We start from the raw sequence: 72,089 nt of genomic DNA on the forward strand, positions 1-72,089 counted from the left end.
AAAGTGGAAGTTGGTTGCAGGCCTTGCTGGATTCTTTCAAGAATGTTTCTTGTAAGTCAGTCCCTCTCACATGCTTTTGGTTGCCCATGCAATTACAAGCCACAAGCACCACCACACAAGTCCACATCCTATCCTCAGACTCTCTCTCTTTCTCTCCCCTTCCTTCCTCTCTCCTTCTTTCCCTTCCTCCAGAACTCCCTCCATTTTACCCTGCCCTGAGTTTCTGGTTGCAGCCTCAGAGAGCTTTGAACTGCAATTTCCATAGTCACTTCTCTTCTGCTTAAAATTCCTCCATGGCCTCCTGCTACCCTCAAGACAAAGACTATACTCTTGGCTTAGCATACAAGGCTCTACTAAGTTCTACTCCAGCCTTCTTCTTCAGGCTTGTCTTCCATGTCCATTATATTTGTAGTCACACTGTAGAATGGACAGTCCCTGCAGGCTCCATATATGCCAGCTGTCTTACTCATCTCAGTATTACTCAGTTGAGCCTCACTACAGTTTATATAGTTAGAACACAAACTCAAATATGGGTGTCAGTTAATGTAACCAGAGAATGGGAAGATCCCCATGGCATAACAGTGCTTAACAATGCACTGGCCTCTTTAAGAGTCCAATGGTTTGTTGGCACTTTGATTGCATTTATTGTTTTTGCTATAGTTGTTGCAGCTACAGCAGCCATGGCAACTGCTGCCCTCATTGGGTCAGTTCAAACTGCTTATACTGTTCATGTTCTCTTAACCAATTCCACTTTAGAAATGCTTTAACAGGCCCAGATTGATCAAGAAATCCTGACCCGACTTTCTGCAGTTGAATCAGCACTTAACTGGATCGGTGAATGCCAGGATGCACTAGTGATCCTTCAGCAGCTGACCTGTGTTCCTGGTTTCTCCAAACTATGTGTCACCCCACTACAATGGAACTCCAGCCAATATTCCTGGAGTGATACTCAACATCACCTAAGAGGAGGTTTTTCTACTAATTTAAAGGGACGAATCAATAAATTGCGATCAGAGTTACAGCAACAGTTGCAGGACATTCAATGCTTAACTAAGCAGGACATTCTTCAAATCCTTAATAATAATCTCGGCTCATTAAATCCAAAACACTGGTTTGATGGACTCAGCCTAAGATTGTGGTTCACTAGAGCTGCTGGTTGTTTACTGATTTTAATAATGTTATATATATTACAATGCATTTACAAATTATTTGCCCAGGGTCGCAAAAGAGATCAGCAAGTAGCAAGTCTTGTGGGATGTATCACCACAACAGCCTTAACAAAAAAAAAGGTGAGGGGGAATTGTAGGAGACCAGTTTGTCTTGGCCTGGCAAATGTGACTCAGTTCTGTATGGAAAACCTACAGAAGCGAAGTGGTGGGAAGGAGCCAGACCTTCAAAACAAGTTTTCCCATATCAGGACTAGAAAATGCATACAGATTGTTGTGGCTTGCTCTTGCTAAAACTTTATCACCCTGGTCTAAAACAACAAATGTGTATTGTCTATCTTCAAGGTAATATCTAAAGCCTGTATGAGCTTTCCCAAGGACAGAGCTAATCAGCTCATTGCCATTTCCCTCTGCATGTTATTTTCATTTTCTTGATTGTATGTAAAATGTAGACAATAATATTCTATGTAATAGATAATAAATCTTTCTCTGATGTAAGACCCAAGGAAAACAATAAAAGCCTGTCTAGGCAAGGGTCAGGGTGCTCCCCTCTTGAGGGAGTGGCCAAGACATCCATAGGCACTCTCCTCTTGAGAGAGTAGCTGTGCCATTCTCTTTTTCTCCACAAGATTGTTGTTGCCTGTGCATTTATTCTCGTCGTCAGCCACAACAGGTAGATTCTGCTGGCCGGAGTACGCCACACCACACCAAACCAGAACAGCTTCTTCTCACACCTACCAATTGCACACTTCTAAGATGTTGCACTTGTTCCTCCACCAGGCATGCTGATCCATTTATCCTTCTGGATTTGATGTGGTCTTGCAGCTGGCCAGACTCCCATTCAAGCCTTCCTACTACGGGCAGAGTGAAGAACTTTCTCTTATCAACACATTGTTTTGTAACAGTTTTCTGTTTTCAAAACAGAAAACAGAAAGGTTTTCAACTCATTTCTGTGCTCCTCTTGGTCTTGGCACATCATGGATATTTAATAAACATTTGTTAAGTGAATGCATAGATTCTAGACATGGTTGTATATTGTTTCCTGGAATTTTAGAACTCTTCTCCGAGAAGGTCTTGTTAATGCCCTGTTAGAAATGGGAAATTTGAAAACCAGAGATAGCACCTTATGGAGGTCACACTGTGGCAGAGCTGGGACTTGAACTTCAACCTTCAAAGTTGGTCTATTTTGCCAGTAATGATCTATTCACACCAATTCTCTTCTCACTTTGAGTTACTTGGTTTCTTAAGTCAGGGAAGCTTTGCAAGAAGATGAGAAAATTTCCTGTGTGTCCCTAATGTGGCTTGCAGTGTCCAGTTCTGCACAGCTTTTGGCCTGCCTTCAAACTGGACGCTCCACATTGGACTCAACTGGGAACCAGGCAGATGGGTGATGGGTGAGCAGGAGGATTCTGGGATGAGGTTCCTGCCCTCCATGGACTCACACTCACATTGTGGGATCAAGATCCACCTGGGAAGTGAAGGCCCATGGCAGAGGGCCATGGCTCTGTGATGATGGCAACACAGGCTGTCTGTGTTGCTGGAGGGTGCAAGGAACAGATCTATATTGATGTGGGCAGGGGCCACTTCCTTAAAAGAACTGCACTTTAAAGATGGGCATGATTTGGATAGGCTGAGAAAATGATTGGGGTTGGGTTCTGAGGATGAGAGGAGATATGAGTGTGTAAAGCTTGGTGGTGGGAAGGCCTACGTGAGCTGCAGGGACAATTAAAGACCTGGGGGAGGAATCCTTTAGGGCTGAAGTGGAAGAATGGAGAGGGTGGTTGGAAGTCAGATTCTAGAGGCTTTGAATATTGAGTTAGGTGTTAGGATTTTTTTTTCTGGAGACCAGTGGCTCTCAACCTTGAGGAATACTTGGATTCTCAGAGATTCTAGTTTAGTGGGGCTTGGAGGGAGTCCCAGGAACAAGCTCTCTACTCCAGGTGATTCTGAAGCTGGTGGGGCCAAGGGAAAGTCTGAGCAGCACTTCTTGGAGGGAGGAGATAGTTGCTCATTTTAGGTTGGGGCTCACTGGCTGGTGAGAAGACAGCATGCAGGCCTGTTTGAGGGAGAGAGAAGAGTCAGGGAAGCCTGGGGAGCAGCTGTTGTGATGGTTCTGACTGAGGTAGAAAGGAAATCTCTGGAGAAAAAGGGACAGAGCAGGAGTCCTGATAGAAGCCACCTGGGTCTGGGGCAGAGAGGACAAAAGAAGGCAATCATGATGACTCCGTTGCCATGATGACTCCATCACTCATCTACTTATGAGCCAGGTGCTGGGGAAACACAGAAAAGGCATTGCCTCTGCCCTCAAGAAGTCTGCAGTTTTCATGAGAAGACAGGATATGCAACCCAGTAATCATAATGAGCGAGGCAATAGCAGCACATATGAGGGTACAGAATGGGTCTGGTGCATAGTCCACACTCAATATTAACTATTGCTACTAAATGGCCAGAGAGAGAGAAGAGGTGAGAGCTGGGTAGATGCAGGTAAGGCCGTTTGAGGTGTGAGCAGCCCCTGCTCCCACTCTTTCCTCCCAAGCTTGGAGCTCTGTGAGGCAGGGATCAGGCCTCCTTCACTTCTGAGGACAGGCTTTCCCAAGAGTATGTTGAAGTGGGATAAATGAATCTGAAGTGTCAGGCCCTGGACCAGGAGGCTGTGGAAATGCTGGAAATACAGATGCTTCATTGCTTGGTGGGCGATAGTGGGCAGTCACACTACCTCCTTGTACAACTGTATGGAGTGGTCCATTGGAGCAGGAAATGGATCACAGTCTTTCCTCCCCTTTTTCAAGGAAGGCGCAAGAAGGGTTAAGTCAGTGGCAGATTTCTTCCCACTGCTAATCACTGGTTCAGACCACAGTAATTACTCAGCTGCTGGGGGGCGGGGCGTGTTGCACTGGAGTAAATTAGCTGGCGAGTTCAAAGGAGCCTCTCCCATATTTTTAATTAAGAGAGCAGCTTGCAGTGGGGTTGCTCCCCAGGTTCCTGGAGGCCCTTTTGGAAGTCTGGACAGGTACATTAGTTCCACCTGCCATACCAAAGGGTCCAAGCACAATTAGCCTACCTTTGCTTGGGGCTGGGGTAAAGAGCAGGTGTAAACTGTGACAAAACAGTGCCTGAGCCGATATGAACCACTAGAGCTGTTTGGTGCAGAGATTTAGGGCTGGGTGGAATTTGGGTGGGTGTGAAAATTGCGCCCTGTGCATGTGATGCCCTGTCCCTGTCCACTAACACTTGCTCTCTCTGCTTGGATTGGCCTGATGGCAGAATGGGGCCAGGTTTCTCCCAGGGGGAGAGATGAGGAAGGGACAAAAAGATGGAATGTTTAAGGAGAGAAGAGAGTGGGCAGGGAAGGAGGCAGAGGCAGAGCCCTAGGCAGAAAGGAGAGGCACTCAGCAGGCTTTTTAAGAGCCAAGGATGAGGGAGGAGGGAAGAATGAGTGAGCCTCTGGGCACCACTTCAAGGGAGTGTTTCATGATGGAGGCTGAGAGCACAAGAAGGACCCTACCTAAGCCCTGTTTTCCTGGCTGCCTTCACCTATATGGTTCCAATAGAGTGGACCAACTGCCTGCATGATCTGCCGGATGTCACCATGCCACCAGGGACTGGCCAATCCTAAAGGTTGCTGCCCTCAGTGGGGAGCTCAAATGCACTCCCATGCCTTGCTATCCAGCATAGGCAGCAGTGCTGTGAGGTGGCAGGAAGACTGGGTTTGAGGCAGTGCCTGCCTGTGTGGGTTGGCACTCTTACACATACATTGTTTTCTTACACATACATAACCCTGAGGATGATGCCTTCTTAAAATTTGTGCCTAAGGGGCCTTTCTTGCCTCATCCTCTCCCTAGACCTGTTGGGTATAGATAGAGGGGATAACATCTTTGATGGACCAGTGGCTTGATTCACACAACTGGAGAGAGAGAAACTAAGGAGAAAAGAGAGAGTGAGCTCAGTGAAATAGCCTGTAGGAGCTGTGGTTTTCAGGAAAAGACACCTTCCCAGAGAGTTGAAGGAAGGCTACATAAAACAGAAACAAAGCCAGGACTATGCTTTATAGAGAGAGGAGAGCTGGACACTCATTCATTCCTTCACTAATTCACCAGACATTTGCTGGCTTCCCATCTTGTGTACACTAACACTTTAAACATTTATAGAGCATCTTGCCTGTATAAGCCCTGTGAGGGCAGGAGCTCAGAGTGGTGACGACAGTGATCATGATACTGACAATAAAAATAATGGTCACTGTTGATCTGTAACCCACATGGGAAAGAATTCTGGAAACCAACACAAGACTATTTTTTCAAAGGGCTTGGGAGAAGGAGCCATCTGAGCAAAAGCACAGCAAGTGATGGCTGCTGAACAAACAGACTTGCTGACAAACAGTAGCTTCTTCCTGCAGTGCTGAGGGAGATAGGAACATGTGTGCACAAAGTTTTCCAACATTGTAAGAAAAAGCCTGTGTTTTTTCCCATCATATGAATCCTGTCTATAGTTACTATCATCATAGTAGATACAAAGATGAAGGACATAGAACTATTTAGTAGATGCTCATTCAGATAAAAATGTAGAAGGTCCTATTTCTTAGCCAAATCTAAAATAAAAACCAGGAAATGAAAGAAATCCAATATGTGAAATCTTCCCAGTTCAGGAAAAGAGACATGTTCCATTTTTATTGTTTGCATCTAAATTATATAGCCATATACAAGACAACGATGAGTATCAATGATACATTACAATGAAGTTTTCCAATGAATGGGATGGACCACAGTGCAGGTTGGTATGTTAGGTCCTTGACTACCCCAGATGGGCACCAGAGAGCAGCCGTGAAGCTCCCAGATGCCCTGTTTCTCACTTAACCACAGGCCTAGGCTGCCTCTCATTCCTCAACCTAGCTATGGAGTTCTTTCCTCTCTTGTTACCCTGTAAGTGATGTGACCCTATAGAACCCAGGTTCCTAGAGGAGACAAAGCCAAGTCGCTCCTGCTGAAAAAGAGTTTGCATTAAGCTCTAACTTGGAGAGACAAATAGCCTTTCATAAAGTCTTGAGACTGTGTGATGCTCATGGGCAGTCCTGTGGCCAGCAGCACAGTGGTAGGCAGGGCATTGTGGCATCCTTCCACAGTGTCTGCAAGGTCTGTCTCTGGAGAACTCTGAAAGTCCCATTCTCCCTCAAAGATTACCCTTATTATGCCCCTGCCAATCATTGTCGTCTAGGGACAGAAGTTGGTTCCTGCTTTGAGAACTTCTGGGCTGGCTATCCTGAAAGCATCTGGGCTAAAGGACATTGGTCTCCTTTGAAAGCTCCACTTTCCCATGTTCGTTATGTGGATTGTCTTTTATATCAGTTTTCTTACTAATTGTTCATTTTGAAAAATTCCAGCCCATTCTCCTCTAAACTGAGGCAAAAGGGTGTTTTCAGCTGTGCAAATAGAACTGATGGTGGGGAAAAACTCTGGGAGAAAGCAAAGTGAATGAGAGGCGAGGACAGTGGTGTGTGTGTGTATGTGTGTGTGTGTTCATATAGGACTTGTCAAACACTCTCATAAGGACTCTGGTGGCTTTGTTAGAAACAAATGATACAGATTTATTCGTGAGTCTTAGAGTTTGCAAATAGGAACACAAGTAGGTGAAAGCCCAGAAGTGTTTCAAAGAAGATTTAAAAAGTTGGGTTCTTATAATAAAAAGTGCATTGTTAAGAATAGTCAGTCCTTCATTCTTAGCTGTAGGATTGGTCCAGGATGGGTATTTACTAGATCAGTTGGTCTGGATGATGGATGATGCCAGGTGGTCTGGATATGTGAATCCTTTGGGAGGTAATTAGAGGGTTATCTGGAGGTTTGGTGTATGTCCAGCATTAATGCAGGACTGGACAGTTCAAAAGTTTAAGTTTCAAGGTTGTTAAAACAATAATAAGAATGGTTGCTTCCTATTTCAGCTTACTTTGTTTGAGTAATTGAGCAACTTGATTGTAGTGATTCCATTTTACTCCTTTACTCTATTTCTCAGACTTCTCTGTTGAAGAAACTGTTTTTTTAAAAATTTCCAATCCTTTGAGAAGCTATACCTTTTTAGAATACAAAAAAGCAAACTCCTAAGAAAATGAAATTAAAAGGAGCTTACAAAATACAAGCCCTAATTTTTTATGATTATATTAAACAAAATTGTTCTGTTGGATTGCTGTAAAAGTTTCTAAGTTTGCTTTTTCAGTTATACTACTTATTTCATCCTGAACTGGTAAACACAAATCACAGACTTGCCCCAGTCCTTGGACCAGGTACTGAGTGTAGCTGATGTAGAGGCAGGGAGGGGGAAGGTATGAAAACTCAGGCAGAAGGCTGTCTTTGAGAATGACTGGAAGGGCTGATTCCTTCCTGGTCCTCATCATCAGTGTTTCCTTCATGAGTTGTCCTGTCTATCTTTTGATTCTTTACAATGGTCAACTTTTTAATAGAAGGTGTAGCAAGGGCTTGGGCTCTGCTGGTGCTTTCTGATTGACTAGTGAGGACCCTGCACTTTTGGATGACCTGGCATGTACGACGCAGTCATCCTAGCAGAGTAAAACAGACAGAGGGGATTGGGACCTTGTGTATTCTGGATGTGGACTGAACTGGTGATGAGAAAGATGGGGAGGAAGAGGAAAAGGATGGGAAGGGGTTAGGGTGGAAGAAGGGAAGAAAGAAAAGGAAGTAAGAGAAAGGTGAGAAAAGTAGGGATCTTAGGGGAGGTCTTAGGGGAGGGTTTCAGCAGAATATTATCAGTTTTCCAGGTGTGCGCTTTCAGAGTTGTTAGTCATTGCAGCTGGTCTTGGCCTCAACCACCAGGATTTGCTGCTTTTCTGGGCCTCGGGCTGAAATACAACTGAGATTTAGATGTAATGTCTAGGGAGGTGACCTTCTGTATTTGGCTGTAAATTGCTCAGCCATTTTGTTCAGCTGTCTGTTTCTGTTTCACTTGTTCTGGTTTACTGGCCTGCTTCACTTTCATTCCCGAAGTTCTCTGAAAGTGCCAACTTCTTCTTAGGAGAGGTGGGTGGATTTGGTGCAATCCAGCATCTGTGATGAGGATTCACTTTGTGATTTCCAAGCAGGAGTCTGAAATGCTGGGGCCAGGACCTCATAGGAGGCTGAAGGGCTGGGCCCAGGGCCTCATATGAGCAAGTATAACTAATCATTCATTGACCATCAGGCATCAAGGGATATGGATGCCTTGAACAAACTAAACCAAACTATCATGCACTGCAAATGACTGACATTGGTGAACAATATGAAACAAATAGATCCTACAATATTAACAAAATAGATTCTACAGCCATGTACCTCATTTTAAATATGTAAGGGGTAAGTTTTATGATGCACTCCTCAAATGGGGGCTTTGGACAAGCCTCATTTCCATCAACTTTGGAGACCTGGAAAGGATCTGAACAGAAATGGGGTTGCATGTGAAGACAGCATTTTTGGTGCTAATGCTTGGTCTCACTGAACCTCTGACAGTCCCCTCAGGCCTGACCTTAGCAGTGGCATCAGAGTTGGAATGCTTTACAGAAGTGCCTGGGCCAGCCCTCTGGGATACTCACATGATAATCTCTTCTTTCAGGGTCAGGCCAAGAATATCTGAAGGCACTGAGGACTGTAATAGAAAGTACATGCACACACACACACACACACACACACACACACACTGTGTGTGTGTATGGCAGGAGATAGTCAGGAAGGAGGAAACTCCAGAGGTGCCCCAGGTCTAAGATAAAAGACATCTATACAAGACAAAGACTGGTTGTTCCTGCTTTCTGGAAAATCGCTGAATCATAGTGACTCATTAATGCACCTGCGCAGAAGGTGCTACACCATTCCTGCTTCATTGTAATAAATTAAAATTGTGGGACCCCCTTTTCCAGTGGCTGATCAAGAAAAATCATAGGAGACCACATGCACAATAGCTTTGAAATGCAACTACTTGTACATGCACAGTAAAACCCCACCAAAAACTAGGCTGGAAGGTTCTGCCCTATAAGAATAGAATCCCTCCAGCCATGAGGTCAATCTCTGCTCAGAGTTGGCCCACTCCCATTTCTGTGGAGTGTACTATTGCTTAGTAAATCTGCTCTCTTTATGCTATAAACTCTGTGTGTTTGGTTCACTTCTTTGAGATCACCAAGAACCTGGTTACCTGTGCCCACCTGTGATGTTTATTTGTCTATCTATATATCCATCTATAGATAGATAGATAGAGAGAGAGAGAGAAAGAAGGGACTCCAACCTTGCATTTATGTGACAATAATACATTTGCATTATTGTGTCCAGTTCAGTGCTTGAACCTGCTGTGTGCTTGGGATTGACCTTTCCCCCACACCTTTGCCTAGTCTTCTGCTAAGAAGGGAACTCAGAGGTCATTCAGGAGCTCCTTGAGTTTCCTCATAATCCTGACTAGGACAGAGGGCTCAAGGGCTTCCTGACTGCTGGGCTTGGGAACTGAATGACCCACAGAATGGTCTGGGGCTCCGTTGGCCTCTTGGGGAGCACTGGAAGCTGCAGGTGTGCTTGTGTGATAGGGGATGTCCTCACTAGTAGAGGGCCTCCTTGTAGTCACCAAGGGAATCTTTGTGGGTCCTGTTTCTTATATTCAGTCCCTTGGCTGGAACCTCACCAAGCTGCAAGCATTTCACTTCAGCTCAGGTGACAGAAATTACCTGTGGGAGTGTGGGGGTCCGCCAGGCTTTAAGGGGACCAAGGACAGAGTTCTCCACTGTGAAAATGGTGGACGAACTTGGTTTCTGGTCCCTGGAGCCGGCGGGTACCTTGACACTTTCCTAACCTTTTAGTTCCCAGCCTTGAAGGACTCAACAAGGCTCTGGCGCAGGTGTCATGTTCCCAGATGGTTATGAGAACTTCTTGCCCTTGGTAGCTTAAGGGAGTGCACGAACTTTGAAAAACAATATTGTTTCTAGTTCCCTGCAGTCTTGCTTTAGGCATTAACAGTTTGTATTTAAGACAGCTGTTGCTCGAATAAAGTTGCCATATGCCAGCAGAGCTATGGTCCTCTCCATTATTTTTTAAGTCTCTCGCCTCACCTCGTGATCACGTCTGCTGCAGCAGGCTGCGGCATGGGAGAATTGAGTTGAGATGAGGAAGCAGATGTAAACCAGAGGATGAGAAAAGGGCAGGGGTCCAACTCACCATTTCTCTTGAGGCTGATTCCACAGGGCTGGCTGTGGGGAGTAGAGAAAGCACACTTAGGTCAGGACATTTGTGCTGGCCAGCATGTCTCCTCTCTCCTCCTTGTAGCTGTCTCGCTGTGGAGAACATGAACCAGCCCAGGGAGCACTGGTCCCCCTCTGACTCCTCAGGACCCAACCCTCAATATGCGAACAAGTGGGCCTGTGTAGAGAACCATTTTGTGTGGTGTGGAAATGTAGCTCAGCACTCATGTGGAAAACCAGTGGGGAGCAAGTGGCATGCAGGACTATGCCCACGGACAGGTTTTACCATGGAGAATCAAGCCTGCATTATACCAAGACTGCTTTGAGACTTGCTTTTGCTAAAACTCTCTCACCCTGAATTGAGACAACAAGTACTTACTGCAGCTTCCTAAAATCTGAGCTAAACCTCCTAAGTATGGAGTGTGACTGGTTCAACCACTGCCTTGGCCTGCAATAACCTTCTCTTTGAAGTAATTAGCAGCATTCTTTCCTTTGTTATCTGTAAAAAGTAGTCCCCTTCAGTGAACCTGTGCATAATAAATGAGGACTCCCCTCCACCTAAAGTACCCAGAAAAGCAATAAAATCCTGTCCAGGCAGGGGCTGGGGGCCTCTGGCCCTCTCACCCTCTCTCTTTCAGAGAGTGGCCATGCTGTACCTTTTTCTCCACAGGACTTCTGTTTTCCGTGTCTATTTGTTCACTAGCAGCCAGAACATACATGGATCCTGCAGGCCAGGATCCGCATCAGGCCTGGGAGTCAGAAGACCCAGCTCTACATCCAGTTCAACCATTCAGCAGTTGTGTGACCTGTCACATGGCCTCTGAATTGCAGCTTCCTTAACTTAAAAGGGCTGGTGGTGATAATAGTGACTACCTCACAAGGATTATAGTGAGACTTGAGAGTGATGAACTTGTCAAAGATACTTGAAAAATAACTACATTAAATACTTACTGTGGCCCTGGCTGGCGTAGCTCAGTGGATTGAGCGCGGGCCTGCGAACCAGACAATTGCGGTTCGATTCCCAGCCAGGGCACATGCCTGGGTTGCAGGCCGGTTCCTTGCAGGGTAACTACCAGCAGGGGACGCACAAAAGGCAACCATACATTGATATTTCTCTCCCTCTCTCCTTCCTCTCTAAAGATAAATAAATAAATAAATCTTTAAAAAAAATACTTACTGTGTACCATGCAGTCTTTTAAGTGTGAGGATTGTATTTATCATATTGATCTCACATCAGTCTTGCAAACTAGAGATTATTGATTCCTCTCATGTAGGTATGAGAACACTGAAGTTTGGCAAGGTTATTAACTCTACAGCACTTTTGTAAGAAATGGGGCTGTATACAAGTATTGAATCTTTGCAAATGTGGAAATTCTCTCAGTGATAAAAGATCCAGTGTCCCCTTTTCTATGTATCTTGGAACACAGTGACTCTCCTTACTCTGTGTTTCAGATCGCTTTATCTATACACCAGAGAAAGCAGCTGAGAGTGTGAGTTGGGAACAGATTGCCCCCACCCCAAATCATGCCTTCACCTTTGTTGCCCTGATAGTAGTAAAAGTTACATTTCCTTATTTTGCCAATGAAAAGGATATATTCTTAGGTTGGTTTCTTCTTTCCCTTCTTCATTGTAACTCTTCTCAGGAAGGACCTGTGTCCATCTGTCCTTTCCAATCTGCCCTTGCAATACTTTGGAAAGTAGCCAGTTGTGTCCTGGGGGAACTACCCCTGAGTCAGGAGACTCCTAGGCTGTTCACTTCCTCTAGTGTCCCTTATGGAAGGGAGCAGAATCCCTAGGCTGATTCAGACCCATTTTCAGACTAAGAATGGAAATCTCAGAGCAGGTGAGACATAAAAAACTCCCTGTTTCTGAACACTTACTACATACCAGCTGATCTTTAAGGTTCCTAGAACTCAGGTTCTATTCCTATTAATTTATAATAGCCTTGCAAAGTAAGCATTATCTCCACTTTATGGATTAGGTTCAGGGAGGTTAAATAACTTACCCAGTCACACAGTGAGTACATAGAATCAGGTTCTGAACTCAGTTCTGACTGACTCAGAAACCCACAGTCTTCCTTCTCTCTGCTGGAGAGTGGACTAGCCAGTCCATGTCCTACCATGTCCACTAGCCAGTTTCTCCTACCAAACTGCAGTGGCTTGGCTGGAGCCTGTTGTCTTCTTGGCTTCCTCTTATAGTTGAGAATGTCCTGTTTCAACTTAGACTCTAGGATAGAGTCAGACTGCATCATTCTTTTCTTTGTTCCTCCACAGTGCTCAAGAAAAGGGCAAAAATTCCCTTGTTAGATGGTAACAGTGGTGATGGAAATGATGTTGAGTTTATGATCAGGAAACTACTATGGTGGTCATAGTAGAGTTTATGGTGATGATGGTGAAGAAGGAGATGATAGTGGTTAAAGTAGTGGTGGTGGTGATAATGGTAATCATGGTCATGGTAAATGATAATAATAGTGTTAGTGGTAGGAACACCTCACCCTAAGCTCCAAACTTTCTCTTTTACATTAACAAACATGTCAAGTTCATGTTGGCCCATGATCACTCACCTTCACTCTTTTTGGGGGGTTTACACACCATAGAGTAAATGATATCTTCATCTTTTTCATTCTGGTAATGAACTGAAAGAAAGACTGAGGCTGAAATAGGACCTGTCTGACTATCCCACCTCAGGATATAAGTACATGTCTTAAAGAGGCTCCAAAGCTACTTATAGAGGGAAGCCAGTCAGGGGCTCAGTCATGGCAGTGGGATGTAGTCATTAATTTTGGATATCCATTTTGGTAGAAGGAACCTGGCCCTTGTGGCAGATTTTAGCAGCTACCCCAGCCCCATACTGTTTAAACTAGAGGTTGGCAGACTTTTTCTATAAAAGAGATAGTAAATATTTTAGGCTTTGTGGGCCATAGTCTCTGTTGCAACCACCTGGCTCTGTAGTGTGAAACCAGCCAAACACAAAACACAAACAACTTTCTTTACAAAAATGCATGTTGGTAGGTTTGGCCCATGGCCATAGTTTGCCAAACCTTAGTCTTAGCCTTAGTTCCCTTCCTGCTTTCCTCTCCCAATCCAGCTCCACAGTACCCACTTCTCAAGAGCCACACTCTTCCTTCCCCAGATGACTGATTCTTGAAACTCTTGCTACAGGGCTTCCTTTACCTTCCTCCCCTTAAGAGATCTTGTTCTGACTTCATGGGCAGGTCATGGTCCTTTTGGAAGTCCTTACCATTGGCATACAATGGGTGCTGCTCCCCACCTGGGGCTAGGGGCAGATTCAGGGGTAAAATATCCCCTAGGAAATACAAAGGCATAATTCACTGAGTACTTTCAGAGAGTAGGCTGGACAGTGGAGATGAACAGGCTAACAGAGAAAAGTGTCAGTGGAGGCTGCTGGGGAGCTAAGGATGGTTTGTTTATGAGGGTTAATTCACAGGTCTGGACATGGGTAATTTTTGAGAGATGTTTCCTTTGGAAAATACCCTAGAGGGTAGGAAGGCTTTATGAGAATCACAAACGGGAAGAAGGAGGGTCAGAAATGATGGGGTATACCCTTGTATGGAAAGGGTCCAAACCCATCAGTCAGGCTGCTTCTCAGAAGGAGGAAAAGCTAATTACTTTGACTATACATTATGTGCCAGACACTGGGTTGGAATGTTCAAATTCATGCAAAATTCATAACCCAGTGTCCAGCACATGGCTGGCAGCCTAAAAAGCCTCTTATTCTACTTCCTTGGTGTCTGTTTTTCTTCACAACCATCTTGAAAAAGTTGGTACTATTATCTCCATTTTGTAGATGAGGTGACTGAGGCTTGTAGAGGTGAATTCTCCAAAGTCAAATAGTACATGGTGGGGGACAGAATTGTAATGCAGGTTTATATGCTTTTTCTCCATTAGCACACTGCCCCTGTGGTAGCAGATGCTTCCAGAACTTAAATATTAGCTCCTAAAATAGAAAATTGGGTAACATGTGAATTTTAGAATTCTTGGTTCATTCCTAGTGCCTGAGAAATATCTATTGACTCTAAATGTGTAGGATTTGTGGAAATGGCTCCTCCTGAAACACCAAGAGGACATTTATGGAGACTCAGAGAGGCCCTTATTATTAAAGATCCCTAATGATCACCTGTCAGGGTTGTGTTTCTGAATCTTCATTCAATAAAGAGCTCTGTGAATTTGATGGGAGTCTGTTTTATGGGAGGTGTAACAACAGGTGGTAAAACAAACCCTTTTAAACAAAGAAACCAGAACTTCTATACTTAGGTAAGTGCTACTCTGTAGTCAAATGCTCTACCACTGAGCTATAACCCCTGTAAATGCTACTCTGAAGTGGACCCCTTGCATAACCACATTCTAGTTCTAGTGATATCATCATTCGTCAAAATGTTTTAAAATTGTCTTCAGATATACAGTCTGTTAAATCTCTTCAGTGGTGTCTTTTTTTTTTTTTTTGAGGAATGAATGTGCCATCTGGAAATGGTTAAGGGTTTTTCAGAGCTATGTGTAGAAAATGAAGCTGTTGATCTGATAATTTTTCTTGTGTAGCTATGAAATTGGGCCTGAGGGCAGTTTTCTGCCCTTAGAAGGGCAGAAAACATTTAGAACAACATTCTAAAGAAGGCTTTGTGTCCCTGAGATTTTGAAATAAGAGAACTATCATCAGAAGTCTTATTTTCATGAGAGACCAGTTTCTACGTAAAATGGAGCCCATGTGCTTTATGTAAGGGTGGGGTGGGGTAGGGATAGGTAAGTAGGCAGAATCTCCACATGAAGAGGGATGTTGTTTACTACCCACGAAAGAAACCTTCCTCTGGAGGGTCTTTCACCAATAGCTACTTCTCCACCATCTTGTATGAGGTTGGGAAAGAGCTGACTGTGCTGTGTCGATTTACCTTTAATGCTTTGACCCAGGGGTTGAGTGGACAGAAATACCAGATCAGACTGGCCATTAGAAGGAGACCTTATTATAGATTCAGGGATGGTAGAATGCATAGATCTTCAGTTCATGGTCCCAACTCTGACTGCCTTCCCATCTAAGTCTGGACCTGCCTCACCTTTTTCTTACCGCATAGGTATACCTTAAAGTAAGTCTAGCCTGTGTGGACTATAGACTCAAGACTAGGGGAAAGGGAAGCAAGAATGGGAGGCTGGATAGGTAAACAGTGCTAAATTAAAAAGGAGAGAGGAAGTTGGAAGCTGGCCCAAGCCCTACTGGAGTGCCTGGTGAGGTGGGGGACTGGCACAGGGCATTGGGGAGAAACAGTTTCAGGTGTCCTGGCTAATGGTCAGGAAGGAGTACTTTGATTGCATGACTGGGTGGTCTTCCTCAAGAGCAGTCTGGCCTAGCTTCTGGAGAACTCTCCACAAATTCCTTAATAGAGGGAGCTGCAATTTTGAATAAGCAAATCTAGGTCTGAGATCTATGAGAGCAATTGTTTTTGCCCTTGATAAGTGGAAAATAAGAATGTTGCCCCTGGAGAGAAGGAAGTGGGGTAAATTTGAAACTCTGTAGATGGATTTGAAGGCCTAGAAATAAACTGCACCAAATAATTTTGGCATTGGTAGCTATTTCCTTAAATATGGCTGGAAGCAAACAAGGGTTGCAGTTGTAATAAATATATGCCCACCCAAGGTGATTGCCTTGAAAACCAACTTTGATGCTTAATTATCATGCCCTAGACAGAAAGAAGAAAACAGTTTGGAATATAAAAATCAGTAGATTACCAGAAATGCCATTTATCTATTTACCCTCTTTTTCTTTAAAGAATCTTCTACATTTAAATTTTAAGCTTTTTTTTTTCAGTGATTCTGATTGGAAGAATTAGAGAATGAGTAATAGAAGAAGGGACTGCCTAGGGAAACTTCCCTGTCATGTGCTTAGACTAGACTGGCCCAAGGTCACAGGATTAGTGAATGGCAGTGTTGGGACCAGGCCACTGTTCAGTCCTCTCCACCATGTTTCCTTTTAATGACCCAACAATCACTGAACACACACTCACCTAGTGCACAACACTAGACGTGTGTCCGTGAGTATGCACACACACACACATTGGAGTTCTCATTTCTTCTTTCCTCTACTAAGCAGACCAGAGTTCTCTGAGTTTAATGAGAGGAAATTAAAGGCCTGGTCTGAAATCTTGTCCTGTATATGCTTCTATTCATGCCCTAGTGTGCAGTACTCTGTGAGCATCTCTGGGTAACTGTGTGTGTGTGTGTTTCAGAAGCTGCTAAGTGTCCCTCTATGGGCCCTGTTGTATGACATGTGACAAAAAGTTCCTCCTCCCTGCAACACCCAAGAGAAAAAAAGCACTGGTTCTGTCAGGCTCTGGTTTTCCAAAGGCTGGCCAGTGCCTTTCATAGGGACTCATCAACCAAGAAAGTCTGAAAGAGTTAATACCAAGTTCTTCTCTAGGATCTGAAATAACCCAGCACTGTAGCAGCAGTAACCAACATACCAAGCAGACTTGCAGGCAGCCAAGGAACCAGCCAGTTGCTGCTGGTCAGGAAAGACAAGACACGAGGTCCTGGGGGATGAGCAAGGGTAACCATGAATGTTGAGGATGAAATTCAGAAATGCACTCTGAACAGGCACAAATGAGGCAGAATGGCTGGCATTAGGGTAACCACATGCCCTTACTTGAACAAGTCTTGTAGATGAGAATTAGGGATTCTCATCTACAGAGGATGCCAGCATGGAAGAATAATACCATGGAGGACCATGTACCCTTTCCTTATTGTGCTCCTTATTCTCCCTGAATCTTATTGTTTTGATCCCCACCCCACTGGGTTCAATGAACAGATACTCCAAGCATAGTTCATGCTCAGGCATTCAGTGCCTGCTATAGGTCCAACATTGTGAGTGGTAAGGTCTGACCCTGGCTGGCATGTGGGGCTCAGAGACTGCTGTAGGATGAGGTGTATAATCCAGGGAGCGTGTCTCAGGCTGGCTTGTCTCTCTCTCCAGAGAGAGATCACTGTTCTCAGCCTCACAGCTATAGTTACCAGCATCCTGCTCTGATGTCACCAGAAAGAAGAGGTAGCTCCACCATCGGGGGATGAGCCCCCCATCAAGGTGGGAGCTAGAAGGAGCACAGGATGGGAGGGGAGCTCCTGTGGGCCTCACAGAGAAGCTTCACTACATCCCTCACAGTGAGGCCAGGGGCCCAGGGTGCAGGGTGAGCAGAGGACAGAACACAGGAGCTAGGGAAGCTCCCAGGGTGGGAGGTCAGCTGGAATACCTAGAGATCCTGGCTCCTCCTCCTTCAGTAATCCTTCCTCACAATCCCACTGGGCTCCACTATCCAATACCCAGACCTCTGAGGAATATGTCCATCCTGTCCCTACTTATCCCACACCCTTATCTCCATATGGGGGGCTCTGTTTCTGGACCCTGCCACTCTCAAATGCTGCCTTGTACCAGTGGAGCCCACACTCTCCCTCTCTGGATGTTGGAGTGCGGAGCACAGGGTGAAGATCTCTGTTCTTCAAGGTGCAGTCCTCCTTATATCAGGAGAAGTGGATGACCTCTGGGAGTGCAGCTTTGTCTGGCATCTCAGGTCAGGAGGCTCCCCTCACTGGGCTTGGGAGAGGGGATGGCACTCAGCACAGGAGGCAAGAACAGCTCTGGGTAGAGGTGATCCCAGGGCTCAGGAGGGGAGTCTGGACAATGATTCCCAAGGAGGCCAAGGGAGACACTGTCATTGTCCCCTAGGACATGGCCTCTCATTCTGCATCCTGGCTCTGAGACAACTCCCACACAGCTCAAGCCTCTGGAATCCCAGGGCCACAATGCCTTAAGGTCATCTAGTCCCTAGAGGGTAAGGGTCTGACTCAGATCTCAAGGTGGGTGAGTGGCAGAAGTGGTTCATGATTCTTCCCCTCCTCCGCCCCCTGCAGTTACGTCCTGCCTCTTTTCCCTGGCTCCAGATGTGTCCTATGTGTGGGCAGTGTCAGGGCATGTGGATATGGCAGGGACCTGTGCACTGGCCCTGCATCAGAGGAAGCCCGGGGGAAAAGTGCCACCTGGAGAACTGCTGACCTCTAGAGACCAGATCTCAGAGAAGCACCTTAGTCTCCTCTAATCCTCCTCCCACCCCAAGTTGGTGACTCACCTTGAACTTGATCCACAGTCATTCATGAGGTTTGTCTGTCCACATGTAGGATGTATGCCACCTCCCTAGTGCAGCCATGGAGGCCACTGCTCCTCAATGTCACTGTCCCCATGGTCAGAGGCTGGTTGTCCTTAGAGAAATGGAGAAAGTTTCTATTATTGTAGAACTTCATCCAGGACAGGGCTAAGTCTCTGGCATCATGAGGGTGTCCTCCTTCAAACATGGCGGTTGGGAAACACGGAACAGTTGGTTTGTAAGACACAGGAATAGGGTCACCCTGGAGCTGCAGGTTCTATGAGCCCATTTTCTTTCTCTTTCTCCCAGCCTAGGGCCCCTGACCCAGGATGGAGGCCCCCAGATGGCACTCCATGGCTCTCACTGTCCCTCAGTCCTTTATTCTAGGTTAGATCAGGGAGGGACCTTGATTTCTTCCATTCTCTCTCCCACCTTTTCCTCTTCTCTCTTTCTTCTTTCCATCTTCTTCTCTTTAGTCCTCTCCTTTCCTCTTCTCCCTGAGGCTTTTCTCTGGCCTTCATCCTTTGCATACTCCTTGTCTCCTTTTATATTGTACTTACCTATAACATTTAACCAAGCTTGGATCAAGTTGGATTTTTTCCATTCATTGGTCTGCCTTCTTGTGACCCAATGCTCACTCCCTCAGATTGGATTCTTAGGCCCTGGCTACTACAGTTCAACTCCTTGTACAGCCTCCAGAGATGTGTTGGAGGGGTGTTTGTTGGAAGTGCCACAGCCTGGGCTCACTCCCTTTTGCTTCCCTTGTCAGGCTTCCCCAGGCCTAGCCTCCACTTCCACCCGCTTCAGGGAGTTTCATTTTTGCTGCAGTCATAAGAAGGGATCTGTAATTTCTGTCCTCATTCCTAAAATGCAATTTTTGGCCCTGAAGTGGATGAGAGAATCACTCCTGGGGACCATGCATCATCTGCAAGGCAGCTCCAGGCTGGCCATAGACAAGCCAGACAATTACCAGTCCCAGATGGCCTCAGGAGCCAGGATGAATGAGCATAATGATGATTAATCAGTAGGGAACTTTATATTGGCTCACAGGAAAGCCCCAGCATATCCTGCCTATGCCTGGATCTCCTTGTATCTTTAGGATCCACTCCCTTCCCCCTGAAGTAGTGTTTCAGTGATGTTCACAAGGTAACTTAATGATGAGCCTTGCTTCCATGACTGCTCTTTCTAGCAGCACGAAGTGTTGGTTTGTATTCTTTCTCCCTGGCATCACAGAAAATGTCCTTAAAGGTCAAAATGGTTATAGGTCGAAGTCTTCTCTTACTTGACAGAAAACTCTACGGATGTCAATGGGACAGAGCTGAGGAAGAAAGTAGGTTGATCCAGACAACATGCCTGTTTCTCCGATCATAAAAAGGAGAGAAGGAAGTCCATTGCCTTGATGAGTGGAGAACACAGGAGCTCCAGAACCACTGAGAGGAGAAGACAGAGGTCAGTACTACTGGTAAGGCAATAGAATGAAAGATCAGAGCCACTCTACTGGGACTTGAGTTACCCTAGAATTATTCTCAGCCTGAGACCAGTGGAGTCCTGGGTTTCTCCTCTTCTTAGGGATTAGATTAAGACTCCTGTTGGAGGGCCTAGTCTTATGGTGCTCTAAAGGTATTTCTGGGAGACTCAGTGGTCATGTTTTGTCCCCATCCATTAAGTTTTGGTCTAGAAACAGACTTGGAGATAGGAGAGGCAAAGACAAAACTCAGCAGTTTTCCCAACACAGGGAACTGCAAGAGAACAAAGTGATAGAATTAGATAAATTAACAAAGAAATTTTTGACAAGGAGGCTTGTCACCTTAGGACTGGGTGTTAACATCCACTCAATCAACCAACTTGCCAGCACACTAGGTATTAATCATTTGACCACTTAACCACCCAGCCCCACAGCCACCCAACCACCCAGACACCCAGCTATCCAGCCACTTAGTCACCCAACCACCTAACCACCCAGCCACCTAACTGTTCTGATACCCAACTACCCAATATTCCAGCCACCTAGCTACTCATTCACCCAGTCACCTAACCACCTTGTCACCTAATTATACCCAGACACACAGCCACTTAGCCACTCAGCCACTCAACTTTTATGGTGGACCCACTGCCTGGAATCCTCTGCTGTATCTCAGTTAAAATGCCACCTCCACACATGTATCTTCACGAGATCCCCAATCAAAAGAATTCTCTTTAGTCATTATCATCATACCCTCATTGTATTATCAGAGCACTTATTACTATTTGAAATTATATTACTTATTAAATTTTCTACTTAGTATCACCTGTATCCTCAGTCTAGAATATAAAGTCAGTGACTTGCTCATGGCCAGATATCACCTATGTCTATGTCTGTGCTGAGAACATAGTCTGTGTTCAATAGGCATCTATTGAATAAATATGTAAATGTTTTTCCTTGTACCCAGTCATGTGGGGCAGGGAGCAAGAAGTAGAAGACATAGGACTAGACTCTTGCACTAATGTGACCAAGGGTTCTATCTATGCCTACAGAGGAATTCAGATAGCCAAAGGCAGGGACTGATTCTTGTGATTCACTGTGCAAAGAATTCTGGGGAATACAGTATGGAATTGACCAGATGAAGGAGGTAAGGTTTCCTTGGAATAGTGATCATTAAAGGATGTGGAACATGGACAAGCATCTTGGATTGATGAGAGAGCTACAAACAAGCCAGTGTATCACACACTGTGCTTGCATCTTGTATACAATGAACTAATACTTTTATGTGAACATTATTTGAGGAGAACAGGTGGCCTGGGAAGAGAAACCAAGCCACAGAATGATGACAGATTAGGTTAGATGGATATAAATAGCCCAAGGACCCTAAATTGATAGGCACAGTAGATATGAAGCAGTGGAGAGTATTCTGGAATTTGGGGCAAGAAGTGAAACAATGGCATAGGGTTGAGCTTAGCCAGTCCAGCCAATCCTTATGCATATACTTGAGTCCTTCATTGTTGACATGTCCTAGGTACTCTGATGAACGCCATGGAACACAAGAATGGCCATAGTAGTGATGGGTGAACACACTCTCAGAGTAGAGGTTTGGCATGTTTATTCACATGGTGTCACCCTTGTTGTCCACACTGTGGAGGACAAAGAAAAAGGCTTTTCAGCTTTATAGTCTACTCAGCTCAGAGTTGTCTGAGCCACAGGTCCTCAGTGCATGCAGAATTATGAATCTTTTTCTTACCATCCTTCCACTCCTCCACCTCCTTGTAGCTCCCATATAAATACATCTTTTTCTATGAGTTTAGTGTAGTGGAGAGCATGCAAGACTTAGAATCAGATGACCTGGACTGCACTCATGTTTCCATCTCTTCCTATGTGACCTTGGACAAATTGTTTGAATTCTAAGAGCTTTCAGTTCCTGGTTCTGGTTGTGCAATGGAAATGATAGTAGTCATTTTTTTCCTTACAGTGTAGCTGTGTTGTATATCAACCCATTGCTTGGAAGTATTTACTACACTGCCTGAAAGGAGAAAGAAGGCCTGTCCTCAAAATGACTAAGACCTTTCCTTATAATAGTATAGTAATGCCTCCCTTCTTTTCCCCTTTCCACTGGAAAAAATCTTGCAGCTACAAAGAGGTCAACAAACAGTGTTGTGGGTACTGAAGCCTATAAGAAGAGAGAAGGCATCCATAATGCACAGAGACACTTCAAATGAGCCTGTGTCCCCAGATCCTGGTGACTTGCTGGCCAGGGCACTGCAAGACCTTGGAGCTGTGACTGCAGAAACACTGTCTATAATCAAGACTGCAGCCAACTGAGTATACAGGGTAGGTGATAAACCTGGGGGTTGCAGTTACCTATAGGCTGAAGATGAGGTGACAGTGGGAGGAGGTAGCCAAGGGCTATTGTTAAACTAAGTTACATAAGAGTCTCAGATAATGGAGGCTGCAGCCCCAAATACAGGACAAGCTTCAGCTCCTGGCCCACTGACAAAGTGCATCAGGATCAAGCAGACCCGGACAATGAACAGGGCCTAGAAACAATTTCTTTTTTTTTCTTCTTTTTTTAAATTTAATTTTATTTATTTTTAGAGAGGGGAAGGCAGAAAGAGAGGGAGAGAAACATCAATGTGTGGTTGCCTCTCACATGGCCCCCACTGGGTTTCCGGCCTGCAGCCCAGGCATGTGCCCTGACTGGGAATCAAACCTGCAACCCCCTGGTTCACAGGCCCGCACTCAACCCACCGAGCTATACCAGCCAGGCTAGAAACAATTTCTTATTGTAGGATTTATAGATATTTATCTGAGAAAGATAAGATTGAGTAGGGACACATAGTAGTTTTCAAATACCTGATAGGCTAAGCTTAAAGGAAAGGAGTGGCTTATTCTGAGTTACTTGATAGTGCAGAAGTGGGACCAATTCATGGAAATTAGAAAAAGAAGGAAGGCAGGTTTCAGCTTGACATAAAGAACAATCTCACATTGAGCTGTACCATATTGGAACAGGCTGTTTTACCAAGCTGTGGCTGCCATGTTGCTGGAGGGCAGGTGGTTATATGGAAGTGCTGTGTGTGCATATGGGGGCAGTGGGTTCCAGTACCAGGATTGAACTTAGCTAATGCATCACTCAGAAAAAAAATTGAGGTTTATCTCCTAGACTTTAAACTCATCTTTAGTGTATAGCCATGTACCAGCACGTTCAGTGTCAGGGCCCCTAGCCTCTTGAATCCCCGATAGCCAGTAATTGTAAGAGGCACCATTTATTGTGTGGCCATGCCCTGCCAGGCATTTTAAATGAATTTATTTTCTAGCTTTACCTAATTAGAATCCAGCTACATCCAGACTAGAGGTAGTGAAATAGAAAGCATAGGGTTTGACATTGAATGGGCTTGTGTTTGCATCTCTGGTTTGCTCTTGTTAGCAGGGTAATTTTACACAAGTTTCTTCACCTTTTTAAACCTCAATGTCCTCATTGAGAATATTCAGGCACTTCTGCACTTTGGTTTGCCTTTGGAAAACTATCATTTGGAGAATATTTTTGCACTTATGCACTTATGGTAACTCTGTTCCTACAAATCTAGTTAGAGGGTCTGCATGTTAGGCTGTTTTCTGGGGTCCTGACCATGAAATGTGACCTAGTCATGCCTGGGTTCTCCATTCATGGTTCACTAGTCAGCCAGTTCTCTTCCTTTGCTCTTCCATCCAGACTCTGGGCTCCAAGCTGTGAAGCTCTTGGACTTTATCTAGTCAAATCTAGGGTGTTTTCCTGTAACAAAGTAGTGGTTTGCCTTTGGAAAACTATCATTTGGAGAATATTCAGGCACTAGACAATCCTATCCCTGACCTTGGTGTGAGCATAAACTTCCCTTGTACAAATGGCCATTCATAGAGCACACAGGGTGACACACCAATATTGGGGACGGAAAATCACTCAGTTGAACAGGTATTTTCCTCATGTTTGGGAAGAACTCAGGTCGAACACTGGAGGAAGCGAAGTGGTTCTTTTATTTATGCGGGCAGACCCAGAGGAGGCAGTCTCCAAATTCTGGGCCCCAATCAGTGGGAAGCAATTGCTTATCTAGGGTGAGGAGTGGTCTGTCACTTAGACCATTATTTCTGGTGGGAAAGCAAGAAGCAGCTTACAGAAGTGAAATGTTATCTGTAGCACACAGAGACACAATGTTGTCTCTAGTGCACAAATGTTATCTCTAGCAATCGTTATCTCTGGCTCACAGGGACAAGCAAGAAACAAAGGAAAAAAACAAGTCACATTTCCTGGGTGCTGTGCTATGTTTTAAAATAACTGCCAATTTCCTCTAACACTCAGGGGTCAAATTTCCACAAACTCTGTCTAGAAAGAGATTTAGGAATGATTTTGTTTTTCTCATTCAATGGAAACAAACAAACAATTTGGACCAAGTTTAAAACAAAAAAATCAACTCAGAAAATGTAAAGCAAAGTGACGTGTATGCCAAGACTTGTTCTTTTTAAGTGTAGCAGAATGATAGTGGCTGAGACCAGCTGAGTCTTGGGGAGCCCAGGATCCCTCTACCCAGGACCAGTCCCTTCAGTCACTGGCTTGGGTGACTGGTCCCAGCCCAGGGGAAGTAAATCAAGGAGAGAGATATGGGTGAGGGAGAATGGATTTTATCCTTCAAATCAGCCCCAAGGACCAGTCAGATCAAAAACGGCACTGCCACCATCCCTGTGCCACCAAACACAGACATACACACACACATACACAGAAGATTTAGGTAGAAGAGAAATAGCCAATTTGAAAAGGGCTTTGGACACTCAGAACATATGCCTCTTGACCCGTTAAGAAGCTCAGTCATTACTGACTGGTTCTAAGAAAATGCTGGGGCTTCATAAAAATATATCTCCTTGTTAACCACACCTGCTGAGCAAAATGAATAGAACTCCTTTTCCCCATTTCCCTGATCTCTTTCCCCTCTCTACCAGTAGCCTCCTTTCCTCCTATAACTTTGTTTTCCTTTCTTTCCTTTTTGAGACAGCTGTGATGTGTATTTTAACCTGATTTCACAGGCTAAACATGTTGTTTGGCTTCAAAATGTCATTTAATGTCTCCCTAATTTAATTCCAATACACAAAAGGATTGCCCTTTCAAGGACTCAGGAAACTAGACAAGAAATATCTGGGAGCCCCCCAGACCCCCATCACCATCTCTTTCAAGCTTGCCATGTCTCAAGCTCCAGTCATAAACCCACATGAGCTAGGAAAGGTGAAATAGGAACTTTCTTCCTTGGGGATGACTTAGAGTCTTTGATAACAGAAGGGGATGCTGATGCTCAGTTGTAGTTGCCTGCCCAGGAGGAGGGGCTAGCCGCTGAATCAATAGGATGAATGTAATGGCTAATAGCTTGCCCAGGAAGGGGCTCACAGCTGAGTCAACAAGATCAGGGAGAACAAGTAACTAAGTAACTGGAAAGTAAGAACAAAGAATTTCGTATTAACTCCTATCAGCAGTTCCGCCTTCTTGCTTCTATAAGCTGCTTCCTGCTTTCAGGCAGGAAGTAATGGTCCGAGTGACAGACCACCCCCTCAGCCTATATAAGCAATTGTTCTCCACTGATTGGGGCCCAGAATTTGAAGACTGCCTCCTCTGAGTTCGCATGCATAAATAAAGTTCCACTCCGTACACCCGAAAGTGGCTGAGTCGTTTTCTGTAACACAGTGACTTTTGGAAGAGCAGCACAGTCATCCAGAGCAGCATGACGCCTGGCCTGAAATGGATGGAGCAGGGAGCAGGTCAAACTGAAGGCAGAGGTGAAGTTGGGGGAGAGCATCCAGGCCCCAGGCCCAGGGATGGTGGGTGATCTTTCTGAAGTGGGTGGTGTTACTGCTTGAGAGTCTAAACAGAGGAAGTGGGGAAGAAACTTAAAGAATTCAAATTGGTATTTACTCTTTGGTTGAAGGCATATTATTTAAATGAATTTTCACGACCATGAAGTGTGAGGTGTGGGGGCGACTTTGCCCGAAAAGTTGTCCCCCGCAACCCCATCGTGTACCACGGATAAAAGTAAACACTACCAAGACATTATCTGCTTGGGGAGGAAAGGTGGCTGATCCCTCAAACGAAAAGGGCCAAGAGTCCCCTGCTCAAGGGGATTTTATTGGGTTCGTTTGCACAAGAATACAGGTAAGGATCAAACAATAGATAGCATTCAAAGAACTGTGAGGGCTTATTCTCAGTCAGGGTCAGATAGCTAATGAGCCATAAAACTTTGAGGAAGGAACTTCTTGCTTGGACCCTTATCATTTAAATGAGAGCATTCTAAACAAAGCAGGTTTCACAGGATTTTTACATATTCTTTCTTATGCCTGATTTACCCCAATACCTGCCCTTCCCAGCACAGGGCTGCACCACCTTTCCCATCACAGGTTTTTAGGCTTAAGTGGATTAGAGCCAGTTAGCACTTCTCCCAGAAGGAAATGGGGACTTGGGCTATGTCACAATAGCAGGGTGTGTGTGGGGGGGGGGACGAGGGTCCATTGCTCCCTCTTTGTTGCAGCCCCCCTGACCCGAGTCCTTTCTTGATGGCCTCCCAAGTGATCATGTCTGGCCTAGGTTGCCCCTCTCTGAGGGGTCGTACCCGCCATGGACATCGACCATACTTTTGGGGCAGGGAGATGAAGCAGGGGCAGCATCTGCTGCCAGAGACAAGCTTTGTCTCCTGCGGCTGGCATTCCAGAGGTCACTTGCTTAGCCATGGGGGGCAGTTATAATTCCTGAACCAGGGCAGTTCCCAACAATGAGGCAGTCAAGTTACTCACTAGTAAGTACTTTTGGACACTCTACAGCTTTGAGAAGCCTATGCTAGAAACCCAGGATGTTACCGAACAAAGGGTCCGAGGGGGGGCAATACTTGGCCCACCGACTCAGAATTATTTAGCTTGAAAGTTAGCACAATTCTGGAAACACTAAGATCATTTATCCCTCGGCCCTAAGTGACCTCTAGTTCTTCACGTTGTTCTCCCCTCCAAGGAGGAGTGTGTCTGTTCACTGTGATGGGGTAGAGAAGTGGAATCCTGAAAATGGTCCACAGGACCATCAGTTCCTGAGAGAATCAGGGATTGATAAATTTGAAGTAAAATGAGATTGGAGGTTCTGAATCTAAGGCTTTGAAACTGTCAGGTTATTATTTGGAGAACTGTTCATTAAAAAAAACATTAAGAGAGTGAGTAGGCAAGCCCAGGGTGACAAGGTATTTTCAATACATATGGTTGACAAAGAACTCCTATCCAAAATATAAGAATTTCTACAAGTAAGTAAGAAAAAGACAGATAATCCACTAAAAAGATAGCAAAATAATTGGTTAGCTATTTCACAAAAGCAGATATCAAAGTGCCAAATAAATACAAGAAAAGGAACTTGACTTCATTAGTCACTGTGGAAATGCAAATTTAAAGTACAATAAGATACAACTATACCCACCATAAAAAATGGCCAAAATCAGTGTGAGGATGTGGAGCAATGAGAACTCTTGTACTCTCTAGTGGGAGTATGAATTGGTGTAGCCTCTTTGGAAAACTGAATGGCAGGAGCTACTACAAGTAAACATGTGGATATCTGATGACCTACTATTTTCACGCCCAGATCAACGCTGAACAGAAATGCATATGAATTGGCACTAAAAGACACCCCCAAATGGTCACAGCAGCATTTCCCCCTCTCATCCATTCCTCAACCCACTCCAGTTTGGCTTTAGCCTCCTTCACTCATGTCTCCAGCATATCTACCCAAGGGACAGGTTTGGCTCTCATTCTGTTTGATCGATGCTTACATTGTTATGGTTGATTACTCCTGGCTTCCTTAAATACTCCTCATTGGGACACCTCTCCTGATTTTCCTTCCTGCTCTCTGCAGGCTCAGCTGCCCTCCTCTAGTGGCTTTGAAGAAGTTCTTCAGACCCTGATCCCAGGCTCTTTTCTCTTCACTCACTCTATACTGGGGTGTCCAACTTGTGGCTGTGGGCCACATGCAGCCCAGGATGGCTGTGAATGCAGCCCAACACAAAATCATAAATTTGCTTAAAACATTATGAGATTTTTTTATAATTACATGTCACAATGTATTTAACATGTGACCCAAGACAACTCTTTTTCTTCCAGTGTGGCCCAGAGACACCAAAAGGTTGGACGCCTCTGCAACAGTCTCTTGATAAATGTTCTCATCTGTGCCCACAGTTTAAATGATCACATCTAATGCAAAAATCCCCAATTTACCCTTCCAGCACAGACCATACCAGGTGTTTCAGATTTAACATTGCTCACCTGAGAGAGCTCATGGGGGGGCAGGGGGGCGGGTCTTAGAGGGTCCTTAAACTTAACGTATAAAGACCAAACCCAGCATTTGCCTGCCTCCCAACCTGGTTCTCTTCTGGTCTTTCCTGTGTTAGTCAGCAGTGCCCCTCACCACACTGGTGCGCTAGTCAGAAATCTTGCTTTCATGTTTCTGATTTGCCCCAAAGTGCAAACTATCCAATAAAAATGTTCCCATTATTAACACCGATTTTGATAACAGGTGTCATATATGTGTGTGCACAAGTGCATATGCACTTTATATTCCATTGTTCATGACTACTCTCTTCCACCTGACTTGGTTAGGAAACATATATCCTATCTTAACATATCCATCTGTCATTAATTCCCACACAGAACTTCAAGCTTCCTGATGATGTGGCCATGCTTGTCTTGTTCTTTGCAGTATTACCAGTACCTGGCACAGAGTATGTGTTCAAAAATACTTGTGGGAGGAGATCAAGAGAAAGCTGAGGTCCCCCCTCATACTGGGATGGCTGCTGAATTGTGCTCTCATCTGCCTTCTTTCAGGCCCTCTGACCCTCCCATTTTTTAAATTTATGAATTTACGGATTTTAGGGTGAGCCTAGAAGTGCTTGGTTGACTCAGTTAGCCTAGGATTCAAATAATTCAGTACCTTTATTCCTTCTTTGGTGGCACTGGAAGATTGTCTTTGGACAATACATTGGAGGGCTTGCCATTTAATCTATGGCATTTCTTTGAATCACAACTCTACCCCCCAACTCTGTTTCCTTACTTTTGATTTTATACACGTTCATTATATTCTTCCTTGCATGTGTTACCCTATGTAGCATATTCAAATTATTTCAGTTGTGGTTCAGATAGGACAGCCTTGACTAGAGGCCAGTGGTCACCAAAGCAGTCTTAGAAATTAGGAAATGGCTTTATAGAAGAGGCTGAAAATGAATGGAGGTATATTCTTACCAAGAGATTGAGGAAGAAAAGCATAAATTATTAAAGGAATAAATTGGATTTTTTTGGTTCTCTGCTTACCACTGTATAATATAACCTATTTCATGCATTTATATTGAATGCATAAAATAGGTAAGATTTATTTTTCTTCAGTTTGCTTATCTTCTCTTCCAGTTCCCTGGGTAGACATGGAAGCCAGATGAAAATGGAAAGACCATAAAACTTGTGTGTTTAGAGTAGGTGGGGTAAAAGATTTAACACACGGACTGGGGAGATGGATGTCCAGCAAATAAAAACTACAGAAGCAATGAGATATTTGGGAAAGAGTATGGCATTTAGAATCAAATAGACCTGAATGAGAATCCTTGCTCAGCTGCATTCATTGTGTGGGTTGGGTTTCATTCTTGTTCCTCTTCTCAAAGTACTCCTTCGTGTATTCATTTCCTCCACTCTTCCTACCACCAATTTCGCTCTTTACTGGATTATTTTCATCTGCATATAGACATACACAAATGTCATCCAAAACAAACTTCTCTCTCTGCCTTACCCATCCCTTTTCAGCTTGCACCCCATGTTTCTCCTTTTATTGCCAAGCTTCCCAAAAGAGCCACCCACATTTACCAATTCCTCTTCTGCAATCCCTACCCACTCTCTAATCTTGGCTGGTCTGGCTTCAGCTCCCACCACATCAATAAACTGCTTTTGTCAAAGTCACAATGACTCCTGTATGTCAAGCTCCAATGGTGTGATGACTCTGCACCATTCATCAGATAAGAGTTTCTGCTGCCCTTTCACTGCCTTAATCTAACTACGTGTTTTCTATTACCCATTAGATGACATTTTTACTCCATCCTCATCCATGCACTCTACTTTGTATATCTTTCCTTCCCCATTTTGCTTCCCATTTGTCTTGCCCATCTCTCTTTCCAAACCTCTCTATGTGGACTTGGCACCTGACATATAACATTACTAATTTTAATAGCATCTGACATTTGTATATTCCTTAGTCTATCCAACCACATATCCCACATCTCACTGAAAGTTCAACTTTGAATTTTACCAGACACACTCCTCTTGTTTCTCTCTCTCTTTTTTAATTCTCTTTTGAGGATATGCCCATTGATTTTAGAAAGAGGGGAAGGGAGAGAGAGAGAGAGAGAGAGAGAAACATTCATATGAGAGAAACATTAATTGGTTGCCTCTTGTATGTGCCCCAACTGGGGACTGAACCCACAACCTAGGTATGTGCCCTGACCCAAAATCTAACTTGTGACCTTTCAGTTTACAGGATGACACTCCAACCAACTGAGCCACACCAGCTGTGGCATATATGTCTTTAATCACTCTAGCATTATTTAAGTATTTATGTATTGCATCTTTTCTAATTGTATGTACTCATCTTCACATGCACAGTTAGTGGTGTGTCTTGTCTCCCTAACCAGATTTATTTTTTCTTCCCATTTCTGCATCTATGGGCAGATACCCAAGTAGGTTACAGCATGTCATGTGTCAATTGCCAAATATTTATCAAGCACCCATGTGCTAGACATTGTGTTGGGTACCATATGCATCGGCCCAGTACTTAACCTCTAGCAGAAAACAGAGACATTAAACAACTAAATGAATTATTATAGGTAAACAAGGGACCAGGAAGTAGAATGACAGATGCTATGGGAATATGTGCATATGTGCGTGTGAGGTGGTTGAAGACCTTTCCCCCAGGAAATGATGTTAATCTGACACCTATGGGGGTTAGGAGTTGGGAGGTAGGCAAAGAATTGGGGAATAAATCATCCTGGCAAAGGGGACAGCATGTGCCGAGACTGTTGGGCGGGGACAGCATAAGCATTTGGTAGTGTGCAGGATAGGTTGTCCAAACCCGACTCATCCTAAAAGTCTTTGGGACTGTCTCTTGACCAACTCCTGAGTTCTTGGAATATTCTACCCGATGAGAGTGTCTTTGTATCTGAGACCTTGGGCCAGACCATTAGTTTGTGCTAGCAGTGTGATTGTGGTGAATGCCTATTTTTGTATGCATAGGTTGCTTAAAGCCCTGCTGTATTGGTGTGACCTCCATGGAGACTGAATAGCTAAGGTCAGTCAAGCAGGTGCTGCATGCCTATGTGACTGCCCCCCCAAAACCCTGAACACCAAGGCCCAAGTGAACTCCGCTGGTTAGTAATATTCCTTAAGTATTGTCACACACTGCTGCTAAAAGAATGAAACACTGTCCACACAATTCCACTGGGAGCACAGGACTGAAAGCCCATGCCTGGTTCCTCCTGGACTCTCTCTGCCCTATACGCCTTTCTCTTTTGCTGATTTGAGTGTGTATCCTTTTACTGAAATAAACTGTAATTGAGAGTATAACAGCTTTTCTGTGAGTTTGTTTAGCATCGTATCATCAAACCTGAGGATGATCCTGGGGGCTCCGACATAAGGAACGGAGAGAACAAGGGCTATGGGGGAAGGGAGATTAAAATGTGGGGAAGAAGATGGAGGAAGGGATTGGATTCTTCAGGGCCTTATAGGTCATGGTCAAGAATGGCATAGCTCTACATAGTTCTGTGGGCTTGACGCAAGTGTGGTTACTTTATTAATTTTATTCCATGGCTCTAGGCTACACCCATCCCCAACTAGATCTTATAACAGGTACCCACAGAAAACATGCAAATCAGTGAATTTTGTAGTGTGGGGTTGGGGAAGCCCAGTGTCATATAAAACATACAGAAGGAAATTAGCAGTGTCACCTGGGATGATATTTTACAACGATTACTTCTCCCATGGCCCATCTCGGTTTTGGAGCAGAGTCACTACTCAATATATGTTGGTAAAGAAGCAGTGCTGTGTTTATCATATAATCCCAGAACTGTTTGCCATACTGAAGCCCACATATTGAAAACTCAGAGGTCGCCTCACCAATTTGTTTCATCATTATATATGCCCATGGTAACAGAATAAATGAAAGATCAAGTAGAGCGAGAGAGTGGTTGAAGTGATTTTTTTTTGGCACAAAAGACTGAGTTATCAAGGTTGAAAATAAGTCATCAATTTCAGATATGGATATGCACTAAAGTGTTTCTCAAATTTCTGCTTGCTTGAGTGAATATGTTGCCTTCTCAAGAGTATGCCTTCAATCCATAATAGCCAGAGAAAAACTTTAAAGTGATGGAATGAGTGCTTATGTAAGTCATTTTAAAATCACACAGGGGACTGTTTTTTGATGGTTCAAGAGGCTGGAGGCAGAAGACTGTTAGGGTTGATGACTGTGCTGTAGCCCAATACAGCAAGTTAGAGCATCCCTGCCAAAGCCTGGGGCAACCATGCAATCATAGACCTCCACTGATAGCTTGTGAGTCCAGTGCTGCATTTCTGGGGAACACAAGATGCTGTTACATATTTTCCAATTACAACAAAGTCTTTTCTCTCTGCTCCTAAAAGGGAAGGCAGTTTATAGTTAGATAAAACCAAGTTTGAATCCTGTTCTAGCTATGTGACTCTGTGTGTATTGCTTAAACTCTCTGGGGCTCAGTTCACTCATCTGGTCATTATAATAAGATCTTATTCGTAGAGTCCGTTTGAAGACTAAGGGAGATAATATTTATAAAGTACTTGGCATAGTGCCTGGCATACATTAAGGGCTCATATAACAACAATAAAACCAGAAGAATATTAGGATTTTTAATAAATCATGAGGCATAAAAAGACATTTGGAGGGTTCAATGCCAGTCATACATGCCTCAAGACTGTCATGACAGGTGAAGATACCCAAATGCTCTGAGTTAGATAACAGTGGCTATGACAGAAGTGGCCTGATGAATCAGCTTTGCTACTTTGGACTAAATGCTTGGGCTGCATCTGGCTTCAGTCAGGTGCAGGTTGTTCTCTGGCCTCCTGAGAGGATGAAGAGAGAGGACATTGAAAGCTGTGCTGATGAGATGACTCTTGAAGCTAAGCTTTGGTCATGAAGACACACTTTCCTGTGTAACTGTAACCAGGGGCAGGTCTTGGCAAGCAAGATGACTGATTGAAGGAGCACGAGTATGGAGTTATCACTTGGGTTTGATGCCTGCTCCTTTACACAAGTGTGAAGCATTGGGCAAATTAGTCAGCTCCCTAAATCTCAGTTCCCTCATCTATAAAAAAGGAAAAAATACCTGATTTTCAGAATGGTTGTAAGGATAAAATGATATAATGCAATGTATGTACACACCTGCTATATGATAAATGCTTCATAAGTATGACAATTATAATCATATATAAGAAAGCAAAGTGCAGTCATGACAAAGTGCGGAAGGCATTAGTGGTAACTGATACTGGTTTGTGACAAAACAATCTTGTGAAACTAAGTTAGTTCCCTTTTTTACAAAGAGTGGCAAGATACAGATAGCAGCAGATTTGATTTGGGCTTCACAAATGAGTGCAGTCCATTCTGGGAAATAGTTTATGGTTGGCATCAAGTCCCTGCCCCAAGTGACATGCTCATCATTGCTCTCAGAAGACCTGATCTAGGGGATAGACCTCCTTAGCTAAGGGCAGGATGATGAGCCACCCTATGAGATGGCATCCCTACATGTCATAAATGGCTGGAGGATGATGTTGAGGCACAGCTCCAAGGCATGGGCAGCCACAGTGAGTGTGTAGGATGCAGGTCTGTTTCTGGAGGAAGCTGTGTGCTGGCACACATGGCCTGGGAGGCAGTTATGGGGCCTAGAACCCAGAGCAGAAGAACCCCAGTTGGAGTGAAAAGAGCTACAGGTGAAGTGCAGGTGGGAAAGTCAGACCAGTGAGGAATGGTTTCAAGGAATAATATGGCAGGTGCTCCTCCTGTCCTGACTCTAGTGGCTTCTGCATCAGAACAATTTTCTGGGAAATGAAACCCAGAGTTGATGGTGCAGAACCTAAATGATATGGAGGCACGTATTCATATAGACAAGCCTTCCTTCAGTAAGGAACTTGGGTCACGTGCCAGAGTATAAGGATGAATAAAACTTAAAAAACATAGGGGCAGGAGTCAGTGTTATTGTAGTTATACCCACCAACAACTTATTGAGAAAAAAGCACTCCTAAGTGTAGTTAGTTGTGTCTATCATCATCTTGGGAAGCCAGCCTGAGAAAAGGGGGTAAACTGGAGATGAGTGCCGGATATTGCTCAAAAGAGTAAGGGTATTTGAGTGTGTTTAATTTGGCCCTTTCCCCCCTATCGAGATGTGTACATCCATAGGAGAAATTCACAAGTATGTTCCCACCTCTACTCCCATAGAAAACAAAACCTATGGTTGCATTTGGTGCTTGTCGATCCGATGTAGTGGTTCTCTGACGTAAGAGGGCTGATTTTGTCCTCCCAGGGGACACTTAGCAATGTAAAGAGACATATTTATTGCCATTTTTGAGGCAATGCATTGCACTGGCATCTGGTGGGTAGAGGTCAGGAATGTTGGTACACTCTATAGTACACACCCTTCTCCCCTGTTCCTGCAACAAAGAAATAGCCAGCCTCAAACGCTAGCAGTGCTGATCTTGAGAAGCCCTGGTCTGATGCAATGTGAAGGTTCTTTGTCTATGCAGGAGCTTGTTCCTCACACCTATCATCTCAGTGTTGGGTAGAATGGGGAAGGGTAATGGCTGGTCTGTAATCTCTCATTGGTGGCCATAGACAGAAGAGGGGGGTGAGCAGAAGGCAAAAAAATTGGGGGTGGGAATAATGCCAAAGGGAGCCTTAGACAAACCTCCCAAGGTAGATGCAAAGATAAGGACAGAGTTTTTCATTCTAAGTCAACTCATTTAAAAACTGATTTCCTTAGGCACATAATTATATGTTTATTTCCCTGAGGGACTCTTGAGGCTGAGGAGACCTACTTAAATTATAGGGATGGAGGCTATACACAGGGCTTTACTGTGGTTAGAAAAATTTTGTCTCCTTTGAAGGAGCTTCAGGAGGAAGGGAAGGGAAGATTCCTTGCCTGCAGTGCAGAAGATATGGGGAGGATGGAGTGAGGTAGGAAGAAAGGACACAAAGTGTGAGGACCCATCCATTGTAGGCCCTCAGCAGGTCAGGATCACAGCAGACATGAACTCAGGAGTGCAGTTTTAAGGCTCCCGCCAGTCTCTATATCCTGGTAAATGGAGGGAAGGAATCCAGTAAGTGGGCCATTCACACTCTTCTTGCCTTCACACATACAAACACACACACACCCTACCTTTGGAAGATATTCTCATTTGCATTAAGAAATAGGATGAACCATGCTATTACAGGAGGGGTGGTTGAGAGTGGGCAGGATGGAGGAAATTTTGATGAGGCATACGCTCATTTCAGTGCATCCTCTCTATGTGCTATTTCTCACTCCTCTGCTGCAGCCTGAATGCCTGGAATTTTGAGTTCTTGTCTTTGGAAGATATCCTCACTTGGGTAAGGCTGGGTGGGGACCAAGAGATTACGCAGATTTGACACAGAGGAAACAGGTGTGTGCGTTTCTTACAGCCTTTCTCTTGTTCCTTAGATTTGCAAGACTGGCTGATATACCTTTTGTGTAAGAGAGGCTTGGATGGGGGTTGACTTACATGGGTGGCAGTGGAAGGGAGAAAGATGTATGAGGAGCTGGTGGCTTTGATCTAGGCTACCAAGTATGAGGACTAGAGAGGGAACCTGTCTCCTTCATCTATGTCTCCACTGCATCTGGAAAGCATGTCTGTCATTGTCCCCATGAGGGGACATTGTCCCCATGAGGTTGGACTCTCTGCCCACCTCATCCAGGAGGCTGTGAATCATCTCATTCAGCTCTGGGTACCCTTTGCATATACCAAAGCCTAGTAAACACAGGTATTCAGCACCTATTTAATGACGAATTTCATCTTATCCAGCATAGCCAACCACAACAGAAAAGAGGACAGGAATTCAGGTTGAAGTTATAGCAAAAAGAGTCTATTTGGCTGGCCTGTCCCATTTATCCTGTCTCTCAAAGCCAAAAGTGTGGTGGTGGTCTTGGTAGAATGGGATCCAATGAGAAAGTGAAGGTAACATCTGAGAAACATGGCCATGACTTGTAGCCCATTTAATCATGAAACATCCTCTCTGCATAACTGCCCAGACTAGCTCAGTTCCAGCATTCCTTGGCCTGAGGTTGTTGGGCAACATAATGGGCTGAAGGCCATGGGTGAGCTGAGCACCTTGAGGCTGGTGAGAGGCATGCAGCCTTTGGAATATGAGTACAACATCCAGGCCTTCTCTGTCCTAAGAGAATGACACATGTAGGACATGTTGGCTTAGACAGAAGGGCTGTGTCCATGTGGACCCTTGTGGCCTATGAGCATCAGATATCCTGGGCTTCCAGAGATTTGTTTCCTTTTAACTGACCAGATCTCTACAAGACACATCAAATATCATCAGAGAACAGATACACAGAGTTTCAGCATCTTTAAGAGACTGAAGATGTGCATTGCAGTCCCCGTCCATCATTCCATTTTCTAGATATGTAACTTTGAAAATCTTTGAGCTTTAGACACCTCATCCAAAGTGACTTTCTAATATCACAGGGTTACTGTGAGGCTCAAGTAAATTGATGTGTGGGAGTATTTCATAAATTGTGAAGTGCCATGCAACATGAGGTGGTTCTTATAAATTATTTATTCAAGGAAGCAGCAGAGGAACCCTCACAACAATGCAGCTCCAGCCATCCCTTCAATCAGAACCTGGCAGCAGGGAAGGGCAACTTCAGTTTCTTGAGCCAGTTGGGAGCTGGAGGGCTTTAGTCTACTTCCAGTATCTCTGGCTCCATCTGATAATCTGGTCAGGGCAGTAGGGGCCTGGCAGAAGAGTGATGAGGTTCCTTATTTAGTTCGCTGGTAGAACTGGAAGACTGCTTTCTCCTGCTCATGCGTCTCGATTGAGCCAGGTCGAAGTCGCCGGATTTCAGTGATGGCATCTCCTGCGGCCAGGCCCTGCTCCTTCACCAGGTAACAGGCAAGCAAGGTGCCAGTACGGCCAAAGCCCAGGGCACAGTGCACTCCCACAGCCTGTGAAAGGAGAGCTTTATAGGGTGGAGTCTGACCTGCCCCTCCACCCGCCCCCCAGCTCAGGCCTAGGACTCTGCAAACGTCTCACTGTCAAGAAATGACATTAAATGGCTTGGAGGCCACCAATCACCAGAAAGGGCAGGTTCAAGTGCTGGGCTCCTGGCCTGCTTCCCCACAACCATCTGTCTCTGTGCTGTTCAGTGTAGAAGGCACTAGCCACATGTGGCTACTGAGGATCTAACATACTACTAGTCCAATTGGAGATGTGATGCAAAATGCAACCAGGTTGTGAAGATTTAGTACAAAAAAAACATGTCCCTAGGAATTTCTTTTATATCGATTACATGTTGTAGTGATATTTTTTTACTTACTTGATTAAATTATCAAATTTCTCCTGCTCCCAGCCCTGGCTGGCGTAGCTCGAGCTAGCCAGCCAGGGCTGGGAGCAGGAGAAAGCGTGGGCCTGTGAACCAATGGATCACGGTTCGATTCCCAGTCAGGGCACATGCCTGGGTTGCAGGCCAGTTCCCGGCAGGGGACACACAAGAGGCAACCATACACTGATACTTCTCTCCCACTCTCTTTCCCTTCCTCTCTAAAGATAATAAATAAAAAATCTTAAAAAATTTTTTCTCCTGCTCCCTTCTTACCTTGTAAAATGTGGCTGCCAGAAACTTTAAATTACATTTGGCCCCATTATATTTGGATGGAGCACATCTGTGAAGTCTGTTCATTAGTTTCAGATTCCGACTTCCACCTCTCTCAAGTCTGTTCACCATTTCTCCTCCTCAACTCTCAACTTCAACTGGTTCTTCCTTTCTTCTCCACTAGCCCAGTTTACAATTTCCTTCTCTTCCTCCCTCTTGTGGCCCTGCCCCCTCCACTTGGCTTTACTTCCCAGTTTCACAAGTAGTGTCCAGACCCCGCAGTCTCTAGTCTCTCTCCCAGCCCTATACTCCGGGCCCTGACTCTTTCACCTCCGCCAGTGTCCCTGCGGATCCCTCCCAGGCGCCTCGTCCCAGCGCTAACCCCACCTACTGACCTCTCCCCGGGCGTTTGCCTCGTCCACGATTTTCACGAAGCGCTCTATCTGTTCGGGGGCTGGCGGGCAGAAGTCCGGGATGCGCAGTCGGTGGAGGGTAAGGCCGGGGCAGCTGTCTGTGTGCAGGGGCCCGCGCTCTGTCAACGACACCAGATGCCGCACGCCCCGATCCAGCAGGAACTGATAGTGGGCAGGGGATGAAGGCAGCGCCAGCCCTGCCAGCCGGCCTGGGAGCACCCACGAGAAGTTGGGGGGCTGCACACCCATAGCTGAGTGAGGGCCCAGGATAGCGGCTCACCGGGAGAGGTAGCCCGTTCTGTTTCGCCCACTAGTCTGTTCGCCAGCCGGCGGCCGGGTAACTCACACGTACCTAGGCCTGGCCCCTTCGGGCACCGCGCAGTCGCAGGAACACCGCCACCGCCACCCCGGACGACTTCTCCGCCGCTGGGACTACCCCGATTGTGATGGGCGGGGCTAGATTGTCGGGTTCGGAAAGACTAGGATGGGCACCGACGGGGCCGGCCCCAGCTGGACCGTCGTTGATTATTGGGTAGTCAAATAATGGGCGGGATTACAGAAGTGGTAAGCGCGGAGACTGGAGAGATGCAAACAGCTGAGAAGCAAAATCAAGAACGAATTAAGAATTTTCTTTGGATCAAGCCACCGGTGCGGACTCTGCTGCTCTCTGGCGGTCAGTGGGAGTTGTTGCATCTCTAGCCAACTACCCCTGCATCTCCTAAGCGCCAGGCCTCCTCTCAGGCCCAAAAGGTTAAGGGATGGCAAATTGATTATACTTTCGCTTTGGAGGATCAATCTACTCTGCAATGACTGTGAGCAGCCACTATCAGTGAATTTATGAACGAGTCCGGCAAGAAGGAATTACTATTTTACTGGGAACTATTCTCCTTTTCCCATTGTTGGAATTATTAAAAATACTGGGCTGCCATCAGTGCTCTAAACTAAACAAATTAACAAATTCAGAATTTACTATATGCCAGATGCTATTCTAAGCACTTGACATATGTTAAGTCATTTAATTGGCACAATAATCTTAAGAGGTAGGTAATCTAATTAACTTTATTTTACAGATGAAACAATTGAGGCTTCAGAGAGACAGGAACTTGACCAAAGATGACTGATGGCCTTCATATTTGAAACCAAGCATCCCGGCTCCACAATCTTTAACAACGCAGTATTGTTTCCTAAAATTAAACAGAATGTTAATGCCTTTTCACATAACCATACTCATTCCCCTACATATATCTAGGTTAATTTCTCTCCATATTTCATGATTTGCAGGGTCTCTGAGTCACCCTTTCCTGGGGAAGGCTAGAGTTTATCAGTGTCGTTAATAGAAGGTGGACCTAGATCTGAACACAGTGTCTCAGCTGTGATCTGACTGGGCCATATTTTTATTTGATCAATGTGCTTCTAGTGATGCAGACTAATTATACTTATGAAAACAATTAAACCTTATTGAATTTGCTTGTGTACCAGGCCCTGTGCCAAGTGTCTTCTGGAAAAACCACATGTGGAAAATGTTTTTGTATCCCTTTTGTATATGAGTAACTTGAGGCTTAGAGAAGGTGATTAATTTGGCCAGTGACACACAGCTAGTAAGTTAACTGGGTTGGTTGAGCCAAGGTCTCTCTCTTTCCATATTTAGCCATGAAAATGTACTTCCCTTCCTCTGTTCCCACCTACCCTGTCTCACACATTTGACCATTTATTTATTCTTTTCCCAAGGAAATGTTTTCATTGCTTTTAGACACGGAGAAATGAAGACAGGAAAGGAAAAAGAAACATTGATGGGAGAGAGAGGTGGTTGCCTCTTGTAAGTGTCTGGACTGGGGATCAAACTCACAACCTTTCAGCAATAGGATGGCACTCCAACCAACTACTGGCCAGGGCTCACACATTTGACCTTTTAAAGCTCTGGTTCCAGCAAAAGGAATTTTTCTTCCCTACAGGTTAAAAGTGTGCTCTGACCCTGTGGAAAATGTGCTTCCATTTACCCAGACAACGCTGAAGCATTGCCTCTATCTGTTCTCCCCAGGTTCTAGGAGCTGCCAAATCTACCCTTTCCTCTCCTTCTGTGCATTCACAGCCCTGATTAAGCCCTTCCCCATTTCTACTCTTGGGTCCATACAACTCTCTATCCCAATTCATTCCTTTCCCCCCTTCTCTGCTGCTCTTCTCAGCCACCAGTCCTTCCCCCATCTCCCAGGATTCTGGTTGCACTGCCTCTGCAGACAAGAATCCCAGCACTTGTTCCTTTCAAGTTGAAATTTTTTCTTAGACTCTTTGCCTTGTTCTCCTTTCTTTTCTCCATCCACTTATTAGGGAAAAGCTTCCCACTTCTTTCCCCACCACCCTATGCCCCTTCTTTGCCTCCTTGGGAACCAGCTCATACCCCATCTTCTCTAGAGAAAAGATATTTCTTGGGGGGATAGAGATTCTCTTTGCCTTTGAGCCCTGCAACAGTGATCGTCCCCCATGGCTGGGTCTCTGTAGGGGTAGAAATGCATCCTTCCGCACCTTTGGGCTCCTTCTGGAAATGTCAATGGCTCCTTTTGTAGGAATTCCTTCCCCTTGTCTACTGCTCTACCTCTCCTTTCCAGCAGATCCTGCGTGAAAGGGCCCAGGGTCTCTGCCTTGGGTTCTGTCCCATTGCCAAGGGTGCTATTTAATTTTTTGTCTTGGACCCAGGGAGCCTCACAGTAAAAGGAAAAGTCTTCTTTGATGATTTCCTGGCTAGGGACCCTGCAATTTAACAATTTGAGCGCTCTGCACATGTTCTGTCCCCTTTTGCAATACCGACTTTCTTTTCCTTTCTCCTCTGTATGGTGTTACCTGACCCTCAGAAAGATTTAGGCTCTTTATGTACTTCTGTATCACCTTATATAAATAGGTACTCCTGGTATAGCAGTTATGTTATTGGATTGGGGTTGCCTATTTGTGTAGGAGCCAAGATGTCATCATTCTGTCTTTGAATTCCATACATCTAATATGGAGCCTGATGTACAGTGCTCAAAAATATTACATGAACCAATGACTAAAAAAGAATTAATAAGTATAATGTATAGGAAAAACAGTGAATATACATTTCTGGGAGTATATGTGAGTTTCCAGTACTGTGTGATGACCTGTACTTGTGTGTGTGTTTATTTATTTATTTCTCTCCCCCACCTCCTTCCATTTGGGAACCATCAGCATGTTTTATATTTCTATGGGTCTGTGTCCCTTTTCCATTGCATGAGTTTAAGGACTTTGTTGAATATTATGCGGCCTCTTCTTGAGGTGTACTTTTTATGTGTCTGTGCTTTTAAGGAAAGAATGAGTGTCAGCATGATCCTGGCCAAGTCTAATTACTATTTTTGTTAAAAGGATTAATAAGCCTTGCTTTTTGTGGGGTTCTGATCCCATTTTGTGCATGTATGGTGCGTGCATGTGTGTGTATGTGAGTGTGTTGAAGGCACATATTCCTGGAGAAAAATCTGTTGTCACTGATGGTGGGTTGAGTGATAAGCTTAATTTCTCTGACTTCGAGGAATTTACAATATACTTGGGGGAATTTAGGTTCAAATGTAATTGTTCTCATAACATAGAATGAAGGACTGAGTTACTCATCAAAGACAATCAGATAATATGTATTAAAGAGTTAACTGTGCAGTAAAACTAATAAGTGCAAAAGAAGTCAGTGGGGGAAAGATGAGCCTGGGTTAAAACCAACAGAAAAGTCTTATAAAAACAGGGGTTTTCCTTCCATTTTCTTCTCTGTATATTGTAAATTATTGGAAATAACTTTCATTGAAAAGCTCAACAGAATGGTTTTAGGGCATCCTAGCTGCCCTTTCCCAAGCTGATAAGAATGTTCTGACCCAGTTCTCTTTCACATTGAAGCCCCAGTTCCCTGAGGTCTTGATGCTGGTGGCAGTTATCAGTGAAGCCAGAGTCAGAGAATTCCTTCCTCCAAGTAGGTCCATCCCTGTGTCCCACTAAGGCAAAATATTACTTGAGTTTGGGTTCTTGTGACCTTTTACTGTAGTCAGAATTCTCAGTGTTTTCAGTGTTCTGATCTTTTGTCTAAAAGCATTGCATATCTGGGACCTGATATTCTGCAAATTGAACTTAAGAATGGATGGTGTGGTAGTCAACCTCTAAGATATACCCCAATGACTTATCTCATGCTGTATATAGTCCTTTTCTATATTGATAGGGCTGATTTTTATAACCAGTGGGCTGTTGTGGAAATGATGGTATGTGACTTCTTAGGTTGTCATAAAAGACACTGTATAGTTTTTGCCTTGCTCTGTCTTGGAAGAAGCTGGCTGCAATCTTGTGAGAACACTCATGAAGCCTTATGGAAAGATCAATGTGGTGAGGAACTGAGGTTTCATACCATATTATGTAAGGGAGCTGGCTATTTTGGAAGTAGATTCTTCAACCCCAACAACACTAGATATATCCAGATTCTTCAGCCCCCCAATATCTTGACAATAACCTCATGGATTACCTTAGCCAGAACTGCCCAGCTAAGCCTCTCTTGGACTTCTTACTCACAGAAACTGTAAGATAATAAAGCTTTATTATTTTGAACCATCATATTTTGGGGCAATTCTTTATATACATATTTTATTGATTATGTCATTACAGTTGTCTTATCCCCCCCCTTCATTCTCCTCCACCCCGCATACCCCTCCCCCACCATTCCCCCCCTTTCGTTTATGTCCATGTGTCACAAGTTCTTTAGATTCTGTATTTCCCATAATATTCTTGCCCTCCTTCCTGTCTATTTTCTACCTACCTCCTATGCTACTTATTCTCTGTACCTTCTCCCCACTTCTCCTCCTCCCACTCCCCTGTTGCTAACCCTCCATATGATCTCCATTTCTATGGTTCCGCCCCTGATCTAGCTGTCCTCTTAGTTAGCTTTTGTTTTAGGTGTGGTTGTTAATAACTGTGAGTTTGCTGTCCTTTCACTGTTCATATTTTTATCTTCTTTTTCTTAGATAAGTCCCTTTAACATTTCATATAATAAGGGCTTGGTGATGATGAACTCCTTGAACTTGACCTTATCTGAGAAGCACTTTATCTGCCCTTCCAGTCTAAATGAAAGCTTTGCTGAACAGAGCAATCTTGGATGTAGGTCCTTGTCTTTCATGACTTGGAATACTTCTTTCCAGCCCCTTCTTGCCTGTAAGGTCTCTTTTGAGAAATCAGCTGACAGTCTGATGGGAACTCCTTTGTAGGTGACTGTCCCTTTATCTCTTGCTGCTTCTAGGATTCTCTCCTTCATTTTAATCTTGGCTAATGTAATTATGATATGCCTTGGTGTGTTCCTCTTTGGGTCCAAATTCTTTGGGACTCTCTGAGCTTCCTGGGTTTCCAGGAAGTCTATTTCCTTTGCCAGATTGGGGAAGTTCTCTTTTATTATTTGTTCGAATAAGTTTTCCACTTGTGGCTGTTCCTCTTCCCCTTCTGGTACCCCTATAATTCGGATGTTGGAACGTTTCAAGATGTCCTGGAGGTTCCTAAGCCTGTCCTCATTTTTTTGAATTCTTGTTTCTTCTTTTCTGTTTGGTCATTTTTTTTCTTCCTTCTGGTCCACTCCCTAGATTTGAATCCCAGTTTCCTTTCCATCAGTATTGGTTTCCTGTGCATTTCCCTTCATTTCAATTAGTTTAGCCTTCATTTGTTTCTCTAATTTGTGACTAAAATCAACCAATTCTGTGAGCATCCTGATTAGCAGTATTTTGAACTGTGCATCTGAAAGGTTAGCTATCATTGGTCACTTAGATTTATTGGCTCTGAGGCTCTGAGCTATTCTTGAGCCATAATGTTTTGGTAAATTTGCACCTGTTATGTATGAGGGGTGGAACCTTAGGTGTTCACCAGGGTGGGGCAACCCAGGTCACTGGTTTGTGATGCTATATGTGGAGGTGGGATCAGAGAGGGGCAATGGCATTTGTTCTGCTCTCTCTCAGATTTCTGTCCCCTCTGCCACTTCCCACAAGCAAATTGGGCCCTTCTGGTGCTGGTTCCCAGGTGTGTGGGCCTGTGCACCCTCCAGGACCCTGTGGATCTCTGCCATGAATTCTCTGTGAGCCTGGGAGCTTCTTCCAGCATCTTGACTCCGAGAGTCTTTCCAATTGGTGCCTTTAGGTTCTAATTCCCATTGCTGGGGCCCTGGCCTGAGCGGTCTGTCTCACTGCTCCCTCCTTCACTTGGTTTATCTGTGCACGAATGTGTGACCGCAGTCAGCCAGCCGCCTTGTGAGCTCACTGGGTCTGCCTTTAGCCACCCCACACCTGGGATCCACCAACCGACGCCTGCGCACCTGTGCTCCTGAGCTCCTGGGTAGGTCTGCTGATCTTTCCTGCCTGACCCCACTCCACCGCTGACTCCGCCCCTCTTACCAGTCTGGACTAACAGTTTGTTCTTGTTTAACTTCCATACAGTTAAATTTTCTGTGTTTTGGCTGCGTTTTTGTTACTAAAACTTTGTTGTCTTTAAACTTGGTTATGTGAGGAGGCACAGTGTTTCCGCCTATGCCTCCATCTTGGCTGGAAGTCCCATTTTGGGGCAATTCTTAATGCAGCCACAAGTAACTAATACAGATGGAAATATTCATATAGAAGGAAGACAAATATTTTAATAAACTCAAGAAGTAAAAAAATTAAGTTTATTTTTGAAAAACTTAAAGATGGAGGCATAGGTAGATATACTTTGCCTTTTCACACAATCAAAAGAAGGACAATGACAAATTTAAGAACAAAAACAACCAGAACTGCCATAAAATCAAACTGTATGAAGTCCAACAACCAAAGAATTAAAGAAGAAACATTCACCCAGATTGGTAGGAGGGATGGAGATGAGCAGCTGGGGCAGAAAGGATGTGTGGCAAGGTGGTGGCTGGAGGACTAGATGGGCCAGACGGCAGCTGGTGAACCAGGCAGTCCCACATTCATGTAAGGATAAACCAGAAGGAACAACTGGGGACTGAGGCAGATTGCACAACCCAGGGTTCCAGCACTGGGAAATAAAGCCTCAAAACCTTTGGCTGTAAAAATCTGTGGGAATTGCAGCAGTGGGAGAAACTCCCAGCCTCACAGGTGAGTTTGCTGGAGAGATCCACAGGGTCCTAGAACACACATGAACCCACCCACCCAGTAATCACCACCAGAAGGGCCCAATTTGCTTGTGGCAAATGTGGGAAGTGACTGAAAGCTGGCCAAGAACTGAGCAAGTGGCATTGTTCCCTTTTAGGCCCCTTCCCCACATATAGCACCACAATACAGTGACGTGAGTTGCCCTGCCCTGGCAAATACCTGAGGCTTTGCCCCTTACTATGTAACAGGCTTGCTGAGACAAAAAAAAAAAATATGGCCCAAATGAAAGAACAGATCAAAGCTCCAAAAATAGAACTAAGCTATGAAGAAATAGCCAGCTTATCAGATGCAGAGTTAAAAACATTGGTAATCAGGATGCTCACAGAAATGATTATGATCACAAAACAGAGGAAGAAATGAAGGCTTTGCAAAGTAAAGGAAAATATACAGGGAACTGACAGTGAAGGAAAGGGAACTGGGATTTAAATCAATGATTTGGAGCAGAAGAAAGTAAATATTCAACCAGAGCACAATGAAGAAATAGAATTTAAAAAAATGAGAATCTTAGGAACCTCTGGGACAACTTTAAATGTCCCAACATCTGAATCATAGTGGTGCCAGAAGAAGAGGAGGAAGAGCAAGAAATTAAAAACTTATTTGAACAAATAATGAAGGAGAATTTCCCCAGTCTGGCAAAGGGAATAGAATTCCAGGAAATCCAGGAAGCTCAGAGAATCTCCAAAAAGTTGGGCCCAAGGAAGCACACACCAAGGCACAATATAATTACATTACCCAAAATTAAAGATAAAGAGAATCTTAAAAGTCACAACAGGAAAGGAGAGAGAGGAGAGAGTTACCTACAAATGAGTTCCCATGAGACTATCAACTGATTTCTCAGAAGAAACCCTTCAGGCAAGGAGGGGCTGGAAAGAAGTGTTCAAAGTCTTGGAAGGCAAGAATGAACACCCAAAATGTTCATTCAAGCAAGATTTCTCTATCAAGCAAAGCTAGCATTTAGAATGGAAGGGCAGATAGTGCTTCCTAGATAAGGTCAAGTTAAAGGAATTCATCATCACCCAGCCCTTATTATATGAAACATTAAAGGGATTTATCTAAGAAAAAGATGATCAAAACTATGAACAGTAAAATGACAACAAACTTACAACTATCAACAACTGAACATAAAACAATATAAAAACAAACAAAAATGAACTAAGTAACCAACTAGAACAGGAACAGAATCACAAAAATGGAAATCACCTGGAGGGTTAGCAGTGGGGAGGGGAAGAGGGGAGGAGGAAGAGGGGAGAATGGGGGAAAAGGTACAGGGAATGAGAAGCATAAATGGTAGGTACAAAAGAGATGGGGAGGTTAAGAATAGTATAGAAAATGTAGAAGGCAAAGAACTTACATACATAACCCATGGACATGAAGTAAGGGGGTGGGATGCTGGTGGAAGGAGGGGTGCGGGATAGAGGGAAATAAAGGGGAGAAAAAATGGGTTAACTGTAACAGCATAATCAATAAAATACATTAAAACCAACAAAATAAGTTTTTTTTAAAAAAAAGCTATACTATAAGAAATTGTGTTACAGGTGTGTGTGTTTGTTGGGGATGAGATGTTGTGAAAGGTCAGTGCAAATTTTCAACATTTAGAGAATCTTGCTGGATAGAGTAATCGAGCAGAATAGTTTTCATGTGGTCTTTGTGCATGAATGTGTTGGAGATTGGGGGTTTTATTTGGTATTTGTATAGTTAGGGATCATATACAAATTGTTTAATAACTAGTCAGGCACAGGAAGCTAACCATCAAAATGAACCCTCCAGCAATTAGCACTACTACCTATAAACAGTTAGGGAAGCTATTTTGCTGTCTATTGGATGCATGTAAGTGTGGAGTGTAGAGGCTTTGCCATGATCTGGTATGCGGCTAGATTCCCTAAAGTATCTTAATAAAAGTCTTTCCACAAGATGGCACTGATAGCTTGTCCTTGTTTATCTTTCTGTCTTTTTGAAAAATTTGTTATTTGTATACTGTTATATAACATACCATGACTGAAATCTCATAATTTACTAGTTGATTTTTTGAACTTCTGACAATTCTATTGTCTCATGGTGCGTAAAATTATGTTTTTCTTTAGACCATTCAAGGAGCACATTGAGACTTTATGCTGTGATGTTGGGTGGTGGTGCCTTATACCGGAAGCTATAATTAGGGAGATTTGGAGGTGGGGAAACACTTGGGGGCTAGACTTTAGCTTTTGCAAAGTTATTCAGCAAAGGCAGGTGAGAGAAGAATCAGAGAAGAGGGAGCACTGAGTTAGTTAAGAGCCATATTTCCAATGCAAACCATTGTAAAGAAGTCTCTCACTTCTACTTTTCATTCTGCTACAAACTTTGATTTGCCTTGCACCTAAAAGAAATTACTGGAAATCTTTGCATAGCAGCTTTTTTTTCACAGCAGAAATGTCAATATCGGAAGAAACTGAAGCGATCTGGTTTTAGTTCTCCACTTCTAGGTGAGGAGACTAATGAAATTTGTCTAGATGAGGACTCAATCTACTCTACCAAACATCACTGGGTCACTAAACTGTGTAACCTAGACCAAGTTATTTAAACTTTCTAAGTCTCAGTTTCCTCATCTACAAAACATAGATATCTATAGTGACATAGGTTATGAAGGATTATTGATAGAGTTAAATAACTAGGAGTATGTAAAGTACCTAGCAAAGTGCCAGCACAAAATTCATGCTCAAAAGTTGGAATCTACTGCTACTGCCAACATCATTATAAGGAGAACTGATGAGAATAAATGAATTACAATGTTGAAACATCTTTAATACAAAGTGTGCAGTTGTAGGATGCTGTGGTTGGCACAATTCTAAAATGGTCCCAAATGACCCACCCTTCTTTTTAAAAAAATATATATTTTATTGATTATGCTATTACAATTGTCCCATTTTCCTCCCTTTATATTCCCCTCTGCCCTGCACACCCCCTCTCACCTACATTCCATCCCTTTAGTTCACGTCCATGGGTCGTACATATAGGTCCTTTGGCTTCTATATTTCCTATACTAAACCTCCTCGTCTATTTTCTACTTACCATTGATGCTGCTTTTCCCTGTACCTTTCCCCTCTCTTCCCTTCCCACTTCCTCACTGATAACCCTCCAAGTGATCTCCATTTCTGTGATTCTGTTCCTGTTCTAGTTGTTCAGGGTTTTTTTTTAGGGTTGGTTGTTTACAGTTGGGAGTTTGTTGTCATTTTACTGTTCATATTTTTATCTTCTTTTTCTTAGATAAGTCCCTTTAACATTCCCTATATTAAGGGTTTGGTGGTGATGAACTCCTTTAACTTGACCTATCTGGGAAACACTTTATCTGCCCTTCCATTCTAAATGATAGCTTTGCTGGATAGAATAATCTTGGATGTAGGTCCTTGCCTTTCAAGACTTTGAATATGTCTTTCCAGCCCATTCTGGCCTGTACAGGTTTTTTTTTTTTTTTTTGGAGAAATCAGCTGACAGTCTAATGGGAACTCCTTTGTGGGTAACTCTTCTTTTCTCTTCCTGCTTTCAAGATTCTCTCCTTATCTTTAGTCTTGGGTAATGTAATTATGATGTGCCTTGGTGTGTGCTTCCTTGACCCACACCCTTTGAGGAGAGGATATCACTTCCATGATTGTTATGTTACAAAAGGAGGCTGTGTGGCAAGATGGCCTCTATGATCTCAGTGGTTCCTAGCTGATGGCTACTAAGAAAGCAGGGACTTCACTTCTACAACTGAAGGAAGTAAGTTCTATCAATCTGAATGAGTTTGGAAGAGGACTTGAGCCTCAGAGGAGAGTTGCAGCTTGACTAGCATTTTTTTTATTTATTGTTATTCAAGTACAGTTGTCTCCATTTTTCTCCCACCACTTTCCTCTGCCCCACCTCCCACCACCTCCCACCTTCACTCTTTCCCCCCTTTGGCTTTGTCCATGGATCCTTTATACATGTTCCTTGATGATCCTTCCTCTTCTTTACCCCATTATTGCCCTCTCCCCTCCCCTCTGGTTATTGTCAGTTTGTTCTTTATTTCAATGTCTCTGGTTACATTTTGCTTTTTTGTTTGTTTCAGCCTGAGGAAAACTTTGGCAGAGGATCCATCCAACTAACTAATAACTGGACCATAGAAGTGTAAGATAGTAAATGGATATTCTTTTTAGCCACTAAGTTTGTGTCAGTTCATTAGTTATATAAATGTCAATTCATTATGCTGTATACCTGAAATTAATATAATATTGAACATCAACTGTAATTGAAAAAAATAAAGGAAATTAATATAAACACCCTATTTATTTTTTACCTTTAATACCCTGGTTTCAATATTAGACCTTTGAGGTTTCTAAACTATCTTATTTATTGTCTCTTTCCCTTTGTTTTAAGTCTTCCAGTATCCAAAACTATAGATCATACAGGTCCATTTTTCAGTGAGGATGCAACACATACAATGAATCAATGGAGCTCTGGAATTGTCAATATCTGATTCCCTCTAGGCACCACCCCATCTCCTGGTCGTTTCTCCAATCATCTTCATACAAGTGCTTCTCAAAGTGAGATGCACAGTTGAGCAGCACTGGCATCTCAGGCCCTGCCCAGATCTGTGGGATCCCCATGTAGTTCATATGCAAACCCATGCCTGAGAAGCCCTGTTATAAAATCACTTTGTCCTAGAGCTCTCTTATCCTTTCTGCTTGATGAGCATTGGCAGCACCTAAAACATGGTCTGGCCACAAGATGACTTGGACAACTCTAGCCATCTCCTCTTTGGAGCTGAGAAGCTTTGGCTAAGCAAGGCTGTGGGCAGAGAATTCAACCAGTACAGGGTGGGGTCTAAAGAGGCCTAATTGGCCTGGGTGAAAGCCCCAAGTCAATTAGAAACAGCTAACACTTCCTAATTAGAACAATTTATTCTTTTATCTACAGATTAGGAATATGTCCAAGAAAAATACACTTAGATGTATGTTGTGACTTTCCTGTTTTTGTTCCAAGGAAGGGCTTGGTTCCCAGATTTCCTTTCTGGAGCATATTTTGAAACATCACTTCGTACTTTCCATCATTAAAGCACATTCTAGGCATGGCAGAAATTGCCTTATCATCCTTTGGCTTATGTGATTCCACATATCCCATCCTTGTGGAATCTCCTTAGAGCCCCTCACCTCCATGGCTCTCTGGACTGGCCTCCAGTCTCCCAGCCTCTTCATATTTCCCTCTGTGTGGCTATGGTGAATTTTGTAGAACACAAATCTTATACTTCCAGTTCTTTAGTAACTTTGTATTGCTTACAAGAAAAAAATCTCAACATGTATAGACTGGCAGAGAAATCCCTCCAGGATGAGGCCTCTTGCTTCTGTCTTCAGCCTCATCTTATCTTATTCCTCTTCAAACAAGACTCGGAAATTGTCAATATCTGACTCCCCCTAGTCACCTTCTTAGCTCCTGCCTGTCCCTCTGACTACCCTTAGGCCAGTGCTTCTCAAAGTTCCTGTAACATCAAGCAACTTATTGGTCATCAGCATGCTACCTTTACCTGTCTTGTTTTTACTTGTGACCTGCAGCAACTCCTCACCTCCCTCAAGGTCCATTTGGAACACTCCACTCTCTCTAGAAAGCCTTCCCTGTACACTTATAACTTGTATGTTATATCCCTCTTCAGAGCTTTTTTAACATCTCTAGCAAGACATTTATTACATTATATATTTAAAACATTTGAAAATATGTATTGCTTTTTTAAATAAATAATTTTTACTGTAAAAGCATTTATATATATATGCTTTTTTGAGTATATATATATATATATATATACACTCAAAAAGAAAAGAAATGATTGCTTATTTATAATATTTGGTATTGAAAGAGACACCATTGTGTTTTTCAGGTATGGAGAAAACAATATAAGGAATTAGAGGGTTACATACCTACTGGATGAGCTTTGATAGCAAAAGTACCAGGTGATCTTAGCCTGTAACATCCAAGTGAGAAGATTTCAAAGACCTTGCTTGGGAGGACTTCTGCCAAGATGGAGGCATAGGTGGAAACACTGTGCCTTCTCCCACAACCAAGTTTGAATACAACAAAGGTTTGGAGAACAAAGACACAGCCAAAAAACAGAAAATTGAATTATATGGAAGTCCGACTACAACTAATCATTCCATGGGATGGTAAGAGGGGCGGAGCCAGCAGCGGAGCAGGGTCGGGCAGGAAAGATCCCCAGACCTAGGCGTGCAAGTGGCCCGGACCCAGGGTGTGGGGCAGAGTGACCGTGGTCGCACATTTGCGCACAGTGAGATGGACCACGCAGGCCCCAGGGGGTGAGGGCTGATGGCGTTGGCACACTCACGTGCAGTGGGACGAAACGCGTGGGCCCAGTGACTGTGGCAGCTGCTGCACCTGTGGGGGCCGTGGCAGGAGACGGCAGACGGGATGCCATTGCTCCTCTTTGACCCCGCCCCCACATACAGCATCACAACCCAGCGACTTAGTTGCCCTACTCAGGTGAAGACCTAGGGCTCCGATCCTGCTATGTAACAGGCATGAACAGCCCAAAAGATGGTGCAAGAAGAACTCAAAGTCCCAGAGCCGATAACTCTTGGCGACCGAGAAATTGCCAGCCTCTCAGAAGCACAATTCAAGACACTATTTATCAGGATGCTCACAGAACTGGTAGATTATAGTCACAAATTAGAGGAACATATGAAGGCTAAACTAATTGAAATGAAGGGAGATGTCCAGGAAACCAACAGCGATGGAAAAGAAACTGGGACTCAAATCAATGGAATGGACCAGAAGGAAGAATGAAACATCCCACCAGGAAGGAATGAAGAAATGAGAATTCAAAAAAATGAGGAGAGGCTTAGGAACCTCCAGGACATCTTTAAACATTCCAACATCCGAATTATAGGGGTACCAGAAGGGGGAAAGAAACAGCCACAAGTGGAAAACTTATTTGAACAAATAATAAAGGAGAACTTCCCCTGTCTGGCAAAGGAAAGAGACTTCCTGGAAATCCAGGAAGCTCAGAGAGTCCTAATGAAGGTGGACCCAAGAAGGAACACACAGGCACATCATAATTACATTAGCCAAGACAAAAATGAAGGAGAGAATCCTAGAAGCAGCAGGAGAAAGGAGACAGTTACCTACAAAGGAGTTCCCATCAGACTGTCAGCGGATTTCTTGAAAGAAACCTTTCAGGCAAGAAGGGGCTGGAAAGAAGTATTCCAAGTCATGAAATCCAAAGACCTACATCCAAGATTGCTCTGTTCAGCAAAGCTTTCATTTAGAATGGAAGGGCAGATAAAGTGCTTCTCAGATAAGGTCAAGTTCAAGGAGTTCATCATCACCAAGCCCTTATTATATGAAATGTTAAAGGGACTTATATAAGAAAAAAGAAGATGAAAAATATTAACAGTGAAAGGACAGAAGTCTCACAGTTATTAACAACCACACCTAAAACAAAAGCAAACCTAGAGGACAGCTAGATCAGGAGTGGAACCATAGAAATGAAGAACGCATGGAGGGTTAGCAACAGGGGAGTGGGAGGAGGAGAAGGGGGGAGAAGGTACAGAAAATAGCATAGATGGTAGGTAGAAAATAGATAAGGGGGAGGGCAAGAATAGTGGGGGAAATATAGAATCTAAAGAACTTGAGACACGTGGTTATAAACTAAGGGGGGGAGAATGTTGGGGGAGGGAGTGTGCGGGTTGAGGGGAATGAAGGGGGGGGGAATAGAACAACTGTAATGGTATAATCAATAAAATATATATTTTTAAAAAAGACCTTGCTTGGAAGCCACTTCAATATGAAGCTCAACAACTTCTGGGAAATTCCCATCAATTATCTCAATCTGTAGCACTAATATGGGGAGTCTCAAGAGATTCATTTTGACTCTGTTTTGAACCTCTCATCTGTCTATGCATTTGCCTATCTCTGGAAAATAATGGCCTTTTCTCTCTTTTGGAAATCTTGTTGTCAGCATCTCATCTGTGGCTCAGAGGTCTTAATAATGAGGGGTATTGATGCTAAGTTTATAAGAGATGATTCACCTAAAGATAACCACATTTTTGTGTACCACCTTTCATGTGTGTGTGTGTGTGTGAGTATGTGTATGTAAGTGAAAAATACACATATAAAAAACTCTTTACTGTGCTCTCTCTATCTGTATATCCTCTGAATATACAGATTTTTCTGCTCTGGATCCTTGAAGGTTTAATGAACTTACTTTTCTACTTTTTAGAACAAGGATTCCCAGCCCTGGTTTGATGTCACTTGGAGTATCTTTATTTATTTCAGGATGTATCTTGAAATTCACAAAACAAGATTAAGTTAAATTCATTTTTATTTTTAAAAGTAAACAAACATTATATAGTAATTGCAGGTAAAGGTGTATAATTAAATTAGACTAATAAATGATTGCCTTATAGAGAAATCAAGGGGGTGGTGGTAAGGTTGGAAGGGACCATAAAGGTTGTTTGGTTTGAATCTTTCTGTCTAAAACACAGGTGGCAAACAAAAGGCCTGTGGGCTGGATCCAGCCCTCCACCTTGTTTTGTCTGGCCCAGCACCTTGTTTCTACCTGGCAGCAGCACTGAATTCCTTGCCCCTAGTTAAGTAGTAGTTACATTTATATAGTCCTAAAATTACATTTGGCCCTTTGAAGGCAACTGTGAGGCTGATGTGGTCCCTGGTAAAAATGAGTTTGACACACATGATCTAAAATATCCCCTCTAATTACTTATGGGTTAGTGTTTCCCCAAATTAATCATTTGCTCAAATGAGGAGTCTGGACTATGAAGGTTGAAAGCTCCCAGTATGCAGGTCTATCTTCTGTGTCTAGCACAGGATCTGGTACATAGAAGGTACATGGGAAACACATTTTGATTGATTGTGTGTTAGGGTGGGGCATAGTGGTGGTGGCTGAGGAGGGTGCATGGCACAAGAGAATTTCATCTCTGTAGGATTGGAGGCCATGAGTTATCTGCAGAGATAGTGGTCTAGGTAGCAATCTTATTCAAGCTCCAGGAGAATGTAGATGCCCAGACTGTCAAAGAGAAAAGGACCTTATGTAATTAGCCTGAGGTCCCTGTAATCGCCTTTCTGTTGACAATTTGTACAACTCATCAGAAAGTTAGATGGGTTGATTAACAATATAAGGGTGTAAATGTCAGTGATTTGCTGCTGAGGGTGTAGTCCTAAGGTCATTGATGCAGGAAGGAAATTTGAATTTTGCATGAGACCCATGTATTTGAAGCAATAGTTCTGGCATTGGGTTAAAATCCTACCTATGCCATTTAGAGTGATATAACCCTGAAAAAATTGCTTTAAACCTCAGTGCTCTCCTCTACAAACTGGAGAAAATCATCATACCTACTTCATGGGACTGTCAGATTAAATGAGTTAATCCACATAAAGTGCTTTGAATAATGCTTGGCACAGTGAGGGATAAATAAACCCTGGTTCTAGTCTTCATCATCATCATCACAATGGACTATATATACATATTAGGGTTCATTAGTGGTAAGTGTTTCAATTAGAGAGTAACAGGGATATGCATTCCCCTCTGCCTCAGCTTAGGGTACTTAGGTGGCCTGTCTGGTCTGAAAGAATAGGTTCAGAAACTCCTCCCATTGTCCCCTTGAGATTTGAGTAGGAACTCCTTTGCAGTGCTGGACTGAAAACTCAAGCAGAAGGTTAATTGTATAATAAGCAAGCAAACAGACAAAACAAAAAACCACCACACGTAAATTGAGTTTTCAGTGAATCCCTTGTTATACTTTGATGGGATACTCTGCTTTATGGGGGAAAAAGAGTACAAACATACCTGGATTCTTAGAACCACAACTGTTAGCAAGGGAAAAATGTTTCTTGTAGCAGTTTTATGGTCTATCAATCCTCGAAGGTAAGACATGACATTAATCAAGAGACAGTTTCAAAATGTGTTCATTATTACCCACTACTATTGATGAAAAAACCCAGCCTTTTTTGGAGAAAATGACTGATGGGAAGGGAACATTTGAGGTCATTAAAACAGGTCCTAATTCTCTTTATTTCAGTGAAAACTAAATGTGCCTGTATCCTCAGATGAGAAAGACAAATTAATTTCACATCTAATCTTACCAAAATTCAAATACTGGGTCTGGATGCCATTAATTCTGTTTTTTTTCCTTGTGAAATACTAAGGGAAATGATTACATAGTTATTCAGATGTTCACAACATTTTTAGGATCAGAAAAATTTCAAGTTTATAGATAATTTATTTCTAAGATTGATTTTGACCATAATAGAAATGAGTTAGTTAATGAGTTGGTTAATGAGTTAGAGTGCTTTATTTGAAATTCATGATACCTTAAATACTACTTTTGGTCAAAAAAGATATTTGATTTATAAAATGATAGTGAGAGAAAGTTTTTTAATGGTTAATTGTATTTTACAGTATTTCATATCTCCAAGGCTATAGTAGTCTGAGTCTTTGTGGCCCTTGCACTTTCAAAAGTCTTCAATTAAACAAATGTATATCAAATATGAGCAAGATATCAGGCTATATACTTGAATGAAGATAGAGAGAAAAGCACATTTATATTTTAGTTCTATAGTAGATTGCTACAGTCACAAACCCAGTGAATTGAATCTACCACATCCACACACACATTGATATATTCCTTCACCACATTGACACTGGGCTCAGCTGTGCGAGTTGCTTTGGCAATGGGACATAAAGAAATGTGATGGAAGCAAATGTTTGATAAGCACTTGCACACTGAGGCTTGTCCTTCTGGAACCCTGAGAATATCATACTATGGAGAAGCCCAGAATTAAATGTCATGTAGCAGGAGAAGCCAGTTTAGTCCAGTCCCCAAGGGCACCCTGGCTGAATGAATCTTCATGAGTATTCCAAGACATGAATAGCAGAAAAATAATCCTGCAAATACACAGAATTGTGAAAAGTAATAAATTGTTAGGTCAGTAAGTCTTGGGATGATTTGCTACACATAAATGAAAAACTGTTATAAAAATTGGTACTTGAGCCCTGGCTGGTGTGGCTCAGTCGGTTGGAGTATTGTCTCATAGACCAAAAGGTTGCAGGTTTGATTCCCAGTAAGGGCAGATACCCAGGTTGTGGGTTTGACCCCCTAGTCAGGCTGCACGTGAGAGGCAATCAATATTTCTCTCTCACATCAATGTTTACCCCCTCTCTCTGTCTCTCTTTATCTCTCCCTCTCCCTTCTCTAAAAGCAATGAAAAAATGTTCTTGGGTGAGGATTTTTAAAAAATGCTCAGAAGTGGTGTGTTGCTATAACAGAAACCTAAACTATGAGACATTGGCTTTGGGACTGAGTGGCTACCAGAGAACATAGAGGAAGCATATAGAGTGCTAGTGGAGCCAGGAAGACCTGAGAGGGATATGTTACTGGAGGCTGTTAAAGGGCAACCTATGTTATGCAATAGCAGAAAAACTGGCAACACTGTTACTTCCAATAACTTGAGAGATAGAAAATGTAATCAATGAATTTGTGGATTTGGAGTAAGATTTACATCTAGAATGCTGAAAGGGTCAATTAAACTTTTTAAAAGTTATAGATAATAGGAGTTCTGGCCAAGATGGAGGTGTAGGTAGAAACGCTTAGCTTCCTTGCACAACGAAAAGAAAGATAACAACCAACTTAAAAACAATAAATAACCAGAACTGCCATAATAGCATGGAACTCCAGCAACAAAGGAGTTAAAGAAACATTTATCCAGACCAGTGAACTGAGACAAAGATGTCCCAAATGAAAGAACAGATCAAAACTCCAGAAAAAGAGCTAAGTGATGTGGAGATAGACAGTTGTGCAACCATATCTGATGCATAGTTGATTGAGTTTTGTTGCAAAATGAAAGAAGAAATGAAGACTACACAAAGTGAAATAAAGGCAAATATACAGGGTTCCAACAAGGAAGGGAAGGAAACTGGGACTCAAATCAATTATTTGGAACAAAAGGAAGAAGAGAACATCCAACTGGAACAGAATAGAGAAACAAGAGTTCAAAAAAATGAGGAGAGTCATAAGAATGTCTGGGACAACTTTAAGCACTCCAGTGTCTGAATCACAGGGGTGCTAGAAGGAGAAGATGAAGAGCAAGAAATTGAAAAGTTATTTGAAAAAATAATGAAGGAAAACTTCCCCAATCTAGTGAAGGAAATAGAATTCTAGGAAGTCCAGGAAGCTCAAAGAGTCCCAAAGAAATTGAATCCAAGGAGGAATACACCAAGGCACATCATAATTGCATTAGCTAAGATTAAAGAGAAGGAGAGAATCTTAAAAGCAGCAAGAGAAAAGGAGACAGTCATCTACAAAGGAATTCCCATCAGACTATCAGCTGATTTCTCAAAAGAAACCTGGCAAGAAGGGGCTGGAAAGAACTATTCCAAGTCATGAAAGGCAAGGACTTACATCCAAGATTACTCTATTCAGCCAAGCTTTCATTTAGAATGAAAGAGTAGATAAAGTGCTTCCCAGATAAGGCCAAGTTAAAGGAGTTCATCATCACCAAGCCCTTATTATATGAAATGTTAAAGGGACTTATCTAAGAAAAAGAAAATGATCAAAACTATGAACAATAAAATGACAACAAACTCACAAGTATCATCAACTGGACCTAAAAAATGAAGCAAACAACTAGAACAGGAACGGAATCACAGAAATGGAGATCACATGGAGGGTTATCAGTGGGGAAGGGGAAGGGGAGAAAGGGGGAGGAAAAAGTATAGCAAATAAGAAGCATAATTGGTAGGCATTAAATAGACAGGGGTAGGTTAAGAATAATATAGGAAATAGAGAAGCCAAATGACTTATATGTACAACCCGTGAACATGAACTAAAGGGGGGTGATGCTGGATAGTGAGGAAGTGCAGGGTGAAAGGGGGATAAAGGAGAGAAAAAATTGGGACAACCGTAATAGCATAATCAATAAAATATACTTTAAAAAGGAAAAAGTTATAGATAATAGGGTCTGAGAAGAAATAGATAAACTAAAAAAAGAATGGATCTGCTTGCAAGCAGAACTTCAAGTAAATATCGAAGGTCCAAGATATATTGGGTTTGGAAATAAAACCAATTCACATTTTCAATCTCTCCAACTGGCAAAAGTTTCTCAAAATACCAAACAGCCTCAGGACACAGATATAATCAAGGGTGTGGATGTAAGACTTTGTTACAACCACAGAAAAATTTAACAGGGACTAATTGAACTCTTTCAACTAGACAAAAGACCTTCTAAGAATTCTAATACCATTTTTCCACAGCACCTTCAAATAGAGGCTTGTCTCAAAAAAATTATTGCTATAGCTTTTGTCTAATAATATCATATGTAGAAAGCCTACAGAGTTTAGGAGGAAATTGGACCAGCTGAGATTAAATAATGAACAGCAGTTCAAAATATAATAAAAGAGCCAAGAAACAAGCTGAAAAAATTACTTGACTGAAAATCTGGGCTGTTTCTAATTGAAAAAGAAGACCGTCTCAGGGAGAAGGGCTAATTGCTTCCAAGCTCTATTCAAGAACCATTTCCTATACCCAGAGTAGGAGGCTCTGCCATATTTGCCTGATTGGATTTCAGAATTGATATGGACCAGTGACTGCTATATAGCTTACTGTTCGTCTGCCCCTTAAAACGGGAGTGCCTATTAAATGTTCTATTTTCTCTTGATGGATTTGTGTATAAAATAAAGTATTGATGATAAAGTGAGGATAATGTTTTATAAGGTCTCATATATGTAAAGATGCTAAATAATAGATGAAGTCTTTGATGAACATGTGGCAGAATAGAATGAGCATGAGCTATGAAACAGGAAGATCTGGTGCAATTTTAGTTAGGCAACTTAACTTTGGGGTGAGTTACCTAGCTTCTCAGAATCTTTGTTTACATACCTGTTAAACAGAGGTTGCACTTTTTTTGTGAGATTACTATCAGGTAATTAATTGCACAGATTATAGCATGTAACACCATGTGCAATGCCTCATACATGGAGATACTTGCCATATGTTGATCTTCTTCTATTTGAATTTGCTTTGTTCACCAGGCAACATTTGATTAAAGAGACCACTGGGACTTTGGCCTTGAAGATTACAAAACAGTAACTCCAAGACCATAAAAATTGGGGAAACTGGGTTCACAATGGTAGGATAAAGGATCTATAAACCAACACAAGAGATAGGGGAGAATTTCTGAATTGGTCTGTCTTCAGTATTACTTTTTATGTGCTTTAATTGGTCTTCTCAACATATTGTGCAATGTCTCAGTCTTTGGCATATTGTCCTCTCACTCATCAAAAAACTCTGCCCTCAGTCCCACTTCCTTAGCATCCTGCTTGTCTTTTAAATGTTTGCTAAAATATGAATTCCATCCAGAAGTAGAGTCAATAACGTGTCTTGGACATAATCCAAGAGAAAATGATGATTTTGCTTCCGGGCTGTGGATGTGGCCAATCCAGGAAAAGGCAAAGTTTCATCACAGATTGAATGGTCTTAAAATACCAAGCAGAGGACTGAGAAGTCACTGCATTCAGGACATTTTGGAACTAAGTGGAAGAAGAGCTTCTGGCTAACTGGACTGAGTTGCTTCCTTCAGTAGAGTACTGATTTACTTTGCTGGGATCCAGAATAGTTAGTGCTAGTGAGAAATAATCACTATGATACATTGGGAAAGTGTTAATTACTCTTGAAAAATGGTAGGAGAAAAAAGTTGAAGCTCTGCAGGGTAAGGAATGAGAACATTGCCTTAGGTGACTATTCATTACAATTCTTTTGAGAATTAATTCACTATAAAGGTCCTTAAAATGTGCATGGCCCGCAGGAAACTAGAGTGGAAGCTGTTTATCCACCTATTCCTACCCATTCTTTTTTCCTGATTTACTTTATAATTTTCCGGGCTGGTCTTGGGATATAAATCTTTGGTTGCCTTTTGTTCATTTTAATTTTGAATTTCCATTTATTGAATAACTGTAATGCATCAGACACTGTGGTAGGTATTTTTCATGTATTTTTATATTTAATCCTCACAACTATCCTACATTGGAGATATTATTTTTCCCACTTTATGAATTGTTTAACTTGGAAAGATTTGAAAGCTAGTCTGCTTGATGTTGGGGGTTTTGTTCATTCACTGCACCATGATGATGGAGGGCAGGGCAGCTGCATGGAATTTCATTTAAGAACCACTACATCAGTTTTTGGGAGAATATCTCCTCACTGATTGAATTCAGGTTTTACTTTGTTATGCAGGGTAGTTAATTACAAAGTGCCTTCTGAAGATTACCAGCACCAAAAGTGTTGAAATTCTGCTGTATTTGGGAGCTAATTTGTTTTCTTTTATTAATTTTATATGGTCAAATCCCTCCTTCTTCCCCCTTTTCTAAAGGGCAGTATTGATCTATCAGATTATATTGCTATTCTTTTGGTGAAATTTTCACTTAAGTGTTGTATTGGTTTTGTCTTTCATAAATTATAGTTCTGTTTTTTTTTCTGACTTATATTTACTATGAGAAACAGGAGGAGAGGCTTAGGAACCTCCAAGACATCTTTAAACATTCCAACATCTGAACTAGAGGGGTCACAGAAGGAGAAGAAGAAGAGCAACAAACTGAAAACTTATTTGAACAAATAATGAAGGAGAACTTCCTCAATCTGGCAAAGAAAATAGACTTCTGGGAAATCCAGGAAGCTCAGGGAGTCCCAAACAAGTTGGACCCAAGAAGGAACACACAAGGCACATCATAATTACATTACCTAAGATTAAAAATAAGGAGAGAATCTTAGAAGCAGCAGGAGAAAGGAGACAGTTACCTACAAAGGAGTTCCCATCAGACTGTCAGCGGATTTCTTGAAAGAAACCTTTCAGGCAAGAAGGGGCTGGAAAGAAGTATTCCAAGTCATGAAATCCAAAGACCTACAGCCAAGATTGCTTTATCCAGCAAAGCTTTCATTTAGAATGGAAGGACAGATAAAGTGCTTCTCAGATAAGGTCAAGTTAAAGGAGTTCATCATCACCAAGCCCTTTTTTAATGAAATGTTAAAAGGATTTATCTAAGAAAAAGAAGATAAAAAATATGAACGGTAAAATGATAGCAAACTTACAAGTTATTAACAACCACACCTAAAACAAAAGCAAACTAAGTGGACAGCTAAAACAGGAGTGGAGCCACAGAAATGGAGATCACATGGAGGTTTATCAACAGGGGAGTGGGATGGAGAGAGAGGGGGAAAAGGTACAGAGAATAAGTAGCATAAATGGTAGGTAGAAAACAGACAGGGGAGGTTAAGAATAGTACAGGAATTGTAGAAGCTAAAGAACTTATATGTCTGACCCATGGACATGAACTAAAGTGGGGGAATGTGGGTGGAAGGGTGTGTGCAGGCGGAGGGAAGTAAAGGGGGTAAAAGGGACAACTGTGATAGCATAATCAATAAAATATATTTTTTAAAAAAGATTGTTCATAAATGTAATTGATTTTGCCTTGGGCTTTGTGCATAAGAACTAGTAATGACCTAGTGTCTTAGTCAGGGCTTGTCAGGAAACAGCCTGCACAAACAGAATAACTGAAGGGAAGTTAAAAAAATGGACTATTACAAAGGTAGAGGCAAAGTCGAGGAAAACACAAGAGTCATCAGTATGGTACCTTGGGAGCCATTGCCACTCACAGGCCTGGACAATCAGAGGAAATGAGAAGTTACTGGAATTTGAAGAGTGCAGCACTCTGAAGCCGGCTGTCTGACGTGGGCTATAGCTTTTGCTTAGGGAATGCAGCCAGGCTATAGTGGCCTGGCAGGGAGTGAGCTTGCGGAGGAGGTGGGGGTGGTGGCGACACTGAATCTAACCTTTCTATGTTCCCATCCTCTAAGCTATTGCTAGTAGCTCCTATTGGCTGAACTCCTCCAGAAGCCAGAGGGCAATCCAGCCTCTGCAGGTAGCTTCCTGGCACATGGAGTAGTGGGGAGAAGTGTGGTGAGGGGATTAGGAAAGCTAAATGGAAGGCATTTACCAAAACTGGGGTATAAGATCTGGTAACTAAGGCTTGCATTTAATATGAGTTTAAGACTGTGGCAAGACTGATGGGAATGGCTTTCTAACAGATCACACAATAAATTCAGTCTTTAAAAAGAGACTATGCTGCCATATTCTATTGTGCAGTTTTCCACTGTGTAAGTGTACCAGTTTTTTGATTTCCTTATTTACTGACAGGCACTTAGGCGGTTTCTAGCAATTGGCTATTATAAATAATGCTGCTGTAGAAAGAAGGTACCCCTACCTTTTTCAACAGCATGGATGGAACTGGAGACCATTATGTTAAGTGAAATAAGCCAGGCAGTAAAAGACAAATACTGTATGATTTCACTATAAGAGAAACCTAATGAACAAAACAAATGCACAAAATAGAACCAGAGGCATGGAAAGAAGAAACAGATTGACAATGACCAGAGGGGAGGAGTTGGGGAATAAGGGGGGAAAGAAAAGAAAGGGTCTAGTCAAGAGACATGTATAAATGACCCATGGACATTATCAACAGGGTGGAGACTGACTGTGGGAGCAGGGGGTGAGCGGGTCATGGGAGAGCAATGGGAGAAAAACTGGAACAACAGTAATAGAATATCAATAAAATAATAAAAAATGAATAAAAATAAGTTGAATAACCTTTATTTTGGGAAAAAAGACTATGTTCTGCCTCTGCTTCCCCCAACACTTCTTTTTAATTTGTTTTTTAATGATTTGAAACAATTTATGCATGAACTACCTGTGTGTACCCCTATTATAAAAAGTATAAAAATAACTATTCCCTACGCTGGTGATTTAAATTATTGTCACTAATCACAATTGGCTTCTTCATCTTACTGGAAAACAAACAGAATGGCTAGGATTCATTTTTTCTAAATCCCAAGTCACTATTTTTGGCAGAGAGTTTTTCCAGTTCAATTGGCATAATGAATAATTATTAGATCTCACCAGCTGACTCAGCCACTTAGGGGTACATTTTCCAACCATTTTTCTTCTGGTGGTTTTACTAAAAAATCATGCTACTTAAAAATAGGTATTTTAGGTATCATGATCTAAAGCCCTGGCTGGTGTAGCTCAGTTGATTGAGCGTGGGCCTGTGAACCACACGATCGTGGTTCGATTCCCAGTCAGGGCATATGCCTGGGTTGCAGGCCAGTTCCCAGCAGGGACCTCACGAGAGGCAGCCATACATTGATATTTCTCTCCTTCTCTCTTTCCCTTCCCCTCTAAAGATAAATACATAAAATCTTTAAAAAAGATATTTTAGGGTGCATTATGGACATTTTTTGTTTATATTTGGGGCCCTGGATATTGGTAAAATCTATGTCTTCATGTACAAAGCCTAGTGTCCATGCCTGCTCAATAAATGTTTGAATGAATGAGGGAGGTAATTGACTTTGTAGTTTTGATTTCGTCTTTCTTTCCCGCAATTATTTTTAGGAAACAGTTTTTAGAAAACCTCTTGAGTAAAACTTTGGTTTTGTTGGCAGGTCCTGCACTGAAACTTCCACATGAAGGTGGCCAGCTATTTTGGTCTTGGTCAGGAAACTTCATTTACTTTAAAGAAAGTGAAACTGTCTCCTGCCCTGTTTATTTTTAAGGAATGTGGGACTCTTCTTCATTAGCAATACAGGTTTCATGTAGTTTATACTCTTGTCAGTGTTACAATTTGGACATTTCTGCTTCCTAGTGTTTACTAAGAGCTTAACTAGAAGGGCAAGCAATTCAGATCAGCAGCCAAAAAATATACATTCTAGATCAGCTATTTTCAACCCTCTTCACCTCATGGCACACACTAATTACTAAAATTCTGTGGCACACCGAAAAATGCATGTTTTGCTGATCTGTCAAAAATTAGGTATAATTTTGATTCATTCACACCAGACAGCTATTGTTGTATTGGCTGTTGTCATTTTTTAATTTGACAATCTAAGGGGAAAGAGGTCATTGCTCCTGACTAAATAGTCAGGTATTGAATGTTTTAAAAATTTCTTTGGTGCACCAGTTGAAAATCACTGTTCTAGATCAACACTGTCTAATAGAACTTTCTGCAATAATGAAAATGTTTTGCAAGCCCTGGCTGGTGTAGCTCAGTGGATTGAGCGTGGGCCTGTGAACCAGACAATCACGGTTCGATTCCCAGTCAGGGCACATTCCTGGGTTGCAGGCCAGTTCCCTGCAGGGGCCAGTTCCCAGCAGGGGATGCACAAGAAGCAACCATACATTGATGTTTCTCTTCCTCTCTCCTTCCCTTCCCCTCTAAAGATAAATGAATAAAATAAAGAGAATGAGTAAAAAAAAATGTTTTGCAATTGTGCTGCGCAATATGACAGTCATGTGTGACTGTTGAGCACTTAAAATATGGCTATTTAGGCTGAAGAGTGGCACTAAAATTTTCAAATTTAACTTTAATTATGTTAAATTTAAGTAGCCATTTATACTAGTGGCTACTATGTTCAGCAAAACAGCTGTAGCTATCCTATATTTTATTTCTGGATCAAGCCAGAGTATCCCTTCTTTGGTTTTCAAAAGAACAGCATTTACTGAATTGCAAATTTCTGTTTTTGTTATTTATAGTAATGTTAAAGCATGTTCCATATTCTTGGACACTCCTCCATCAAAATATGGAAACTAATTAACCTTCCCTTAATTGTGGGTTGGCCTTAGTGATGTGCTTTTGGCAAATAAAATGTGGAAGAAGTGATGCTAGGTGACTTGAGGCTAGTTCATGAAAGGTGATAAAGCCTCCCTACCTTACTTTCTCTCAACCCCAGCTTCCATGGGTGTTCTAAAGCTAGTATGTTGAAGAGTCTTGTGGAGAGACCACCTATAGGTATCTGAAGAAGACCAGCTGTTCTGGCCCCAGCATAGGCTCGAGATAATTCCAAACCCTGCCACCTACTGACTCCAGCTTTTTAAGAAACCCTGAGTAGGAACTGCTTAGCTGAGCCCAGCCACTCCCCAGTGAGATAATAACAGTTGATATCTTGGTTTTAAGCCAATATTTTGGGGTTGCACAGCAATACATATCAAACATTCTTGTATGAAAAGATGCAGCAGAAAACAGTTCTCTTAAACTCCCTGGTGTATACATTTTGGGGATATTTTGAGGACAAATTAAACCATATCAATTTATCTTAGATCTATTAAAATTATTTATTACTTATTTTTGAATTTATTTGGGTGATATTAGTTCACAAAATCACACAGGTTTAAAGTGTACAACTCAATCGAACATCATTTGCACAATGCATTGTATGCTCATCATGCCAAGCAAAGTACCTTTCTGGTCCCCATTTTCCTCCTCTTTACCCACCTCCACCTAGTCCTCATCCTACGCTACCCTCGGGTTATTACCACATTGTTGTCTGTGTGTAGGTGTTATGTACATATTTTTTTTGCTAATCCACTCACCTTCTTTCATCCAGATGTGCTTCTACCTTCCCCTAAAACAGCAATCAGTCTGTTCCATATGACCATACCTCTGTTTCTGTATTGTTCATTAGTTTGTTTTGTTCATCATTGGATTCTACATATAAGTGAGGTCATAGGGTGTTTGTCTTTCTCTGACTGGCTTATTTCATTTAGCATAGTAATCACCAGGTCCACCCATCTTGTCAAAAAAGGAAGATTTTCTTTTCTTTTTTATTTTATTATTTATTTTAAATATATTTTTATGTAATTCCTGTTCAAGTACACTTTTCTGTCTTGTATTCCCAGCACCCCCCCCAGTGCTCCCCACCGCCCTCCTATTTCCACCCCCCACCTTAGTTATTGTCCATGTGTCCTTTTTTTTCTTTTTTTTAAATATATTTTATTGATTATACCATTACAGTTGTTCTATTCCCCCCCTTCATTCCCCTCAACCCGCACACTCCCTCCCCCACCATTCTCCCCCCCTTAGTTTATAACCACGTGTCTCAAGTTCTTTGGATTCTATATTTCCCCCACTATTCTTGCCCTCCCCCTATCTATTTTATACCTACCATCTATGCTATTTTCTGTACCTTCTCCCCCCTTCTCCCCCTCCCACTCCCCTGTTGCTAACCCTCCATGTGTTCTTCATTTCTATGGTTCCACTCCTGATCTAGCTGTCCACTAGGTTTGCTTTTGTTTTAGGTGTGGCTGTTAATAACTGTGTGTTTGCTGTCCTTTCACTGTTAATATTTTTCATCTTCTTTTTTCTTATATAAGTCCCTTTAGCATTTCATATAATACGGGCTTGGTGATGATGAACTCCTTGAACTTGACCTTATCTGAGAAGCACTTTATCTGTCCTTCCATTCTAAATGAAAGTTTTGCTGGATAAAGCAATCCTGGCTGTAGGTCTTTGGATTTCATGACTTGGAATACTTCTTTCCAGCCCCTTCTTGCCTGAAAGGTTTCTTTTGAGAAATCCACTGACAGTCTGATGGGTACTCCTTTGTAGGTGACTGTCCCCTTATCTCTTGCTGCTTCTAGGATTCTCTCCTTCATTTTAATCTTGGCTAATGTAATTATGATGTGCCTTGGTGTGTTCCTTCTTGGGTCCACCTTCATTGGGACTCTCTGAGCTTCCTGGATTTCCTGGAAGTCTATTTCCTTTGCCAGACTGGGGAAGTTCTCCTTTATTATTTGTTCAAATAAGTTTTCCACTCGTGGCTGTTTCTTTCCCCCTCTGGTACCCCTATAATTCAGATGTTGGAATGTTTAAAGATGTCCTGGAGGTTCCTAAGCCTCTCATTGTTTTGAATTCTCATTTCTTCATTCCTTTCTGGTGGGATGTTTTGTTCTTCCTTCTGATCCATTCCATTGATTTGAGTCCCCCATTCCATTGATTTGATTCCTTTCCATCACTATTGGTTTCCTGTGCATCTCCCTTCCTTTCAATTAGTTTAGCCTTCATATGTTCCTCTAATTTGTGACTTTGTTCCTCTAATTTGTGACTATAATCTACCAGTTCTGTGAGCATCCTGATAAATAGTATCTTGAATTGTGCTTCTGAGAGGCTGACAATTTCTCGGTTGCTTAGAGTTATTGGCTCTGGGACTTTGAGTTCTTCTTGCGCCATCTTTCGGGTTGTTCGTGCCTGTTCCATAGCAGGATCAGAGCCCTAAAATGTTCACTAGAACAGGGCAACTAAGCCGCTGGGTTGTGACGTTGTATGTGGGGGCGGGGTCAAAAAGGGACTATGGCTTCCTGTCCGCCGCCTGCCGCCACGGCCCTCACCGGTGCTGCAGTTGCTGCTGTCACCGGGCCCACGCGTTTTGCCCACTGCACGCGAGTGTGCCACCGCCATCAGCCCTCACCCCCTGGGGCCTGCGTGGTCTGTCTCACTGTGCTCGAATATGTGCCCGCGGTCTGCCCCGCACCCCAAGTGGTTCCCGTCTGCCTGCGCGCCTGGGTCCGGGGCCCTGTCCTGCCCGACCCTGCTCGCTGCTGGCTCCACCCCTCTTACCGTCCCGTTAAACTGGTTAGATGTAGTCGGACTTCCATATAATTCAATTTTCTGTCCTTTGGTTGTGTCTTTGTTTCTCCAAACCTTTGTTGTATTCAAACTTGGTTGTGGGAGAAGGCACAGTGTTTCCACCTATGCCTCCATCTTGGTGGAAGTCCTCCCATGTGTCCTTTATACTTGTTCATGTGAGTCCATCCCCCCTTCCCCTGTGATTCTCTCCCCTCTCCCTTCTGGTCCCTGTCAGCCTATTCTGTATTTGAGTATTTTTGGTCGTATTTTGCTTGCTTGTTTGTTTTGTTGTTTAGATTCCTGTTAATGGTGATATCATACGGTATTTGTCATTCACTGCCTGGCTTATTTCCCTCAGCATAATGCTTTCCAGTTCCATCCATGATGTTGCAAAGGGTAGAAGGTCCTTCTTCTTTTCTGCAGCATAGAATTTCATCATGCAAATGTACCACAGCTTTTTGATAGAGTCTTTTACTGATGGGCCTCTAGGTTGCTTCCAACTCTTGGCTATCATAAATTGTGCTGCTATGAACATTGGGGTGCATAGGTTCTTTTGGATTGGTGTTTCAGGGTTCTTAGGATATACTGCTAATAGTGGAATTGCTGGGTCAAAAGGCACGTCCATTTTTAGTGTTCTTAGAAAATTTCATACTATTTTCCATAGTGGTTGTACCAGTCTGCAATCCCACCAACAGTGAACTAGAGTCCCCTTTTTCCCACAACCTCTCCAGCACTTGTTGTTTGTTTCTTTGTTTATGATAGCCATTCTGACTGGTATAAAGTGGTATCTGACTGTGGTTTTAATTTGTATCTCTCTGATAGCAAGCGATATTGAGCATCTCTTCATGTGTCTCTGGATCCTCTGTATGTCCTCCTTGGAAAAGTGTCTGTTCAAGTCCTGTCCCCATTTTTTAATTGGGTTAATTGTCTTCTTAGACTGAAGTCGTGTGAGTTCTTTGTATATTTTGGAGATTAAACCCTTATCTGAGGTATCATTGGCAAATATGTTTTCCCAAACTGTTGCTTCTCTTTTTATCTTGATGCTGTTTTCCTTAGTCATGCAGCAAGTTTTAATTTTGATGAGATTCCATTTGTTTATTCTTACCTTTATGTCCCTTGCTCTAGGGGACATATCAGTAAAAATATTTCTGCGTGGAATATCTGAGACTTTCCTGCCAATGTTCTCCTCTAGGACTTCAATGGTGTCATGGCTTATATTTATGTCTTTTATCAACCTTGAATTTATTTTGTTGTATGATGTAAGTTGTTGGTCGAGTTTCATTTTTTTGCATGTAGCTGTCCAGTTCTCCCAACACCATTTGTTGAAGAGGTTATCTTTACTCCATTTTATGTTACTGCCCCCTTTGTCAAATATTAATTGACTCTAGAGAGTAGGGTTTATTTCCGGGTTTTCTGTTCTGTTCCATTGGTCTATGTGCCTGTTTTTATGCCAGTACCAGGCTGTTTTGATTACAGTAGCCCTGTAATACAGTTTGATATCAGGTATTGTGACACCTTCTACTTTGTTCTTCTTTCTCAACATTGCTGTTGGTATTCGGGTTCCATATAAAATTTTTATGGTTCCATATAAAATTTTGAAGTGTTAGTTCTATGTCTGTGAAATATGCCATTGGTACTTTAATAGGTATTGCATTGAATCTGTCATTTGCTTTGGGTAGTGTGGACATTTTGATGATGTGAATTCTTCCAATCCATGAACACGGTATATGTTTCCATTTGTTTGTGTCTTCCTTGATTTCTTTCTTCAGTGTTGTGTAGTTTTCTGCAAACAGGTCTTTTACCTTCTTGGTTGGGTTTATTCTCAGATATTTTATTTTTGTTTTTGCTATATCGAATGGGATTTTTTTCTTGGTTTGTGCTTCTGCTGATTCATTGTTGGCATACAAAAATTCCTTTGATTTCTGGATATTGATTTTGTAACTGACTGTTTTGCCAAATTCATTTATTAGTTTGAGCAGTTTCTTGGTAGAGGCTATAGGATTTTCCATGTACACTATCATGTCATCTGCAAACAATGACAGTTTTGTTTCCTCGTTTCAGATTTGGATGCCTTTTATTTCCTTTTGTTGCCTGATTGCTGAGGCTAAAACTTCCAATACTATATTGAATAGAAGTGGTGAAAGTGGACAATCTTGTCTTGTTCCTGATCTTAGTGGAAAAGCTTTTAGCTTTTGCCCATTGAGTATGATGTTGGCTGTAGGTCTTTCATAGGTGGCCTTTATTATATTGAGGAATGCTCCCTCTGTTCCTACTTTGCTGAATACCTTTATCATAAATGGGTGCTGTACCTTATCAGAAGCTTTTTCCGCATCTATTGATATGACCATGTGGTTTTTGTCTTTACTTTTGTTTATATGGTGTATTACATTTACTGATTTATGAATATTGAATCATCCTTGCATCCCTGGGATGAATCCCACTTGGTCGTGGTGTATGACCATTTTGATGTATTGTTGAATTTGATTTGCAAATATTTTGTTGAGGATTTTAGCATCTATGTTCATCAGCAAAATTGGCCTGAAGTTTTCTTTCTTTGTTGTGTCTCTATCTGGCTTTGGAATTAGGATGATGCTGGCTTCATAAAAAGAGTTTGGGAGTTTCCCATCATTTTGGATTTTTTTGGAATAGTCTGTGAAGAATAGGGGTTAGCTCTTCCTTAAAGGCTTTGTAGAATTCTCCTGAGAAAACATATGGTCCAGGGCTTTTGTGTGATGGGAGTGTTTTGATTACCTCTTCAATTTCATCTGCTGTTTGTTATTGACCTGTTCAGGTTTTCTGCTTATTTTCATTGAGTTTTGGAAGATTATATTTTTCTAGCAATTTGTCCATTTCACCTAGGTTTTCAAATTTCTTGGCATACAATTCTGCATAGTAATCTCTTACAATCCCTTCTATTTCTGTGGTATAAGTTGCAATTTCTCCTTTCATTTCTGATTGTGTTTATTTTTGTTCTCTCTCTTCTTCTCTTAATGAGCCTACTTAAAGGCTTGTCTATTTTGTTTATCTTTTCAAAGAACCAACTCCTGGATTCATCGATCCTTAGAATTGTGCTTGTAGTCTCTATGTCATTTAATTGTGCTCTGATCTTAGTTATTTCCTTCCTTCTACTTGCTCTGGGCTGTCTTTGTTGTTGTTCCCCGAGTTCTTGCAGGCATCAGATTAGGTTGTTTTTGAAATCCTTTCTCATTGTAGGACATACGATTCATCTGTTCAGGAGACATGTAATAAGGTGTGCCAACAAATGGTTTTGGCGGTTTGACCACCATCACTTTGTCTGTGACATTCCTTCAGGGCTACAGTCAACTGAGTCATCACTTGAAGAACAAACTCCTCATCTAAGTATGCTCCTTGGTTCCCTTTTTAATTACACTAGCCAGGTCCCCTCCCTCACAATATTCCATCACAATGTACAGTGTTGTGTTAGTTCAGTCAATGATTTGGTCATAGTAACGGACGATGTTTGGATGTTTCAGTTCACGAAGCAAATTCACTTCAGAAACCAGCATTTGTTTCTCAGCTTCTGCCATGGAGCCATAGTCAAGTTCTTTCCAAACTAATATCTTGCTGTCATTCTATCTCCAGATCTTCTGGCAGTGGCTGTAGGAGCCCGAGCCAATGGTGTGCAGCACCTCGTAGTCTTTCACCCGTGTCGGCATGGCCGGTCCCGCTGCAGGGCTCCTACAGATCACTCCACAGATTGCGCCCCAAACGTGGAGCTGCACCCCCGACACGGAGACCCCTCTAAGTCACAAGGCCTGCAGCCCCAGGGCCAGCCCATTCAGCTATTCTATGTCTTTTGATTGGAGCATTTAATCCATTTACATTTAAGGTTATTATTGATAGATACTTATTCATTGCCATTTTTGTACCAGAGTTCCTCTCTGTCTCCGTTTTCCTTCCTTTCCATAAAGCAGTCCTTTTAGTATTTCTTGTAGAGCTGGTTTGGTGGAGGCATATTCTTTTAGACTTCTTTTGTGTTGGAAGCTCTTTATTTGGCCTTCTGTCTTGATTGAGAGCTTTGCTGGGTAAAGTTTTTCACTTGTTGCTCTTCCTCTTCCCCTTCTGATACCCCTATAATTCAGATGTTGGAATGTTTAAAAATGTCCTGGAGGTTCCTTAGCCTCTCCTCATTTTTCTGAATTCTTGTTTATTCATTCTTTTCTGTT

The 72,089-nt window shown here is 42.7% G+C and overlaps 2 protein-coding genes across 3 annotated transcripts in view; both read right to left on the reverse strand.

The window, feature by feature from the left end:
* Window positions 1–147, reverse strand: part of SLAMF8 (SLAM family member 8) — a 10,940-nt gene extending 10,793 nt beyond the window's left edge. Inside the window, exon 1 of the mRNA XM_037059818.1 lies at window positions 1–147. This exon is cut by the window's left edge and continues 200 nt beyond it. The gene's annotated coding sequence lies outside the window, so the exon portion shown is untranslated.
* Window positions 148–18,277: 18,130 nt separating this feature from the next.
* DUSP23 (dual specificity phosphatase 23) lies at window positions 18,278–38,737 on the reverse strand. Of its 2 annotated transcripts, none has more exons than XM_037059820.1 (2): window positions 38,278–38,737; window positions 18,278–18,608 (listed from the first exon to the last, which is right to left on the reverse strand). In XM_037059820.1, exons 1-2 carry the CDS (start codon window positions 38,542–38,544, stop codon window positions 18,501–18,503), a joined length of 375 nt encoding a protein of 124 aa, XP_036915715.1. In that variant the 5' UTR covers window positions 38,545–38,737; the 3' UTR covers window positions 18,278–18,500. The 2 variants fall into 2 exon arrangements, with proteins under 2 accessions (XP_036915715.1, XP_036915714.1); XM_037059819.1 differs by lacking the exon at window positions 18,278–18,608 and adding an exon at window positions 36,800–37,235 and having other exon boundaries at window positions 38,278–38,723.
* Window positions 38,738–72,089: the final 33,352 nt, after the last annotated feature.

This window comes from Sturnira hondurensis, unplaced genomic scaffold (genome assembly GCF_014824575.4).
Source record: "Sturnira hondurensis isolate 20B ecotype Veracruz unplaced genomic scaffold, ASM1482457v3 Scaffold0011299, whole genome shotgun sequence".
Classification (NCBI taxonomy): Eukaryota; Metazoa; Chordata; class Mammalia; order Chiroptera; family Phyllostomidae; genus Sturnira; species Sturnira hondurensis.

Bases quoted from the DNA above. Each gene is read 5' to 3' on its own strand.
- DUSP23 (XM_037059819.1), bottom strand. From the start codon at position 38,544: ATGGGTGTGCAGCCCCCCAACTTCTCGTGGGTGCTCCCAGGCCGGCTG. The intron at 37,236-38,277 runs GTCAGTAGGTGG...CTCCTTTCACAG, and splicing joins AGGCAAACGCCCGGGGAGAG to GCTGTGGGAGTGCACTGTGC.